We start from the raw sequence: 72,089 nt of genomic DNA, 5'->3' as shown, positions 1-72,089 counted from the left end.
TTTCCACAGCGCTCCCTTGGTTTGATTCCAGTTGTTTTTTCACATTTTTAAAGGGAAAAAACTCGAATAAAATCCTCCTGCCCTTCAAGCATTTGTAGACACCTCGTATTAATTTAAGATGACCCTTCACTGCCCACACCTTTGCTGCTGTTCCTTTCTGGAGGATCAGCACGGGTGTTACCGTGCCAGTGGCCAAAGCACATCACCGCAGCTAGCCAGTAGGTGGCACGCAAAGGCCACAGCCAGCGCTCATGGGGGATGCTCGGTGCAAATTACGTTTTATTTTTAGGCAGATTAAAAAAAAAAAAAAAAAAAAAAAAAAAAAAAGCCATCTACTCCCAGTGACCTGCACGTGAACTGTAAATCTCCTAGGCAAGCCACCCCAAAAACCTGCAGGGAGAGAGGAAGAGGATGTATACAGGAAATGTAAAGAGACTTTAAATTTGAAACCTAAAATTGTTATTGACTTCAATCCGTACCTGCACACTAGCATACACCAGTTGTAGAACACGGGTGCTGCAATTATGGTCAGCCAGTTGTAGTACATATTGCTTGAAGGATCTATCACAAAGATCTCCTTTTTCTTCCTGGAAAGTAAAACACATAGCTTTATAGTGGCAATGTACTGAAGCAGCCTTCTGGAACTCCCTCTTCTGGAGGCTGCTCATCTCATGATTAACTCACAGCTGCCTAAGACGAGAAAGTATCCACACCAGCATCCCAGATGAGATACCAAGTACTAGCTTCATCCTGTCTGGCACACTCTAGTTCTGCTTGACCCAGCTTTGGAAAAAAAGTAAGTGAGAGTGGAAAGAAAAGCAGAGCTATTCAAATTGCTGAAAATAACATCCTTTCTGCATATGACCCCCAGTAAAGACAAAAGAAAACATTAAATCTTCCATATCATCATTCCAGCTAGAAGAATATGGCCCACTGCTAGAGGAAGAGCCTTCCTTTGCAGACTAATTTTGATGGTTTTGGCAAACCCTTCTATTACAGAAATGACCGCATGAACATGCATTTCAACAAGTAAAACACAAATACACTCAGATACATGTTTACATGAGTAAGGCTCTGCATGAACATATACAACACACACCCACACACACAGTCTGTAGTAAAAGCAAATTTCACACATTTGTAGTCCAGGCTCCCTTGGCTTTATCACAAAGTGATGCTAAAGGAAGAACACAGGCCTAGAACTTAGAGAAGACTTAAAGAACAGCATGGTGAAGTGGCACGTGCAGTATGCTCTGAAGTGCCTTTCCCCAGTAAGAAAAAAGCTTGATATTCAATAGATGGCAAATAGGTGTACTGTAGATAATAAGAGGAAAAACTTATTAGTGAATTGTGAGGTCCACAGCTGCAGAAGTTATTCCAATAGTGACACGTGGCAGTATGATCAGTGAAATGTATAATAATGCAGGGAATCCTTGGATATGTATTAGTGTGACTTTTCCAAATTTCCAAGAATGAAAAAAAATATAAATGTAATGAGAATTTATTTCATATTTGTATATATGTCTGGCATTATACATGCTATCAGCTGAATGTGCAGATTCTAATGTTAGTAAAGGAAGCAGCTTTAATCTAAAAAGTATTTTCTTTGCCATCTTCTGGCACATTTGACCCATTTCTTCAACAACACTGGTCATCACTTCAAAACTGGTGACCACAAAATTGGGTCTTCACTTGATAGAGTGCACTACCTTTTAGACACTGAAACATTTATTACCTTTGCTGAAATGTTTTTAAATGCTTTAGGGTACTGTGAAGCTCAGGCTGTCATTACACAGTAACTGACGCTGAGGAGAATTGAAGAGAATCCTTAGATGAAAGGCTTTCAAATCAAGCAAAGCTTTGATTAAGAAAGTCAAGATCTTGAGATTAATTAAATTCTATTTGGAAGCTATTCCTAACTACATGTCCTGATACCTACATAGCACATGCCACCATATATATATGTTAGATTCACATATGTATTAAGTTTATATAGAGAGAGACTCATATATATCAAGCTTATATATTATATATATGTATATATATAAACTTGAAATATATGAATCTAACATACCACTTAACTGTGAAGTCTACCAAAATGCATTTTATTTTTATCCACTACCATTTTTATTCTGTATGACTGGTAATACTAAACAGTGTTGTGTTTGGATATGTTTTGGGGGAACAAAACAAGACCAGCATCCATTTCCATCAAAAGCATTTAAATGACCTCATTTTGTTGCAGAAATACAGTGGTACCTCCTAATCAGCAGGAGCAAACTTTAGTAATTCTACTAAAGAACTGTGTCATATTTTAAGTAATCAAATCAAGTCAGCTCTGAATCATTGCAGTTATTCTGGAACCATGAAAAGCAGTTTTGCAAAGAAGGCTGCTATCTTAAAATGGCCCAATTGGAGTAAAGTGATCTTGAACAGCAAACCAAACTGATCAGAGGCAGTCAAACTTTCTTTTACTGCTTATGACAGGTCTAAATACAGGCACAAAAGACAAAAGTTTGTTGAGCACTTTCACCTTTTCAAAGGGGAAAATACACTTAAGATTTGACAGGATAACATTCTGCAGCCTACAGAACAATAATCGTACTGCAAGTGGCACAGTGAAATGCCACACTATGCTCTTGAGTGCAAGAGGTACGTTAGAAGCACATTCTTTATACTTACTCTTCTTTTTTTTTGTCATCTTTTTTGTCATCTTTTTTGTCATCTTTCTTTTCCTCCTTCTTTTCCTCCTTCTTTTCCTCCTTCTTTTCCTCTTTAACATCTTTCTTTTCTTCCTTTTTGCTGTACAACATATTGTAAGTTTTATCAATATTACCGGTTTTCTCCCGGTAGGGGAGAGGATGGATGTTGGGGTACAGGAGATTACTGATCTGGATTCTGGACAGAGTAGGACAGGATTTCTCAAAGCAACCATTCATCCAAATGGTATAAATGGTTTACAGGTTGAGGCCGTTCAAACCAACACAACCACATTACACAATCAGGTAACCAGCTGGCTGATTCTGTGCATTAGTCACCCATGCCTTCTTGGCCTTTTCACACATTAATGTACCAGGTTGGTTTTAATTAAATGCTTCCAGTTCATTTCTTCCTTTAGAATTCAGGTATTCAGAAATAAATCTATTTAATGATAATAGACCTTGAAATGGCTTAACAAACTGCCAATTTTCTCAGCATATCCAAAACCTCACAGTGACTTGTCTGAATCTTTAATGATGATTAAATGAACTGAGGCTGAATCTCCACTCTCAGTTCTTTAAAACCAACATAGCTATAATTAATTGATTACCTCTGGCTTCAGAAATTGCCTTGGAGAAGAATCCCAATCAATGTTTGAACAAAAGCAGGAAATGTAGAGAAAAGAGATACATCACATTTCACTTAACCTCAGACATCTACAGATGAGGCAGTCATCTAATAAATGCTTTATAGTCAATGCAATTAATTTGATCTATTTTAGCAGTAGGATGAGATGACCTGTGCCTGGAAGAAGATAGCAGTCACCAATTCTAAGGTAAATATGATAGGTCTAAGAACAGCTTTCACCTATCAGCAACGAGGTGAAATTCTCATTCAATTCCCCTGTTCCAATTTTTACCCCTAGATATTTCCATAGTGATGCAGTATCACAATGTAATTTGGAAAATCTCAGGCTCATTTGCTAGAAGAAACCTGAAATCCTACACTTCTTTATGTTCAGGAAAGTATCCCTCAGATTAATCAACACCACTGAAACCTTTAAAATTACACACCTCAATGTGTGTTGACTGACTTATTTTTGTGTTGACTGACTTATTTATACATGTATCTCAAATTAAAGAAACAGTTTTTCATTTACCAAGGCTGACTTCTACACTGCATCAGGAACCACTACTCAAATATTTATTTCTCTGCCATTGGCCCCTTGGACTTGTACTGCTTCTCCTTCAAATCTGACCCCAAAACTCCTTCCAATTTAGGAAACATGTCAGGATTTCAGTGTTCATCACTATGCATGGTGCCTGACCTAAAGGCCAATGCACAGTTGCTGTTGTTAGCATTACCATGCAGCTCCTCAGTGTTTCAAATGTCTGCCATTCTTACTGAAAAGAAAGAACTACAAGTAAACAATTTTCAAAGTTTTTACAAAGTTTTTACAAATTTACAAAGGAAGTGCTACTGCACATTTGTGGCTGTTGTTATGCAAGGAAAAGTAGACTGAGATAAAGAATCAATCAAAAGTTTCAGTGGTGGTGAAATTCAGAGGGAACGTTTTGACAATTCCATCTTTCTCCTACATGTTGTTTTAAAGGAGAGAAAAAAAAAAATATTTCACAAAGCAGCTGAGGCTGACACTTTTTCTCTAGCCAGAGAAGGAATACCTGTCAACAACAGTTATCTTTCATAAGTGAGACTCTTTCATTTCTGTGGCCCCTGTGCATCTCTCTCTTGAGGTACCTTCTAATTTATCATAATCCCAACAGTCTGTAGTCTGGCAGTCAAAGGTGCTCAGAGGAAAAAGCTGGCCATTGTCAAAGTGATGAAAATATCAGCTACAGTTCCCAAAGGGCAGGAACTCTTAGGTCTTCTACACAATGAAAAGCACAAAGCTTCAAAAAGACCTACATCTTTTTTCTTCATTGGTGCTACTGAGTAACGTGGAATCCAGTAGCTAATAAAACAGCTGTTTGTGCTGCCCTCCTTGCCAGCAATACAGTGGCATCTATTCTGTCTCCAGCATGTTAAAAGGAAGACATATCTTCAGACTTAGAAAGCATCTTCATCAGCCCCTATAAAAACACTGTCACAGTCTTTGAATGAGTTGAATATTTGCATTTCTCTTCTGTCAAATACTTTGCAAATCAAGTAATTTTCAGACTGTCACATAGGTAGACAGACAGGTGTTGGCTTCATTTAGAAACAAAGAAACCGAAACGATGGAAGTTTTGCCCAAAGTACGAGTCATTGTCAGAAACGGGCTAAGAAAGCAGCATTTCCATTCTAATTGGTCCTTTGGGACATGACTTGTAGGTCAGGCTTCAGGTTTCTAATGTGTTTTTTTTTTGTTTGTTTGTTTCTTTCTTTCTTTAGTTTTTGCTTTTTTTTTTTTTTTCCCAGTCTAGATAAAATGCTATACATTTGTAACACGCTTCTCTGTATTCCCATTTCAAATTTAATAAAAGCTATGCAAACAAAACAAAACAAAGTGCCTCAGGAGAGGGAAAATATGTTCACATATGTGCACTGAGTTCAGATATGAAAAAAAAAAAATCCTGAAAGTGTGTCTGACATAATCAGAAACCATCCTGGTTATTTTTTTTTTTTTTTTTTTTGCTGTTTCTTTTCATATGGAAAGCAACAAAAGAAATTAACTATTGGCAGTACAAGAACAGAATTGCTGCTGTATGCTGCAGAGCAGATATGTCCTCAAATAGGTGTAGTTTAAGACATGCAACAAACATTGGTGTTGGATGATTTTACATTTCAGAAGTTCTTCAGCTTTTCAAGAGATTTCTTTTTGGAACAATATAAAATGTTTTGTCAAATACATAAAATAGAATGGGTTTTTTCAAAACTTGTTGTAATGCAAGCCTTATTATGTTCCCTGTCACCCCCTCAACATTTACACCAACCATACCCGGCAGAACTAAAACACACATTTTAGAAAGAAGGTTAGTTTCATTTAAACTGCCCACATAAAGGTTTTCTTGGTACCCTACTCCATATCTACTTCTCATGTGACAGCAAGAAATTTCTGGGGCGCTTGGATTTCCAAAAGGGAACTGGTATGTTAAAAGAGACAAAGTACTTATAGAAAATGAATATGTGAATCTCATTTACAAACTGAAGCATTAATATAGCCATTGACAATGCAGTAAAATCAGCCAGTTGAACTATAGGAGGTAGGGACTAAACGTCTAATTAATCCAATTCACTCCCTGGAAGGCAAGGGTAACTTCAGACAAAAAGAAGCTGACAGGAGTCATGGAGGATGCTTCTAGTACTAAGAAAACTAGATCTTTCTTATAATTAAACTATATTCTTAGAAAGGGCTTAAGGTGACATAAGGAGTTTATACTACAAATGTTACTAGGCTGGAAAAGGGGAAGAAAGGAGCTAGTAGTGGGAAGGTGTACAGAGGTTATCAGTACTTACTCTTCATTGGTGTTGTTGCTATAGTTGACATTAAACCTGGCCAGGGGCCATTGACTGCAGTAAGTTAAATAAAACACATTTAAGAGCGTAAAGACTTTTGGCATTTCATACACGTGTTTACCAACATGACAGACTGACTTACTAGCCTCTCACATATGCACTGATAAGATTAGGAAGGTCAACTTTGACTGCAGCGATAAGCCCCTTTGCATAACTATTTCAAGGCACCAGTTTCTCTTTGTCATGTGCTAGACATACACGTTTGTGACCACATCTGATGTCTGAAGCTTGTTCTCTGGCGTATTAGTGCACGATAACACGTAACTCACTATTTTTAGCCCTGTATGCATTTGGCTGCTATTTTAAACATTCTTCAATCCTTTCAAGTCTTCTTCAGAGACGCACTGCCAAGGCTTCTGTAACAAGCATACCTACCTTTGCTGCAGAATTAAGCTTTCACAATAGAACTGAGGGTTATTGTAATGTAGCAACAACATCAAACTGAGAAAATAAGAATGAATACTTCCAAGTTCATTTCTTCTAATACACTTTTGTAGAGGCTTGTTGGACCAGGATCAATGTTCTCTCTAACAACTCGGAAACTTCAGTTGCTACTGATCAAGACGCCCAAAAAACCTCTTGCCTGCTGAATCAAGTGATTAGAGGATATCAGTCTGGCTAATTCAATAAAAGGCAATTTTGAGTTGAATTTCTAGGAAGCAGATCAAGTGAAGATGATATGGCTGGGCTGACCCACAACAAATCAATGTCACCTGTACTACCATGCAGAGCCCTTCAACAGTTCTTGCTTTACTATGAATTATTAGATGAGAACTTGAAACAAATCAATGGATTACTTGGTTGTCCACCAATTTTTAACTAAGTGAAAATCCATGGCAGTCTGTGCTTCAAAATATAATGCAAAACAGAAGGTGAACTTTTGCCTTTGAACTTCATTTTCCCATCTCAGCTGGAGTTAAATTTAAAACACCAAGTCACATATTTATAAAGGAATAACAATTAATCAAGTCAAAAGACTGTAAACACATAAAGGTTTTTCTTGCAGGCCACTGTTGTTTCCCTGGAAAAAAATCAAGATAAAACTGAACCAGCCTCCCATACCAAAGATGGAGTATATGCTAATCGGTTAAGACATCAGCCAAAAGATTTTCTCATTTCTGCATCAGAAGCCTTCTGCAATGTTAGCAGCTGACCTTCTGAGTAGGTGTAACTAAGCAATGATACACTCACACAGCTGTTGTTTGGAGTTTCCTAACACTTGCCGCTAATTTGCATAACATGATTGTCCTGAAAAGCCACAACTAGCAGCATCCCAGATCCTTGAAATAGGAACTGCATTCATCCTCTGTGGAGAAGAGTTCAGCAACAGCAACTTACAGAGGTAGCATACGAGAAAATTTCAGGGCTGAGAACCCATTCTGCCAGAAGCAGCATGATCAGAATACTTTATTTCAAGATATTTGCCAAGGTGTGTTTTGGGGAGAAAGAGAAAATCTGCTGAAAGCCATAACACTTCAGTTACGTGAAGATTCCTGAACAGCATTAGGTGCTCTGTTCATGTCCAATACTAACCTCCTTATCCAGTTCTTAAAAGATGACCAATGTCCTAATCACCAAGAAAATACCGTACCCTCAGTCTTTTTCCTTTAAAATTTAAATACTCTTCCTTACCTGTTTACTCCCCCAGGACGTTCACGGATGCCCAGAAAGGAGCGGATGTTACTTTGCCTACTGGACACCTCTATGAGCTCTGGCCCTCGGATTCGCTCCAGGAAAGAATCAGGTCTTTGGTCTTCATGGTGCAAATGTCTTGTGGCCCATGACCTCAGAGATACGACAAATCGTGACAGCCTGCACAGGACAGACATACAACATTGACTGAACCAGACAAAAATGTCAGATGGCTTAAATCATTCCCACAAAGAGCAGCTCAGGAGGACTTCTCTTCGCTTTGCCACCTGCCACAGAAATTAGACTTGATGGACTGTGTGAACCTAGACACTTTCCACAGTTTCATACGTCACCTTCTGCAGTGGATCGGGAAAGTATCCCACACATCAATCTCTAGTCCACTGTACCAGCATTGCAGTAGCAACAAAATATTGATTCGGGGTAAGTTTGCCAAGTGGTTGTGGTACAGACAGGACCTTCTGATTTATGTGATAATGAGGGAATCCTGGCCTGACAGAATCAGAGACATACGTGTAAAATACTCATGATATCACACGCTCAAGGCACAAGCAGTAGAAACAAAAGCTGAATAGTTGGTGAGGGAGGATGAACTTTGAGACTTCAGTCACCTTCCTTTTTATTTTAAAGGGTCTGTCTGCAGATATATTAATTGCATGTAAACCTGCCTGCAGCATAGAAAGCACTGTTTGTTCATCCTAAATTTCTAGGAGAGCACTGAAATAAGATAATCAAAACATTATGGCAACATAATTAATTTAACACTTTATCACCATTTTCTTTTTATGTACCCACTAATTCACTAATTCACATTACAAATCTTTATAATGCCTTCTGTCAAAGTTCAGATGGAAATGTTTCTGAAAAATTGGAAAAAATGGAGACTGGAATCTACAAAGGCGATTTTATTTCTTATTCACACAATATTCTGTATTATTTCCTACAAGCAGTCCAGTTTGGACATAAGTGGTGTTAATTCAGATTTCCCAAACGTGTCCCTGAAAACACCATAATGAAATCCTGAACAATCCATAACTTCTTACAGAGGCCTTGGGCTACTCACTGAAAGCTCTTTATGTTCCCTCTGCATCACGTAGTATTATATATGCTCAGAATTTACAAAGACTCTGATGTGAACGAGTTAGATCTTATGGTAAAATACACATGCTTTGAACTGTATTGCATTCATATCAAGGGCCTAACTCATAGATCTTGCCCAGGAACTCTTACATGGAAAGAAAAAGGACAAAAAAAAAAAAGGCAGGAAAAATATTATGTATCAGAAATTAGAAAAAGTTATTTTTAGTTCTTTATCCCTATACCAACATAGCAGCATATAAATGACCAAGAATTTCCAACAATTAAGAGAATTCAAAGTCTACCAGGAAGGCAAAAGAAAAACAAAGATGCACATAAAAGACTGAGATTAATAGATTCATCACTCTATGGAAAAAACACCGTATAAAATTAAACAATAAAAACAAACATTAAAAAAGGAAGCTTTCAATATTAATTCATACATTTAGAAGTTTCTGGTTTAATAAAACATACACCTATAAGCATGTCTTCCACTTAAAATCAACTTCTTGCAGACTTTGCAATCTCCACATAGAGGTGTCACTATCTGAGAACCAAATGGGGAAATACAAGTTTGTTCCCTACCACCCAAAAGGCTGAAATGTAAACGGTACTCTAATTGAAGCTAATTTCATAGCATTTTTTCTTTGCTTTTTGAAATACACTATGCTTAAACTGAGTATGCTCTGTAGCATGTATAACAGCGGTATCAGAAGACAGTTCTGTTGTCTCAGCTGGAAATCTTTAAAGCAGACATAAGTGTTTTTTTTTTAAGTTCTATTTCAGGCTTATGTTCTAAGATCAAGTAAAGTAAATGACTTAAGCAAATGGTTGACTTGAACTTTGCTGACTCAGGCTCCCAATCCAGTATAAACGTAACTGGATTCTAAAAACAGAAACCCTCTCTCTTCCTTTGCCATAGCTACCTACCACCAAGGGAAACATCATTATGTCTTACCTAATACGAAATTACAATTGTATCAGTTATCAAGCGGAACCAAACATTCATCCATTTACTTTACAGTCTGGTGTCACTTCATGCATTTCCTTAGTAATCAATATATTTTCAGTTCTGTTCATGTAAAAACAAATTATTACTTATTTTTTTAAATCAGACTAATTTGTGTGAACTCATTTAGCATCTCTATTATTCTAAGTTTTTTATTAGAAATGAGTAAATGAGAATGAATGCAAATGAAGGTCAAAAGCACCTTCTGTTATTTTTATAGACTTTCTTCAGCTGCACTCCATCCATTTTCTTTGGGAAGTGACAGTTCTTCTTACTTTACCTTGAAATAGTGATCAGTCTCTTCCCAACATGTTAACATTGGAAATGGTATTAATTAGCATGTTACCTTGCCATTGCTCCCCTGCCTGTGAATGAACTCGTCTGGGATCCAGATAAATATCCTCCCTCCACAGAAATGACTCTCTGCAGTTCTGAAGACGTATCCTCACACAGTGAATGGGTTCTGCAAAAGCAATTTTTTTTTAATTATATATAGCCTACTACAAATCTTCCCCCAACCAGTTCTTAACACTAATACATCAGAAAACTGTGCACCAAATTGTCCTCTTTAAAGTAATATGCCATGTGTTTGATAAATATAAGGCTAAGGCTATATTCCCCCTATTCTGGAGCCATCCAATACTGAATGAAGTCAGTGGAGGTTCTGCCATCTGTCCCAGCAAGCTCAGAAGCAGATTACTGACTGGTCAATATAACTCTGGAGTACAGATACACAACTTGGGGAAGCACATTTGCTACTCTATCACCTCCTTTAACACATTAGCATCTTTCCTTTAACATGAAGAACATCTTCAGGGGGCTTTGAAGTAATTGTCCACTGCTTTTTTTCAGTCTTGTTCTCCCAGACATTGTTTGTTTAACTGTCTGAAATTTCTAGCACTGTTGTTCCTTCACATGGCTCAAAGGATATAGGCACCCCTTTTCCTTTCACTGTTGCTTGGATCGAGTGGGAAAAACTGTGATTTTACAGTAGTTAATCCTGAGCAGCATCACTGCTGTTCTTACCAGCCTGCTGCCACCAGCTGCATAACTGCAGCCATAATGCTGCCTGCATCATCAGTGAAACTCCACCTATTTTATAGGAAAAGAAGCTACAGATGTTCAAAGCTACTCTGGTAGTGATGAGCTGAGGCACCTCAGGACATTGGCAGATGCAAAAAAAAATAATACAGCATCGCAGTAGTGTGCAACTACAGATAGTGATTATACTGTTATGTGCAGTGTCTGCCAAATCGCATGAGTTCTTGTAATTGTAAGACTGCTTATTAGCAATGAAATAATTAGCATTAAAAAAAGAAAAAAAAAGAAAAAGGAGAGAGAGAGAGAAAGGATGAGATTAGAAAGGATGAGATTTTAGCCTTATCTTTCAGTAATAGAATTTTGGAACTGACTTCACTGGAACCAGGACGTTATCAAAACTCACTCTGGATTTTTTTATGACTCCTGGGGTTTTCTCTGTGTTTTTATTCTTTAGGATCCATTTTAGAAGACTTTATCACATCAAGGACATATTTTTCCCCTTCATAATGCAAACAAGAACTCTCACTGTTAATCTGCATTGCCAGAAAACACTGTATAATATGATACTTGCAACAACTTCATAAGAACTGGCAAATCCATTTTTGTGTGTACTCACAGCAGAGAAGCTAACAAACAAAGAATTACAACTTTATTATTTCTACACAAACAACCAAGCTACCAAAGACAGTAACTCATAGTACCGTAGAATCACAGAATCATTAAGGTTGGAAAAGCCTTCCAAGATCATCTGGTCCAAACACCCATCCCCCTACTGCCAACATCACCTACCAAACCATATCCCTAAGCACCACGTCCAACCTTTCCTTGAACACCCCCAGGGACGGTGACTCCACCACCTCCCTGGGCAACCCGTCCCAGTGCCTGACTACTTCTTCTGAGAAGAAATGTCTCCTCATTTCCAACTTGAGGCCATTCCCTCTGGTCCTATCACTGGTTACCTGTGAGGAGAGGCCGACCCCCAGCTCCCCACCCCTTCCTTTCAGGTAACTGCAGAGAGCAATGAGGTCTTCCCTGAGCCTCCTCTTCTCCAGACCTGGGCACACTGCTGCCTCATGTTCAGGCGAGCATCAACCAGCACCCCCAGATCTTTTTCCTCTGCACAGCTTTCCAGCCACCCTGCCCCAAGCCTGTAGCATTGCATGGGGTTGTTGTGGCCAAAGTGCAGGACCAGGCACATAGCCATGTAGAACCTCATCCCGCTGGCCTCTGCCCATCAACCCATTCTGTCCAGGTCCCTCTGCGGGGCCTTCCTACCCTCCAGCAGACCAACACTTCCCCCCAACTTGGTGTCATCTGCGAACTTACTGAGGGTGCACTCAATTCCCTCATCCAAATCATCAATAAAGATATTAAAGAGGATGGGCCCCAACACTGACCCCTTGGGAACATCACTGGTGACCTGTCACCAGCTGGATTTCATTCTGCTCACCACCACTCTCTGGGCCCAGCCATCCAGCCAGTTTTTAACCCAGCAAGGAGTGTACCTGTCCAAGCCATGGGCTTCCACCTTCTTCACCAGAATACTGTTGCCTTTCATGAACCCATACTGACTGGGCCTGATTCCCCAGTTGTCCCACACATACTTTGCATGATTGCATTCAAGATGACCTGTTCCATCACCTTTCCTGGCACAGGCTGATAGGCCTGTAGTTCCCTGGATCCTCCTTACAACCCTTTGTAGAGATGGGTCTCACATTAGCAAGTCTTCTGTCATCTGGGACCTCCCCAGATGACCATGACCACTGACACACACACAAAACTTTTTTTTTTTTTCTTTTGTTTTTATTTTTCCCCTGGAGCATCTGCCTACATTCCTTCCAGGGAAATGATACTACACTAGACAGTCTTTTAGACTGCACAGGTCTGTTTTAAAGACTTTATATTCCTCTTTATAGGAAAATGTACATCTCGTGCATCTTGTGGGATCTTAGACAGCAATGGTTTCTATCATTGCTACTGTTCTTATTTATTTGAGTCCTGAAAATACATTTTTAAAGTAGACAGAATGAGTTCTTAGAAAATAACTCTTTTTGTCAGCCAGTCAAAAAAAACCTGACACAGGCCCAGGAAATCAGGCCAAACAGATTTTTGCTGCAGTTTCAGAGGAAGATCTATTTCGATTTTATTAGCCTCCATGAGCACAGAGAAACAAATTTAACACCATGCAATGTTCTATTTTGATGTAACTGTGCTGGTTTAATAGTGGGAACGAGAGCCAAGAGCCAAGCAGGAGGTGAGAATTGTCACCCAAAAGGCATTGTTAGCTAGCTTTATTTATTTTATTTTATTTATTTATTTTTTTGTGCATATTTTTAGTTGCAGTCTCCTTTATTCCTGATATTATTCTGCTTTGGCATCTGTTTGGGCATCTGCTGACAATATGCAAGAGGCTAAGAATGCAGATACCAAAAGCAATACTGTCCCTCTAGCTCCATTCATCAGCACAGAGTCATGCTTGCTAGTTACATCATCTGTTAAGTACTTCATGTGCAGGATCATCACCTCCACACTTAGCAGTGTGGAAAGGTGTGCTCCACTGTCCATACACAGGCTCAACATACTTTGTATTTCTGTAACATGAAGTTTTACCAACTTTCTGTCCTCCTACAAGCAGTATCTACAGAGAACTTACTGGCATCCTCCAAAAACACAAAGTTTTTGCTTTGATTCTGGGAACAACTCAGGGTATGGCTTTTGGTGTCTAGAGCCAGAAGTATGTTGAAGAAATAGTGTTTTAATCCAGGTGAAAAAAAATATATACATGTATATTCTTAACAGAAATCAAATCTGATTCAGAGTCCCATAAAATGAATTAAAATTTTCCAATGATTTAATTACTCTTAGGTCAGATTCTTACCAAGAAGTGATCAGATATACTCTGTGAAAAATTTGTATCTTATGCTCCAAAAAAGCCTGCTAAACTGTAGGGGAAAAAAGGCAAAACTCTCAGACACAGCTACTGGAATCACATTTGATTACGGACTCAGCTCAACTAGTGAAAACTTGAATTCCTTATTTTAGTTTGATTGCTTGACTGTATTATTCTATATGTGCATCAAGATTTTCTATAACTAGGTTTATGTTATAATTAAATATAACAATTGTTATGTAAATTCTGGCTTAACTAGCAAAAAAAATTATAACAAAAAGACAACTCATGAAAATCCAAATAATTTTGTGGACAGTACAATTAATACACAAAAGGCTCTGCCAGGCAAATCTTAAAAATGTACCTGTCCAACATTATCCAGCAATCATAAACACATTCCATTTTCATTCACAGAAAAGCAAATTGAGAAGTAAACCTAAAATAATATCTTTCTTCCATTATTATAACTCCCTCTTATACAACTCACATGCTCATTTCTGATTTTCCTTAACCATGTGCAGATGACCCAAGAGGCCTCATTTGTCATCTGGCTTTATATTGATGCAAAGATACAGTTATAGGTTGGGCTTTTGATGTACCATATTCAACACACATGGCCTAGTCTTTACTTTCTATTTACAAACACTAACTCATTCTTGTCTGGACTCCATGAGCTTGTCTGGTATCTGCAGCGAAAGAGTAGCCACTGCCAATACTGTCCAAGGCTGTTACACTGCCAGAAATCAACATGAGAAGAGAATACACAGTGTGCCAAGAAACAGAGAGCAGGTCACAAAGTAGAAACAACAGCAGATGACAGTGCCCCTCAGCTTATGCTGAAAAATATTTTTTTGCTCCATGTCTCAAGGAGGGAAACATACACTCTTCATCTTTCCAAAGAGCAGTTTATTCCCATGCTTTTGAGCTATCAGAGTAAACTCTAGAAAGGATATTTACATCAGCACTTTTTCTGTACCTTTCTCTTGCCTAAATTTGGCTCTAAATTTGCACAAAGTTCATCAAGTAAATCCTAGAAGACTGTTTTCACCTAAAATGCATGGAAATAATCCAGAACTTTCGTTTAGTAGAAACTGTTCTGATCAGTTCAAGGGGAATGAACAAAGCCCTTTTGAGTAATAACTGGGAGCCAGACTTAAAGAGCAAGATTTGGAGCCAGATGGCAGTCACCTAAATTGAGGTGTCTAATAAAAGCTATCTACATTCCCATTATAGTCAACTGAGGTCTTATGATATGATTCACTTGCCTCAGACAAGGAGTCTAGCACCATTTGGAGTGTCTCAAAATACATGTACTTTCTCTTTTGGACCTCCTCTGGGCACAGAGGTCTGACTTTATATCCATTAGCACCAGCTAGATGCTTCAAATACTCTTATGATATCTCAAATAGTTTTAGATGCCTGTGTTTATGCAACCAAATACCTCTCATAATAAACACAGACATAGGAGCCTGAAAAGCCATTCAATTTCAGGGTAAGCTGAACAGCTCTCTAGGCCCCACTGACTATTATTGACTACATCTCCACTGATGATAGTAGGAACTTAGACACCTACTCAAATAAAGACACAGAAATCCAGATGTCTACAAGGCACAGTTGAATCCCACTTCCAAATTTAGATAGCAAAACCATGTCTGTAAAATATTGTGCTCTCTCTCCTATGTGAGCCATTTCTACTCAGAGGAAGGATTTTAAAAATCAAGACCAATTTATTATTTTTTGCTTTGCTGATTTTTGTTTTACAAAATGGTCTGGGTTTACAGCACTACACTATAAGAATATGGGCATATGTATCCCTATCTCCGGTACAATAGAGAATAACAGTTTAAAGACCACCAGCAGCTTCCTGTTAATTTTTTCAGTAAGTGCTTTTCCTTGATAATACCACATTCCACAACAGAAAAGCACTTAAGCACATCCTTAGCATTAAGCATAAATTTAACACTCACTGACTTTAATGAGAACTAAGTAATGTGCTTAATTGCTTTGTTGAACTACAGCCAACAGGAGTTAGAGGAAGATAAGAAGTTTCACTAGTCTAGAAAAACCCATGTTTGTTTTCTTGTTTGTTTGTTTGTTTTGTTTTGTTTTTCCTATTGTCTATAGTTTTAGAACATGCTAACCTGAATTTGAAAAATGTGTATCAGAATTCTTCCTTGGATGAAGGTAAAGACCAATGTCCCACAGCCATCTCCAACATGAAGATCTGAAAGTGGAAGCGTCTGTGACAATGACTGAAGCTTTAAGTATAGAACTGGAAACAGAAATCATCTTTGATGTTTGTGACAGATAATAAATGAAACACTTTTTATTATCTTCAAGCTCCCAGCCTTCCAGATGCATTTACAATCTCTCCCTTGGCTTTAATTCACATTTTCTTTTCATAGAAAAAAAGGATTAACTTTTGCCAAATTAAACAGGATGAAAGACTTCTATCTTATAAAAAGCTAATTTGTCTTCTGGTAAATAATAATCATATTCTTATAGACTGAACAGTCTAAAATACATTTGTGTTCTAATGAACACAATCATATGTAGTTTTGCTCATATACATACAGTTGTTTTTTTTCTGTGGTATTACAAAGGTATTATATATACTCACTGGCAATCACTTCAGTGAGCCAAAAACCTTAAACCTCTGAGCCAAAAGCATTAAACCTCCCTTTAAAACAAAACAAAACAAAACAAACAAACAAACAACAACAACAACAAAACAAACCTTAAAAACCTTTAACTGTGATCTCTTTTACAGAGTAAGATCGTATCTTATTACTCATCTATGTACTCCTGTAATGAATCCTGACCACAACAAACTTCATTTTAAATAAATGTCTCTTCAGGACCACATTTATCATGATAAAGTGCAATTCACATTTCAATCCCTTTGTCTTAAGTCATTGCCTCTGAAACTGCAGGTGACTGCAGTGATTTAATTCTACATTTAGACCTTTATAACCACGCTGTCACATTCCTGATAGTAGGACCATTTTGTGACTGAGCTGCCGATCACTAATATTCTCTACCCCCCTTCCACACCCCCCAAAAAAGGAACATAAGGAATGAAAGGCTCATTTCAATCTGTTTTCCCTGTTTTTGAGATATGACTGTAAACAGTCATGACCGACAAAGTGATATGCCCTTCCAAATCACCCCAACACCATGAAGTAGTATAACTAAGTCAAACAAGCCACAATTATACTGCACAGAATAAAAGCAGCTCCATTTTCACACCTACTTGCCAGAAGGTATCATGTAAGCAAAACAGGAAGGACAAAAAAAAAAAAAAAAAACAGTCTGAAGAGGACAGGGATCACATCCATACTACATGCTAGGAGCATGCAATCCAAACTTAACATAACCCAGGCAGTCCTATTATACCTACAAGCTTTTGAGTACTTCTGGTCTGGGTACACAGCTGATCAGCAAGAGACCACCAGAAAAGACCCCCATAGCTGAGATGGTTAACCACAACCCAAAAGCAGGCCACTTTTTCAAGCCTGTACAGGTGCTGTGGATCATCAGACACTTTCCAGCAGGCCCAGCAGCATTTGCCCAGACTAGAGAAATGACTGGTGCTGTGTAAAAGATAAGTCCAAAGCACACTTGTTTATTTGAAGCAGCTACTTCAAAAACCACTGAAACAGAGGAAAGTGAATGTAAAGACACCATTACAGTTCAACTGTACAGTGAGAGGCTCTGAAAAGACACTACAGAAATGTTGGTGCACTTTATATGCTATATATGCTCTGTATCACAGGAGCCAGGCAGTTTGAAGAGGTTGCTTTTAATAACCTTCCTAAGGCTTTTCACTGCATGGCACTGGGAGGATCCCTTTTTCTCCAAATCCCAAGCACACTCCAAACGTGGGTCCTTGCAAGCTTCATGGTGACTCAAGAAAGGTGTTTCTACTTATTGAGCAGGTATAATTACCATCAAGGTGGAGATAATTTTTATTCCTGAGGTAATACAGGTTATAGATCCAAAACTATAAGCCATGATTACTTTCCTGTTGCTGTCTCTTCTGTACTTTGGATATACACTACTAAGTCAGTTAAATACACAGGGTCAACAGTGACGTGGGATAACACTTCCAAAATGCAGAGCCAGAGGAAAGTCACAATATATGCAGCAACTTTAAACTCCTCTTGCAAATTATGCAGCAATGTGACTGTGATGAAATGAACGCATTACCTGATAAAGCCATTTTCAATCCTTTCAATATCTTCATCAGCAGTTCTGACAGACAGTCTGTGTGTACCAGGGTAGGAGTGCTGGGTGTTGATTTTTGCCATTTTGCTTTACATATCAACATCTAAATGATACCTGAAAAGGAAGAAAAATGGCGTTTTGTGAAGGCTGCAAGAGTAATGTGATGAATTCTTAAAAACAGTGATTTACTAAACCAACACAATGGTAAAGAGCAAATTCAACCATTTAAAGAATAGCCACTGGTATTTACACGCACAATATGACAGCCATTCCCTGACTTATTTGCACTACACTTCTCATTTGAAGAAGAGAAAATGCTAGTAAAAGTGTAACCACAGAAATTCAGTGTGACAAAGAAAATCCATCACAGCCAAAGAAAAGGTTTACCTGACACTATTCTTCTTTGTCTCTAGGGTTTCTGAATATCCACATTGTCAAGCATATTATCCATAGTAAAACTGCATGTAACATCTCATTAAAAGAAGATTTGCATTTTAAAATTTCATTAAAAGAAGATTACCATTAGACAGTCAACCAAATAAGTTGGGTGATAATATGTGTTAGGACAACCAATTCCACTTTAAGTCAATCTCCTTGTGCTAAACAGTATCTATTTTATGATAAAGCTGTTTATTCTGAAATTGCATACTGACCAAACGGAAAATTAATTTAATCTATACCTCAGCTTAACACATGACATGCATTAATCCTATGTTATCTAAACTCTGCACTAAGGCATACTCATAATTTTTCCGTTGCTTTCTAATATTACTTTTGCTACAAGTGTTTCAAGACAAGCTGTGTTAAGGTATCTACCTGCCCAACTTCTATGAGACCTAGAAAAGTTATTCACCTAAGTTCCTTTCCAGATTTGTCCCTCAATGCTTTACTGACATTAGTAAGTCTAATTCATATCACATTACCTGCAAAACAAGTTTTAAGAGTCAAGACAAGTACCTTCAAAATGGCAGACGGAAAGACTTTCAGTGAAAGTTATTAATTTTAAATTCATTAAGTATTGAAACTTCATCCAGGAACCTTTTATATTTGAGACATGCTGGAATCAAATTCTGTTGGGATGCCTCAGACAGACATTGTCCCTTTCGTGCCTTGTAATCCCATCTCACAGACCATACAACACACAACTTTAGCAGCCAATGAAATACAGCTCTTACAGAAACTACATTTCTCCCCTATGTTATTGCTGAAGCAAACGCATCATTGGCTATTAGATCTATGTTATGCATCCAGTTTCCTAAAAAACAGACACTTCACTTACCCTCTACCCCATTTCAAGAGAACTAAAGGGAATCATACATGACATTTAAAATTATTTAATATATTTCAAAATATAAACCAGATCAACTTAAATTTTGCATCCAGACATAATGAAATGGGTCTAGAAATAGTCCCCACTTATCATACTTAACTCTTGGAAACCTGGTTAGTGTTTCTCATTTTAACTCATTATAGCTCAACTGATACCTAACTGTGTCAGTTTTTAAATGCATATCAGCTAACTTAAGCTTATATAGGGAAAAAAAAAAAAAAAAGAAAGAAAAAAAAGAATTTCTATGACACGCTGATATAAAAAAATAAAAAGAGGTCTTTCAACCCATTCTCACATTTGAATGTTCACTCAGAAGAACTGATTCCCGAAGCAAAGATAATTTATGCTAAAAATATATCTACATATAAAAATATTGACTGAAACATTCTTACAAAATCAATAAATTTTGTATGTTAAAAAGCATTTTGAATTGCTACTGCATATACATTATAAATATCAATGAATACGATTTGCTTTCAAACAATTCAGCCTTTGAGAAAGAAATATTTTAATAAATTAACCAGCCAAATGAATTTGTTTCAAAGTTGATATGGTACCAAAAATATTTTATCTTCAGGAAAATTTTTCATTAATTATTTTTGAGTTATAATTATAGCTTCTATTATATACCTGCTACCACAGAAATAGATAGGTGCTTTGGTGATTAGAATGCTTGTTTTGCCCAGCAGTGAGTATTTAACTCCCATTTCACAAATATTAATTTGAACTTAATTTGAGATAAGATTAAAATGTGGTTTTCCTTTAGTCATTACTGATTTTTTTCAAGTTCAGCATACCAAAACCTGCAAAAGTAGCCTACCATTTATGCTCTCACTGCCCAGGTCCCAAAACTTGATGTTATAACGGGAGGCTACAATGCAGTAAGCAGGGAGTTATGAGCACTTCATTTAAAAACAGAGCAGCATGCTTCCTGCTGGCAAATTATTGTGCACAGACAAAAGGCACGGCAGCAAATTGCTTCTTCCTACTAATACTTTCTCTTGCTGCCTGTTGCATTTCCACTGCTTAAAGCTATACTAAGTCTAACGAAAGGGAGCTTTGGAGTAAGGTGGCATGAGTTGCTTGAATTTTACTGTGCTGTCTAGTCCCTGCTCTCCTTTAAAGCTCAGCCAAATCATTTTTTTTTCTTTAAACCAAAACAGAATTCTCCATCCCATTGCAGGAGCGTTGTCACTCTTCCACCCAACAGCATCATGTATTCCCCATGTACCTCATTAGACTTCCACTTTATTTTACTTCAAAGTTTTAAAAACCTGATGGTGAGGAAAGCAGAATGATTCATAAGTAACACAGCACTGACTTTGTTCTAAAGATGCTTTTCCAACACAAAGTTAGTACTGAGTTAAGGTCTTCACTAGTTCTGCCAGCTAACACAACAATAACCCCGTCATTAGCTGTGATGATTCACAATCAGATTGATGTCTATCTACAGCAGTTTTTAAACTAAAGTCACCTGGCTTATGATATGCAACAAAATGAGTATCTCTGGTAACACAATAGGAGTATAAGATAATAAAAACCTTCTGAATTCTAGGGATGACGTAGCCAATTTGCTACCAGCAACAGGTACTACCTCACTGAAAAGAGACATTGCCTCTGTAAGTGTATCTGTAAGCTTGAAACTGGCATGGCTTCTCCAGATATACTAATCTCCTGGAATTAGATATTACTAATCTGGAATTAGACACCACTAATAGATGCTGGATATTGCTAATCTCCTGGGATGCTTTGAATACGCTCGTGGAGTAGTAAGTACAGCAAAGTGTTGCACTCTTTATTTAGCCTTTCAAAAGCTGGACTACTGAAGAAACAAAACAAGCTGCTAGATATAAAACCAACACTACTTTGGAAGAAAAGCTAGCTAAGAAGATGGAAAGCAACAACAGGATTAAACAGTCAACCTTCACCACTGCAGAAGTTTAAGAACAATACTCCTCAGGCTTCCGTATGAAAACCTGTCACTAATGGTGTGGATGAAAAGAACTTCAGAACTTCAGCAGTGAGACAAGATGTCAGGATGGCAAAAAATACTGCAGAAACAAGAGGAGTGCAGGGAACTTCAACTAGATCAATTTCTCAACTTGATGGCAAATGACATGCGATGTAGAGAAATGCAAATCAATGCATGCCGGTAAAAAGCATGTAAACTACAATCTTATGGGCTCCCAAACTGACCGTGTGCTCTCACAAAAGAAACATTATACAGGTACAGCTCAACGAAATGCCCTGCTCAGTGCCAAGCAGGCCTGCTGACACAATAGCTAACAAGATGAGGAAAGGTGTATACATGGGTAGTGTTAATAACACAAAGAACATGAAAACTGCTCCATGAAACAACAGTGCAGACCCATCTGGAATACTCTTAGTCCTGCCCTTAAGAAAATATACTGCAGAACAAAAGCATGGCAAGGATGATCAAGAAAGTCACTGGATAAGAAGCTTTTTATTATTAATTATAATTATATTCATTGTAGATATTATGTTATTATAAAAGCTTTAGATTTTATTATAAAAGCAAAATATGTGAGCAAATGGAGCCCATTTCAGAGCCCTTACAGTGATTTCAGCTGTAAATTCAATGTACACTGCAGTCTGAACCCCTATTCTACACTAGAAGAGAGGAAAGGAGGAGGGAAAAACAAAACAAAACAAAACAAAAAAAAGAAAAAGAAAACAAACAAACAAAAACAAACAAACAAACAAACAAACAAAAGAAATACAAGCCCACCATTAAGCAGTGAAGCACACTGATGTATTTTTGGAGGGATTTAGGAAGAGTGGATGGAGGTTCATTATTAAATTGTGCCATGCAAACCCAGCTGTGGTAAAGGGAGATGGAGTACAGGACTGGCAGAAATAAACACATTTGGGTACAGGGAAGCTGGTGAGACCTCCTGAATAAACATAGCTGGCCTTGCATGAAGCACATGAAATTCTGACAAATTACAGGCCAATAAAGAAGTATTTGTTCCTTCTAGACCTCCAAGGTTCCTGAAAATAAGTGTGTTTTGAAACGTTTATCTCCTCCAAATTCCATGAAATTAGATCCAAAGCCAGCTAGAGACTGCCTAGGCAGGAGCTCACAGTGAGCATTGTGCTGCCAGGAGCCAGCCAGCAGGAAAACACTGCAGTGGTGTGAGGCTCTTCACAAACCTTTTGGAGGGCTCTTCAGACAGCTCCAGCTGAGGTCCGCAAACCTAAACCTTTAACGAAAAGTGGATGCTTACAAGACAGTTTTAAGGACTGCACAAAGCTCATCTTTGTATTTTAAGACAGTTACTGCAGTGGGTTGGCCTTGGTTGGCTGCCAGCTGCTTTCTCACTCCTTCTCCTCGACAATCCAGGGGAGAAAGTAAAATGACAAAGCTCGTAGGTTGACAAAGACAGGGAAGTCACTTACCAAGTACTGTCACAAGCCAAACAGACTCAGCTCTAGGAAAATTATTGTAATTTATTGCAAATTAATACAATAGAGTTGGATGGTAACAGACAAAAACAGCTTTCCCCTCCACCCCTGCTTTTTTCGCCAAGCACATAGGTACACTCAATGCTCTGAATATTTAACACTAGACATTACACTGAGGGTAAAACTTGACTGCCTAAAGGCTGACATGTCTGATAAATCCATGGTAGGCACAAAAAACAGGTATTTAGCTCACAAGAAAGTTAACTAGATACAGAGATAGATAAGCAAATATGTAGGTAATCAGGTAAGCAGGTAGGCAAACAGACAGTCCTGCAAGCCTAAGCCTAGTTATCCAGTTTGGGGCAAGAAATTTGAAGAACTGGATCCTTGAAGCATCCTCGTGATTTTTAATTTTCCAGAACTCGGTGACTTCTCTTTAAGCACGCTGAGTCAAAACACAGAAAACAGAAACTGCCACAGGTTGCCACAACTTTTCAGAAGTGAAGAAATTTCTAGTGCTGGAAAGCAAAATAAAACCTATCCAAAATAATCTAAGTTCTTGAAGGACTGACATCTTTACCTGTGACTTACGCAGGGTTCTCACATGCTTCCTCAGTCAGTATTTCTTTCCTTGTTACCAATCACACTAACCTGAAAGAGATAATAATAATTCCACACTCCATTATACTGCTTTTTGGAGCATAAATCACTGAGAATGAAAAAAAGAGACAAGTGAGAAGTATGTATTATTTCACTAAAAATATAATAAATTACACATTAGTGATAGCTCTCCCTATTACAAATGCAAGTAGTCCAAATACTGTTTAGTCCTCTTCCTTCTAGATTAAGCTGCAACTGATGTTTTATGTCAAATTTTTTTATATGCACTGTTTGGTATAGAAGACCCATTTTATCAAGACAGCCAGTTGTCTAACAGCAAACATGAGCTCAAGTGGCAAATGAAAGCTTCAGATTCACAAAAACATTTCCTAATTCTGAAAACTAGGTAGGTCCTATTAATTTCTTCATAATATTAAAGACGTAGGACTAAAGGTACAAAGGCTGCAGGATGCATCTGTTAGGAACGTTACCATCCAGTGGCTTTCCCAAGTAGAGCACCCAGGCTTCCTACAGAAGGTGTGCAGAAAATCAGGTACCCGAGAATAAGATGCTGGCAAGGAACACCAGCCAAGAGGAAATGACTGAAGCTAAAATGGGAGACTGAAAATCACCAGGCATCTAACTCCTGGCCAAAAGTGACTGCCAAAACAGACCACAGGACACACTCACGTGTACGTTCTCATGAATTTGCTGTACTCTGACAATACACACTAGGGCAGCTGCCGGGCTGGCTTCTGAGCAGCTTCATGGCTTAGGATTTTGACAATTCTGCACATGCCCAGCAGAAACAAACGAATTAAAAACACACAGGTATACTTTTAAATGTTACACATTACATCAAGTTTAGGAAGTTGCTGGCTATCAGCTAAGCCACCAAATCCAACTAGGTAGGTAGCCTGTCAAAATTGTGCAATACCTATGAGTTGAAACATCCATGAAAGAGGTTGGATTTAATATATTCTCCCTCCATCAAGATGCCATGTTTGAGCTACTCTAGCAGTTCCCCTTCTGGACAAAATACGTTAACTCCCTATAAATCAATTCCAAAATACCAACCAAGCAAATGTCTGTTAAAACTTCTGATGTGAAATAAATATCACTGTTCATCAAATAATGATGCCAGATCAAGCTGTTTACGCCATCATTCAATATTCTTAAAGCTTTTTTGTTTAGATGGAAAGGACTACAAATAGATAATATGACAGAATTTAAAAAGAGTTTTTCAAGGTGAATTATTTATCACTGCCACAGAGTAAAGGTGATTTTACATCTGACTTTATAATGAATCTTATGTGATAGTGTAGTTGGTAATATACAGTTGTTCCTGAGGCTGTGAAAAATGTTTTACTTGTTGCTTTGGAAGCAGTGATAAGCTGCATCAGATCGCTTACATCATTTTAGTTAAAACACTTTCTAAATCCTCACACAGCCTCACGGGTTCAACCCTGGTAAGTCCTTGGGATTTATTTTGGGATTTGACCTCCACCTACATAATCCTTGTTACATCACTTTGCAGTAGTTGTAGTTCAGCTGTACATGAGTGGTGTATTTTATTCATGACAGTCAGCAGTTCAACCAGTACAGGCAAATGTACCAACTAGTACTGGCAAAAATGGATTTCTAGGACTGGAGAACTGGACCCTGAAGCAACTGTATGATCAGTGCAACTTTTTCTTTCAGTGTCTTAGAGCTTTCTAAATTAACCTGCAGATTTAACTCTGGCAAACTCTCATGGAAATTAGCTTTGTGTAAAGGCTACTGGAACAAGTCCAAGAGGTTGAAAAAATAATAAGCAGGCTGCACCACCATGCCCTCATCAACCATGATACCTAACAGCTTAAAACACCAGTTCTTAAACCCTGTGAGCTCTTTCAATATTACCATTTTTATGATTATCTGCCAAGACATTGCATTTTCAATAGTCCATGGACACTGTCTCCTGGAAGTACGTGTCATTTATATGCAAAGCCTAGTAACCCCAGTACTGAAGATCTGTCCAACAAACACTTTTCCTCATAGGTACTCCAGGATGTGCATGGATTATGACACTGCTTATTTGTATAATTTATAGTTTCAGAATGAAATTAATATGATTATCCTTGATCCATTTGATGGCTAGGTGCTTGACGCCTTAAAGTAGCAAAACAATATTTTAAATAAATTGAATTATTTGGTTTGGGCTTCCCTCTATACCTGTGAATTATTAGCAACATATGTCAATTTTCTAAGATTTACTTTTTTTTTTTTTTTTTTTTTTTCTCAGCACGTTTTCTGTGAATATGTTATTCTTAAACTGGAAACTGTTGAGCAGAAAATGACCATGTATATTGAGCATAGTATTGTAAATTACAGCACGGTAAGTTACAAATTACAGTTGACTGGACAACCAAGTCACATTGTGTTCTTTCTGTTGCCAGTAATGACGCAGGTATCCATGTTTATGAATGGAAAACAAGCTCTGCAAGGCTTCTCTAACTGCTAGCTAAAATTTAGCAGTTCTGCCAACATCTTTGTTAGTGCAGTTACTGTTGAAAGTAAACATAAGAGGGGAATGAATGTAGCTAAAACATGTCAGATTCACTGTAACGGTATTTACAAAATACATCTAAATGTATACATGTGTATGAACGCTATGCATTCCAACTCCCTCCCTTCCCGCTCTCTGTAAACTACCACAGCCATCCTGCTTGGCTAGGAAAGGAAAGCATGAGAGGCAATTTGTGCCATGTCTCACACGCAGTAGCAAGGCTTTCAGCAGAAGAGGATTTAACAGATGCTAATGCAAAGAGATGGCAACACTGGAGAAGCCTGCAGGATAACGTGCTGAACTGAAATGACAGAGCTTAGGTGCAAACTGGATGACAAAGGCTGGGATGAGCTGAGGCACTCAGGAGGCAAAGCTGAGAGGCTCTGACATGGAAGCATGGTGTGTAATTTCGTAAAGCTGACGTGCTCTTCTCTCGTACCGTTCACTGCTTGTTTTCCGCTGATTACCTTTGCTGCTTAGACATCTTGACAGTCCCGTTATCATCTGAACTGTGATTTTTTTTCTAATTGGGTGGTTTTAGCATGAACACTCAAAGAAAATGATATATATCTAAAATAATAATAATAGTAACTGTGCAGAATAAAGACAAAATCATGCTATTGCAAAAGCTGACACTTGGAACTCAGATTTACTCAACTCTAACAATATAAATTACAGATTTTTAAATATAATAATCCTCTTACTCCTTGCTTTGATTGAAACAACTCTGAATGTAGAAAATACAGTGAAAATTGTTCATTATTAAACAGTACCAACATTTGCATTGAATATCATTTTTCCAGGGATCTGAAACATTTTTCCTCATCTTCCCTTTGGCTTTTAGCAAGTGAGTAGAGTATGCATTAGAGAAAGACACTGCTTATACTAATTATTGTACCCTGCATGCTCTTAGGCATGCCATGGACTGGTTTACACCTCGCACGTTTTGCAAGACATGTCACATCGCTCAAAACAAGACCAATTCAGCAGGAGCACCAGGAACTCCAAGAAAGGAGCTTGCCCTGTGGCGTCTGCTACCATGTCCTTGGCACCCCACAGGCAGCAGGTGCCTTAGGCACTGCGAGTGGGGCGATTCCCCTCGACCCCACAGATCTTTGTGTGAACGAATGAATGAATGCTTAAAATAAAAAAGAGCATGAAAGTTACGCTTCCCCGGCAAACTTGTTCGCCCAGCAAGGGCAGGCGGAGAGGGGCGGCAGCCCCACACCTCCTCCTCCAACTCACCCTTGGCGCTCTCCGTGCCGCTGTCGGCGCTCACAAACTCCCTCCCTCCGCCCAGACCGGGCGAGCGATAGAGCGATATCTCGATATCCGCGGCGATATCGGCGGCTCCGGCTCCTCTCCGGCTCCGGAGCTCCCCGGTGGGGCCGGGCCCGGTGCGGCCGCCCCCGGGCGGATTAGGGCCAAAGCCCGCCCGCCTGAGCCCGGCTCAGCGGCAAAAGCCGCTCCGAGGGCTCGGCGATCCTGTTAAGTTCTCGGAAGGGATCAAAACGTCAGAGCAGCCCGCCGGGTGCTCATGCCCTTCTCCTCTTCCTCCTCTTCCTCCTCCTCCTCCGGCGGCCGGGCGCCTCAGCCCCTCGCTGCCCCCCATGCTGAGGGGAGAGGGAGGGCGGAGAGGCTCTGCTCGCTCCCCTCTCGCCTTCCTCTTCCTCATCTTCCTCCTCCTCATCATCATCTTCCTCCTCCTTGGCCTCCTTGGCAGCGTGAGGGAGCAGGTGAAGCCTCACCTGAGGTCCGTGAAGGCTTTCACGCTCCCCTGAACTTCTTCCCCTGACTCCGATGCTGCTTTTCGCAGGGTCCTGAGAAGATGGAAACGACGTGCCGTGTGTGAAGGCGCCATAAAATGACCACTCGGCTGGAAAAAGAGCCAGCAAAGCCACGTCGTTTGTAGCTGAGAGGATGTTGCACCTTGCTGCACAACGTCAGTTCAGCTAGACTGCACAAAACATGCCTAGAAATGCATGTAAGTGCTCGGGTCTGTGGAGAGGGAACGAATTACTCACTGCTCTCCCCGCTCTAGAAAATTATTTTACATATGAAAGATTAAGCACATCACACGCTACTCAGAGGAAAAAGCTTAAAACTCTTAAAAAACACAATCAGAAATTCAAGCTCTACTTTCTCAAGCAGCTATCACGTCAGTCTTCAGAGCAACACAGTGTTTGTTTGTTGATCAAAATAGAAATGTCCAGGAAGGCAGCAAGCATTTGAAGAGCATGTTTTTGCTTTTCTTTTGCTGCTCTATTGGTCCCTAGATACCTCCAGGCAGTATTTTGGAAGTGCAGGTGTGGGAGCTAGCCTACCAGGGTGCACAACCTGCCAGGCTGCTGTCTTTCCTGGTGAGGCTCAGGAACTGGTTGAACTTTACAGGTGCTACATTTAGATGTGCACTGTTTGCACATCCTGGCTTCCTGTTGCAAGGTCTAGTCATACACATTGCCCCCATGTTCTGTTTGCTACTTGAAAGGAGCTTGGGCAGGGAATTCAGGAAAAACCTATGGAATTTTTCCAAAGGTCCCAGATCTGGATAGCAAGAGGGTTAGGACTTGTGGTTGCATTGCAGCTTGTTTCATCACCGAAGTCTGGGACCCAGTTTAAAGGCTAGTGCTGATGAACACAAGGGAAGGAAGTCTACAGAGTCTGCAATTTTAGGGAGGACAAGTTCTCATCTAGCACATATTACTGCTTTTTGGTAGGGGGATGCTACTTCCTTGGTTTGGACACAATTGGCTTCAGCTTGGTATTTGGCCCAGAAATGTGTAAATTTGCAACATAACTGCTATTTTTGGCACCTAACCTTGGTAAAAATTACCCCATGTATATATTAACCATTTAAGGGAGGCAATCAAAAGTAAATTATACATGCACACACAAAAACACAGTTCTGTCCAGTGACTCACATCCCTCCCAGATGTAAGCAAAGCATTTCTAAAGGACATGGGATAAGATTGTTACTTCCCAAACAAACCTGTTAGGGGAATGATAGTAAGAGCTAATAATGGAGAGTAGTAATGGATGCTGTTCGTCTTTAATATGTGCCAATGAGACCTCCGTGTATTGAGCTTCATATCTGACTGGCTAGAAGCAATGTTCTTGTAGTGATAATGATGAAATCTGACAAACTCTATCACAGATTTATGAAACGTGCTTAAGTTTATGAGAGAGCAAAGCGGTGTCTTAATCAAAGTATTCAGAAAAAAACCTTCAACCCTCAATCTTTCAGTGACATTCTGGTTACATGAAACATTCCTGGATGATTCAATAGCTGATTCAAGCTCCCCATATCATGACATTCTTGTTTAAGTATCATCAGATGTCTCCTCCTACCATTAGTTAAATATAGAAACATGGAACAGTTTGGGTTGGAAGGCCCCAGAGCTGAACATAATAATCATGGAACCACAGAATTGAAGGGGTTGGAAGGGACCTCAAAAGATCATCAGGTCCAACCCCCCTGACAAAGCAGGTTCCTCAGAGCAGGCTGCCCAGGTAGGTGTCCAGACGGGCCTTGAATATCTCCAGTGAAGGAGACTCCACAGCCTCCCTAGGCAGCCTGTTCCAGTGCTCCATCACCCTCACCGTGAAGAAGTTCTTTCACATGTTGGTGCAGAACTTCCTGTGCTCTATCTTGTGGCCATTGCCCCTTGTCCTGTCCCCACAAACCACTGAAAAGAGGTTGGCCAAGTCCCTCTGTCTCCCACACCTCAGGTATTTATACACATTGACGAGATCCCCTCTCAGTCTTCTCTTCTCCAGGCTGAACAGACCCAGGTCTCTCAGCCTTTCCTCATAGGGAAGATGCTCCAGGCCCCGTATCATCTTTGTGGCTCTCTGCTGGACTCTTTCCAGGAGATCCCTGTCTTTTTTGTACTGGGGAGCCCAGAACTGGGCACAGTACTCCAGGTGAGATAAAAGGAGGTTAAAGAAGAAAAAATACAAAAGTGTAACAGAGCATAATATAAATGGTCTTCTTTTTCTTAAACTGGATGTGTTTCCTAATACTCTACATCTGTTCAAGCATTTTATCTATCAGATGAAGTTTTTCTTCGGAGAAAATTATTCAGGGGCAGTCAGTCATACTAGCTATCTGGCACTGCAGACCTTGACTTTAGGTTCAAACACAATTTTGCAAATAAAACAAGGAGAGTTCTGAAAAGTGGTTAACTATTTGGAAGAGCCTCCAGGGAAAAAACATATGGATGTTTTTGACCAATGGAAATCAGTGAAATGCTTTCTCAGTGAACTACACAAAAGGAATGATATTTCAGATATCTGAGCAAATACTCTCTCCCCATGAACACACAATACTTGTCCCAAAATAGAAAACCTCAGTAGATAATTCAGCTGCCTTAACATAAGGGTCTGGTTCCATTTTAGATACCCCAGTGCACCCTGCTTAGCTTCTAGTTGCATTTCCAAGAGGGCACAAGTCTCCCATAGATCCTGTGTCATGTATACAAGTTCCACTCAGCTGTTCCCCTTACTTCAGTGCATATCAAACAGCATTACATCTGTACCCATCCCCAAGTCACAAGTCCCTTAAAAATTTTAATCAAAAAATTAATCTTTTATATATTTTATAGAATTAAATCTCTGAGAGAAAAATGTTTCATAAAGGAAAAAAAATGTTGTATTAAATTTTCCAAACACTTACCATAACATGTGTTTTTGCTTAAAAATGTTATTTTCATTTTTAGGAATTAATGCATTGTCAATATACTTTTTTTTAATGTAGGATTTTTTTTTCCAATGTTTAGGTGAAGCTGAATTACATAAGTTTTAGAATAGGTAACTGATTTCTCAAAATGAAAATGGAGCATACTAGAAGTATATAAAAGTTACAGCATGCACTGATTGTTTTCCTTTCCCTCTCTTGGGTTCTTCCTGGAGTAGTATGCATGGTTTAAGAGAAAAGTCATCATTCACTGTAGAAATACCAGTCCTACACTTACAGTTCTCTGGAGGGTTCAAAGCCTTAATTAAAGCCTAAAATTCCAGCTACAATGTTCTTTATGGAGGTTGTTAAAATAAATACCAAAGATAGAAGCAACATTAAGTGTTCTCCATTAAGTGTGCTACCTTATCTGCAGCTTTCCAGTTGAGTTAGAGGCATGACACATTTCTTCCTCAAAACAGGACTTGTCCTGGAACAACAGAGATTTTACTGGTGCCAAATCGAAACCAAGCTGGGAGAGTGCAGCCACTCTCACAGTGACATGGCAATCTGGGATGAGAAGCCATTCAGAGCAATGACTGTTGCTAGCACAAGATATCCAAGACAAGGTGCTCCATGCCACCCACAAGGAAGGGGGGATGATCCCTGCCACTGCAGAAAAATATGTGATTAAACCATTTGTTGTCCAAATAACAAAGCATGCACAACAGTAACAGTGAACATGGGGCAAAAGGAGGACCAAGCTTTTGGAGACAGTAAGAAAGGGTGAGAAAGAGAAGGGGAAGAAAATCAGGAAAAAGTGGGATTAGTTGGAAGGTGATAAAGAGAAGACAAAGTGGTAGCAGAGCTCCTTACAGCAAGAAATAGAACCAGTGTTATAAAGGATGCAGGAATCAGTGACTGAAAAGCCCAAGAAAAGGTCAACGGAAGGCTTAAACTTGCTGCAAGTTTATAAAAAAAAAAAAAAAAAAAAAAAAAAAGAGCTACTTTACACCACAGATACAAAGTATGTGCTAGAGATCTACACAAGGTGAGGGGAGGCTGATGGTAGGCAGCTGCTGATCCACCTGTCCCTCCTTCTAGTCCTCTTGCACCATTTACTTATAAGATACAGGGACTGCTAAGGGCATTGCACCACCATGGTGTTCTGCTAGTTACCTAAAGATGCTGGGACAGGCTCTTTTTAACGTTTACCCAAATGAAAATCTGGTTAGCTAAATATGTTGTTTTTCTAAATATTGGTGCATGTTTCAGACATTGATATTAGGACTATCCCTCTCCAAGGCAGCCTCAGTGGCTGTGGCTAGTAATTATATTTGAAACCATGTCCAAAATTAAATGTAACTAGTTGCAAAGCTCACAAATATAATTCTGCTAAACAATCTCCAGAAGAGATTGAACAAGCATATTGAAAATGTAGCTGCACAGACAAAACACAGAGAGGCATTTGTATGGAGCCACTAGTGCTCTAAACATACTTGGCCAGTCGCATGAAGTACACAGAAAACTGACAAAAAGGCTCAACTGCAGCTTATTTTCATCAGTCGTTGTCAAAGTAGCAGGCACTAGCAGGCAGAAAAACATCCTGAGTGGTGTGAAATTTGGCAACATTTTTCAGTTCTGATATTTATCCCTATGGGACAATTGTGTTAGTATTCAAAACCTATTTACTAGTAGGTTTCAACCTGCTAGTGTCAGAGTTTGGCCAGTTGTTTAGGTGCTGATGATGACAGAAAAACTAATAAATAAATAAATAACCTTTTCACTTTTCAGTTTCCTGAATTGTTAAATATAAGAGAAAATGTGCTAGTACAGGAAATAAGTATTCCTTCTTTCCAGCATTCTCCTAATTTCATATTTTCTTCCCATGTCTGGCCTGTGCTTCATTTGTACAGTCATTAAACCAGCCCTCTGAGAGCCATCAACAAGTAGGTTCAACCTGCTGACAGCTGCAAGGCATCATGCATCAAAATAGATTTGTTCAGTACCGTGATGCTGATGATTTAACTCACTGACCTAAAATTATTGGTCTCTGATGGTGGAAAACGTAACCATGAATTACCATGTCTGATTTCAACAAAGTATCTTGCAATTCTATATGCAAATTAAGGATCCACATTGTCCACAATTAAGCAAAGCATGGGTGATGGCTTGCAGCTGGAAATTTTAATCAATAGGAAAGGGAACATCTCTGGCTCTTCAAAATAAAAGAAAAGAAAGAAGAAAAAAAGGAAAAAAAAAAAAAGAATAAAAAAGAAAAAGAAAAAAAATAGAAAAAAAAAAGAAAAAAGAAAAGAAAAGAGAAAAGAGAAAAAAGAGAAAAATCAACCCCTTATGTTTCAATCTTACATGCCTTCATCCTTGGCTACGTGGTTATTAAATACAGTATTCTCTGTCATACCTTTCTTTCTCATTTTATTCTTTCTCAGCCTTTTTAGACCTTGCAAGTGAAATTCCCCAACTGTCAGTCCACTCTGAATTCTTCCTCTTGTTTCCTTTCACCTTTCATGTCATGAACTTCTCACACTTACCATCAAGGCCCTTTTTAACTGCGTCCATCTACTTCTCTCTTTCATGTTTTCTTGTTTTGCTATTGCACCAAGAATTTCATTTTATAGATTTTTATTCTGACATCACAGTGTGTTTAGTTTAATTTTCCTTTTAATAAAACTAGAACATAGCTGCCAATACCCACATAAAGGCTTTCATAGTTTATTTTGGAGTCTAGAAAAATCCTAATATTTAAGTGGTATTTATTAAGTGCCTTTCTGTCTAGAAACTTCACAGAATCACAGCACCACAGAGGGGCTGAGGCTGTCAGGGCTCTCTGGAGGCCACCAACCCCAAGCCCTGCCCCAGCAGGGCCACCCAGCACAGGAAGCCCAGGCCCATCTCCAGGCGGCTTTTGGAGATCCCCAAGGAGGAGATCCCACAGCCTCTCTGGGCAGCCTTGCTTCTTGTCCTGGCACTGGGTGTCACTGGAAAGAGCCTGACTCCATCCTCGCTGCACCTTCACTTCAGGTATTTACAGACAGTGATGAGATCCCCCTGAGCCTCCTCTCCAGGCTGAGCAGCCCCAGCTCTCTCAGCCTGCTCATAGAAGAGGAGCTCCAGTCCCTTACTCATCTTGGTGGACAGATGCTGGGCTCTTTCCAGTATGTCCATGTCTCTCTTGCACTGGGGGTCCCAGAACTGGACACAGTGTTGCAGGAAGCACGGCCGAAAGCACGACAGACACACAGTAGAGTCAGATCATGCTCCATTTTATTGCCCGAATAGCCTAACTTTTATAGAGAACTTAACAGGGGTGGACAGTGTTTCACACAAGATTATTGGTCAAAAGCACTCAGACAAACAGCTACAAGAAAACAACCCCACCTGCAAGAAAACAACCCCCTTGTGATTAGCAGTCACATAGACCTTGTCCTTGAGGCCAGCTACTGGTAACAATATTTTCCTGAATTCCTCAATTGGGCGATGTGGGAACACTGTCATGGGAACTTCTCATAGTTGCCCTGGTAGCTTGGTTTGCTCAGCTACAGCAAGCCATGGGATTTTTGCTGTTTCAAGAAATCCCTCAACAATTCCCCCTTCTTCTTTTGAGCAAACCAAGCCTGACACAGCAGTTTTACAAGTAACTCTTTAGCTATACTTACAACACACAACGATGATTACCACCACCATAAACCAAATCCTTAATCCTCTTGTGATTAAACCCAGCAACCATCTACACTTTGTTTCAAACAAGTCAGTGAACCATTGATTGAAAGGATTGATACCATATTGAATCTTTCTCATGTGCTCTTTCAGGAAAGTAATGGATTTGTGAATTGACTCATTATGATCAGAAAGGTTTAAACAGTACATTCCCTTAAAGTCCTCACACCCATTCCTTTAAGCCAAAAGCAAGATGTCAATAGCAGCTTGATCCTGTAAAAGCAGATGTCGCAGACTATTTTGATCTGGTAACATCTCCTCAAGTATCTCTGTCGTGGCATAGGCTTGCCTCTCGGCCCAGCATACCAATTTTTCTAAGTTGTTACGTGCGGCCGCAGATGCCACTCCAGGCACCGAAATTGCTAATGCCGCTCTAGCTGCAACCCCACACAATTCAACATTATCATTGCAATCCAATGCAAGCAATGTCCATTTATGTCTGGTGATCTCACGCAACTGTAACAAGCTAGGAGCAAATACAATGAGTTTATCTATGTAACATGGACATCTGATAGCATTTGCAGGGATACCTTGCCAGGCCCCATCCCCACAAATCAGAAGCACATCAGGAGGTAAGGCCAAAGCTGTACAATTGTTCCAAACACTGTAGTTGTTACCCCTTGTCTCCATGCTATAAACCCCTAAACCTTGCTTAGCAGCGTCATTGCAATCACAGGTGTTATTTGTGTCTTTGTACCAGTATGGCCTTTTCCAGGTTCCTGTAGCAGGAATCATCTGATATCCACGGCTACATTCACTTTTGTAGCCACCTTTCAGGCTGATACACATCTGACTACAGATACCAAGGTTTTGACATTCATCAATGTCTCCACAGTTTCTCTTGTCTATAAACTCAAACCCAGCTGGACAGTCACATTCATTTATGATGCATTCCTCCAAGGGCTCATCACCCCAGTCCTTGCAGTCTCTCTGCTGGTTACACACTTTATTGATATCTATGCATTCTCCACTTCTGCACTTGAATTTGCCAGGTCCAGAGCACTGAATAACATTGTTACAGTTTGCTTCATCAGTGCCATACAGACAGTCTCTCACACCACTGCACTGCCTACTCCCATGGACACAGTTCCCATCTTCACATCTGAACTGGTCTGGCCTGCAGGTCCGAGAAGGGCAGTTAATTTCATCACTTCCATCCTTGCAATCAGGATCTCCATCACATCGCCACTTCTTGTGGATACATTCACCTGAGCTGCACTGCACCTCACTCGTAGCACACTTCACTGGAGGTGCAGGCTGGCGGCCACACTGCTCCAAAGATTCATCCGAGTGGTTGGAGCAGTCAGCATCATCATCACACACCCAGCTGATAGGGATGCAGGTAGAACTCTTGCACTGAAACTCATGAACACCACAGGTAGGAGGTGCACACTCCAACTCATCGCTACCATCACTGCAGTCATCTTGAACATTGCAGACAAAGCTTTTGGAGATACATTGCCCACTACTGCATGTGAATTCTGCTGCACTACAAGTCACAATGCCACAATTCTCTTCATCTTCTCCACTGTCACAATCCTTTTCACCATCACATTTCCAGGACACTGGGATACACTGGGTTGACTGAGGACCACAGCTGATTTCATTTACCCGGCATGCTCTCATATGACACAGCTCAGCACGCTCATCAGACCCATTTTCACAGTCCGGATCCCCATCACACTGCCATCTATTTGGCACACACTGACCACTGTTGCACACAAAGTCAGATTCAGCACACATCTTCACACAAGCACTCTCATCACTGCCATCTGAGCAATCTTCACATTTTGCTCTAGCACCGTCGGCAGCAGTGCACAGGCAGGCGAGGGCGAGCAGCAGGCAGAGTGCCCCGCAGCGCGGCAGCACCCACCGCCGCCCTGCACCTGTGTCACTTATACTACTCCTATTACCCGTGCTGTTAGTGTCAGTGGCATCCTCCTGGCACCGTTTCCGTCTTTGTCGCCCCTTACTCTCCCCCTTTTCTTTTTGCCACTGACCATTCACCACAAATGGATGAGACACATGATTACTAGTTAGGAAAGAGAGTGTAATGTCTGCTATACGGCTGCAGGCCGTGCCAGCTGCAACCCTAGAAGCTGTTTGTGAACGAGCCTGACTGACGGTGGTCATTTGGCGGTGTAATCTGCGTCTCTGCTCTCCTGCCCTGCAATAGAGCTAAATCGTCATTAATAGTCTGTAGAATGTGGCAACCCCACGGAATGTTATCCAGAAACATAGTTATAACACCGATCTGGGGACGAATAGTCTTTTTTTGCATTGCAAGATAACTTCTTATAAAAAGAATGCCAGAGAGAAGCAGCACAGCCGCTGCTGCCGCTGTCTCCATGGTTACGTCAGACAGGCTGCAGGGTCCTGATCTCCGCCCCTCTGCTCTGTGCCGACTCGCCACACGGTGAGGGTCGGCTGCCGTTGTCCACTGACGCCTCTGGTCTCCCGTAGCAACTCGACTCCGGACGGCCTGCGCCGCAGTGTGATCACGTCAATTTCCCGCGGCCCTCCGCAAATTCCACGTCCCGCCGCAACTCTAATTCCCGCGGCCCTCCGCAAATTCCACGTCCCGCCGCAACTCCGTTTCCCGCGGCCCTCCGCAAATTCCACGTCCCGCCGCAAGTCCGTTTCCCGCGGCCCTCCGCAAATTCCACGTCCCGCCGCAACTCTAATTCCCGCGGCCCTCCGCAAATTCCACGTCCCGCCGCAACTCCGTTTCCCGCGGCCCTCCACAAATTCCACGTCCCGCCGCAACTCCGTTTCCCGCGGCCCTCCGCAAATTCCACGTCCCGCCGCAACTGTAATTCCCGCGGCCCTCCGCAAATTCCACGTCCCGCCGCAACTCCGTTTCCCGCGGTTTTCCGCGTGTCTCAGCGGGAATACCACGCCTCACCGTGAGTCCTGTGTACCGTGTTTCTGGGCCGGTGTCCGGTCCGCTCAAGCGCCGGTCGGATGGGCGCTCCGAAGTCCCGACGGCGCGGCGAGGTCGCGGCGCCGCTGGTCCCGGCGCCGCTGGTCTCCTGGTCTACCTGCGTTCGGATGTGCCGGCACCGCTGGTGTCCCGCTGCGCTGCGATGTTTGTCCCGGCGAAGCTGCGATGTTCCGTTCGGGTCCTGTTCAGGTCTCAGCCTGTTCGGGCGCCATATGTTGCAGGAAGCACGGCCGAAAGCACGACAGACACACAGTAGAGTCAGATCATGCTCCATTTTATTGCCCGAATAGCCTAACTTTTATAGAGAACTTAACAGGGGTGGACAGTGTTTCACACAAGATTATTGGTCAAAAGCACTCAGACAAACAGCTACAAGAAAACAACCCCACCTGCAAGAAAACAACCCCCTTGTGATTAGCAGTCACATAGACCTTGTCCTTGAGGCCAGCTACTGGTAACAATATTTTCCTGAATTCCTCAATTGGGCGATGTGGGAACACTGTCATGGGAACTTCTCATAGTTGCCCTGGTAGCTTGGTTTGCTCAGCTACAGCAAGCCATGGGATTTTTGCTGTTTCAAGAAATCCCTCAACAACACAGTGCTACAGGTGTGGCCTCACCAATGCTGAGTAGAGGTGTAGTATCACCTCTCTGGACCTGCTGGTGATACTTTGCTTACAGATCAAGAGAAGCTGTTGCATTAGATGCTAATCCTCTGATGATGATGCCTGCTACCACTCCGGATTTACTTCCTAGGTATCTTGGAGGATGAAGAGACTTTTGAGTAAGGCACCAGCCTACAGAAGATTGGGTTTCTGGCTCTCAGCTTTTTAACAACTCTTTCTGTGCCTCAATTGCCATTTTTCAAGTGAGTCATTTGCTGGCTTACAAATATATGTATTACCAGAATAGCTCTAGTAATGTCTATTAGTTGTTCAGTATAATACTTCAACTACAGAGCATAGGCAGCAACATAGCCCAGTGGTTAGGTGCACACTTTGCTCCCTAGATAAATGGCTTTAGTTTTATCCTCTGTGAGAAAATTCTTGGACCTGAGGCAAATCTCTGAGTTCTGCTTCCTCAATCAAATATGTGGGCATTAAACTCCTGGGGAAATCAAATCTCTGTGATGCTAAACTTCAGACATCCTATTACACCTTTTTCACCTTTTTTTTTTTTTTTTTTGTGTGTGAATCTATAAAATGTAAGAAGTATACTTAAACAGCCAGTGTTTAAAAAACTGAGCAAATATGGAGTCTTGTGTAAATTATTGACTCACACACATGCTCCTCCTTCAGTCCCATTTGGCAATGCATTACCTGCTCCAACTTCTTTTCCTACACTACTACAGCTATGAGAGACATCAGCTAACAAGGGCATTCCTTCCTAGAAGCTACTAATTTCTACCACACTGCCAAGTTGTCCTTCCTTCCCTTCCCTACATCTCAAGTCTCTGCTCCATCCCCAGTTATAGCCTCCAGCCACTGGGCTTCCAAGATTGACTTTATAAATGTAGCTGGCCAGAAAAAGAAATGAGCAGAATTAGGCTAGGCATCAACGTTGTAAAGCATCCCCCTACTGGTCTGCACTGGTATAGTGAGCATTCAGGATGGAAAAGTTCCAGATCTCTAATTAAAGTCTAGGAGTTCAATTAAATTGCAGCATATATCTGGTAGCAGAAGAAGTAAGAGGCAGAAGAATCATAGGACATGGATTGCTGTGGGAAAAAAATAAAAATCTGAGAGTTAAATAGCCAGGTTAGTAAAATGAAGAAGAATAGTTGAGGTGCATTCCTGCATATCACCATTAATAAGATTAATTTCCACAGGGAACCACAAATTATTGAACACAGATGTAGAAGATCAAGAAGAAAGGATCAGGCATCCAGCTGTCACCATAAAGATAGTATCAGTCACCTGCTTCCTACTAAGCCTGATTGGAATCCAAGAGTTTTTTCAGGAGTTTTGAGCAGCCTACCTCAAAAACTTGCACATCGAGAAAAGCATCTCTCAGTCTCACCTAGCGGTCTTAAGGAGCACAGGCCTAGAAATGGCTCCATCAAGAGTGGTGGGTATCCTGTGTCCACGAGGAATATATTGGCAGTGAAATCCAGTGACTAATTCTTTCTTATTCCACATACTTATCAGACCAGTTGGCTGTTGGGTTGGAGAACCATGAAAATTTTCCTGTCAGTGCACATACATTTCTACAAATAACTACAGTGTCCAGAAGACAGGGTGTTTCCTCACTAGCTACCTCTGGTCAAAAGACCTTGTCAAGAGGCAACGTTTATCCTTTTGCCAATCGGCAAAGCATGTGAAGTAGGAACATGCTGCACCAGCCCAAAGGATACAATGAAGGGTGCACTTCCCTTTTGCTTTCTCCTGAAAAGAATTGCTTCTTAAAGCTCTCCCGTTCTAGTTTTGCAACATCTCTTTCATCCTCCAGAGCATAATACACAAAGTATAATCTCATCAGAGTGAATACTGGTGCTTTAAAAATCCTGTAGCTCTTAGCAGTATATGCTAGAAATCTTATAGCTGGTGAGCTGAGGTGTTATGACACCTTTTTCTCAAACAAAAAGTTTTAAGAAATTTTTGCCTTCAGTGAATTGGTTATAATGCATGGGCCATGCTCTGTTTTCAGGAAAGGAAATTTCCTTGTCTGAAAGCAGCACTGGGAAAAGCAGCCTTTCTGTTTTTCTGTGTTTTGTGACACTGCATGTCCAGAACAATTATTTGCTTTTACTTACATATAATGAAAGTGCCTTTTGTATCATGCTGTGTTCTTTAAATAAATCCATTTTATTGCTTTTATTACACCCCTGCGAGTTAAAGGAACACTGCCAACAACACAGTGGCTAAACAACCATAAAAATTAAACATTATCTTGAGCTATTTTCTTTTAAATGGAAAAAACAGGCAGAACTGTAAAGAAAATCACAGTTGTTGAGTGCATTAAATGGGATTTTATTTTTTTTACATATACTTTGACAGTCTTTGAGAAAGAAAGAATTTCACACGGATATATTTTCTCCAGCTGCTTTCCATCTCTCCAGAGTTAGTCTATTGAGATGAAGTTCCCTTTAACTCCAGGACAAGCTGGCTTGAGAGTTTTGGGGTTAATCATCAGTAGCCTCTGAAAAATAAAGAAGAAAAAAAGACAATTGATGCAGCAGTAACTTTCCCCAAATGCACAAGAAAGATAGGAGCTCATCACAATAGCTTTCAGTGCCTTGGCTTAGTTTGTGGTAAGATGAAATCCTGAGCCTATTGTAGATTGGAAGCACTTGAGACTTGCCGGCTGCTAGCAGATGCTGCAGCATCCTGCATCCAGCAGCAGGGCAGCATTTTGAGGAATGTCTGATCTGTGAGGTCTGACAAGAGGATCGAGCCAGCTGAGACTTTGGCCTCAGTTCTGTACAGATGCCCAGCTCTCTGCTAGCCGGGGCTCAGAGCATCTATGCAGTGCTCAGGCTGGGTAATAACAGCATGAACAGCCCTGCTCACATCTTCATGAAAAGGAGATGGGGTTTGCTGTGCCATGAGCATCTGTCCAGTGGCTTCCCTCAGGGGAGCTGCAGAGCTTGGGACAAGTTAGCACCAAGTGCACGGCACCAAGACATGAAGAGCTTCAACTCATGAGCACGCTCCAACTCATTATTAGTTTACAGTGTATACACATCTTGATCACATTTGTCTACATTTCTGTGGGGATAAAAAACAAAAAAAAAAAAGTCTTAAAATTGGGAAACTGTCCATCTCAGCTTTTCATATGAGCATGCTGCCATTTTCCAGGGATGGGAAAGAGAAAGGAGTAACAACACACATAAACATTTTAACATCTGTATTGTGAGACACTCGTAGTTGTGTTCCTTAACATCACGTGCAGTCCATATTCAGAGAGGTATTTTTATCAGCCCCATACAGGAGCTGCTGGCAGGAAGAAATGTAACTTCATAAAAAATGATAACAAACTGCAATACTCTGACAGTTGCTAAAGAGAGCTAATTTTCCCAAACTGTTTGTATCACAGTCCTGCATGTATTGATTTGCATGCTTTGCAATTCCCCACCAGATGAAATTTTGAAATCTTGACCTCTACCTAAAGATAACACAAAGTAAGGTAATTTAGTGCAAAAAGTGAATGACATCAGCTTTGTGTGGAAAGGATATGAAAAAATCCTTTTTGTGATAGAAAATATGCATAGAATTACTGATGGCTCTTTTCTTTTTAAGGGGAACAGGCAAAGCTGCCGAGGGCCTAAGCTGCAGGTTGGCACCCAGTGCCCCTCTAGGGCACAAGGAGAGCTGTGCTGTATGAACAAATTGCCTGCTTGCACCTGATCGCTGAGAGCACATCACTTTTGCACTGTGAAATGTTATCAGTAAAAGGTAATTACTGAACTCACTTGTACAAATCCACCACCATCAAGCCCCCATCCTACATTGGCTAAACTCAGCACTGTAAAACACAATCACCCCCCAAGAACTTCCAGGGACTTCACTGAACTGAACCAGGCCCCCAGCTGGAAGCAGGCAGTGTGATAGAGCTGTCCTGCACCTGGAGGCCAATCGTCAATATCCAAAATAGAAACAACCATCCTTTGTTGTCAAAAACAAGTGCGTAGTGGCAGTAAGTGCTATTAGAAGTCTTCTGAACCTGTTAGTTTATGGTATCAGATGTAATGATGCTATCCAGGAAGCCAATTCTCATCCTTTTATGACAGCCTTGTAACCTACTCACTGAACTGCAAGCTCTCAGCTGCTCTAAACTGGTGCAGGTCCACAGAAATCAGCAGAGCTGAGCTTATTTACCATATCTGAGGCTTTGGCTATGGGGTTCTGCCATGAGGGGCATTATCTTTATGCTAATAGTTCTCTCAAGACAGCTGTGGTCTGCAGTAAAGCACCACCAGGACTCCTGACGGAAGAACAAGGCTATTTAAAATCTCATTTTCTTCAAGTTTAGAAATCATCATTTCCTGTTTGCGCTGTAGTTCTGACCCATTTCTTCTGATTGTTCTGCTTCAGAGGAGTTAAATGAACAAAGATCTGTGCAATAGTTGGACGGAATTGCAAACCTGAGGAGAGCTCATTTGGTTTCATTCCCAAGAGCAACACTGATTAGATCTGCTGCAAAAAGCCACTTGCATTTAAACAGCTTGAGTTATGATTTCAAGCCCAGTTACAGAGCGGGAGCTCACTTGAGGAAAACCATGCAGATCACACGTGCAAATATAAAACAAAAGGATTCAAAGGACGGCAAAACCAGAAACAAGGAATAAAAGCCTTCAGATGGTACGTGTGCGGTAAGGTGTAGTAAGGCAGAAGGACAGGACTGTGTGCAATACTTTTTAACCCAAAATAAGTGAGCTGTTCCTTGGCTTGCATAAAAATAAATGCAGAATCCACAGCAGCAGGCACTGCGTCCAACTGAAGTCAATGGAAATCATCCTATACATTTGTGTACAGCAGGTTTGGATCCTTAATATGTAAATGAAAACCTTGCCAGCCACCTAAAACCAGTCATTTTTTACAGACAAAATCACAGGACAAACCATTACAGGCTAAATTTTCAAAATAATACTATTTAGTGTTACTGCCAAGGCAAAAGGATGCAGAAGAGTAGACCAAGGCAAAGACAGATGAGGAATCTCCCTGCCCGGTGCCTTGGTGAGCACTCAGAGAAGCCAGCTCGTGCCCCTCTCTGTCAACAGAGAGCTCCGAGGAATGGGGAACACGCGGTCACTGGTCTGCAAGGACACAGCTCAGGGCTCGAGAGAAGTGTGGAAGCTCCTGCTGCCTGCAAGCCTACCTGTGAAGTCTCTTATAATGTCGTGCAAAGCAAACCGCCTGCAGACACGGGCTCAGCGAGCCGTGCAGAAGCACAACAGATGCTCAGGGAGCTGCAGAGGTGGTGCTGTGAATTTTCATGCCACAGTGTTTAACCAAACATGATTGCAAATGCATCCTTCTTAGTGTCTCCCAGGTGACTTGCTTGGGATAAACAGCATACAAGAGGAAACTTATTTTTCACGTCGCTTCTCAAGGCAATCCTCTCTTAGGGAAAATGAAATGATCCTGCTCTCTCCAAGGGGATTTTCAGTGAAAAAAAGGCACTGACAGGAATGCAGCCCAGCTTCTCCAACTAGAAGAAATGGGCATTTTCAGTCACATAATAGAGGTCCACTAGCAGCAAGCACAGGGAAAGGGAGACAATGATGTGAAATATAAAACAGGGCTTAAAAGCTTGTCTCATCATGCTTTTTGGAAGTCATTGCTGGGCCTTACTAGTGAGCCTGAGGATGCTGAGGGCCTGCAGTCAAATGTTGGTAACCACGGATTAAAGACTTCTCTTTCACAGCTCTTCAATATCTGTACTTGGATCTAACAACAGATGAGGAGTTGGACTGTACCCTGAAATACCTGAGACATGCTGAGTGGTCAGTATCTCACTGCTTTCTGTGGGTGTTTTGCCAAGTTGTGAGCCTGGAAAGTAAAGAACTGCAGCATTAGAGGAACTAAAGAAAGCATGTGGGAAAGGTACAAGGGGGTGGCAGCTCCAAGCATCTGGTGTGCTGGCTCTGCCTTCAGCAGAAAGCTGTGACCAATGACAACCATGGAGCACAAAGAAGAAGAAAATAAATAATATCCTCTTTATTCCACCTTGGAGTTATTTTAGCCAACACCATCTATATCCATCTCCTGTGCACAAGGCTTGGGGTATTTACATGGCTTTCTGCAAACGGGAAGGTGAACAGGCAGTGACAGTCTTACTTGGTCCCACACCAAGAGGCATCAGGTGGCCTTCAGCACTGTGGTACCACAGGCAGATGTGGTCAACCCCAGCTCATGCAAATCAGACGAGGCAAAGCTGAGATGCTGAAGAAAGTAAAAATGCTTTTGAAAAGCACATATCATTGGTTGGGGCAGGTGGGAGCTGTTGTGTGATGATACCAAGGGAACCACAGCCAGTAATGGCAGAGACACCAGCAGTCTTTGCCAGTGTGAGCGTATCATGGGCAAGCTTGGCATAAACAAGTTTTCTGATAGCTCACAGCAGCGATCACTGCACCCTCTCCCTGATTTACTAAGCCAGTTCCTGGCTCTCGCTCTTCTCTTGGCAGTAGAGACAGGATCTTGCTAGATGGCTCTTCTCTGCCTGTCCTTTGAAGGGCTGCCACCTTTGCAGTGTGAGTGCTGTGCTACCCGTGCCCAAGCTCCCTTTGATTTGCACACAGGTGGTTGGTTGGGCCTGTATGATGGCCATAGACCCTCCGCAGCAGCAGCTACCAGCAAAACATTTTTGGAAGCTGATTTTGCTGTACATGAGGAATGAGGAAGGCTGTGCCTCAGCCTCCGTTGGCCTGAGTAGGCACGTGGACTTGCTCTGGGAGTGGCATAGACTGCTTCAGGGATGCTCGAGGTCAGGATTTCAATACAGCTCTGTTGATATCAGTCAGCTATGAACACCTGTCTGGCCCAGCTTCCCAATGGGCTGTACACAGACACACAATAAAGAGGGTCTTTGGTGTGCCAGAGTATTGCAGTGCAGGAAGAACCAGCTTTTAAGGAGAGCTTACAGGGGATGACCTTAAAAAGCCATTGTTAGCTCTTCTAATTTTCTCTCTTTAAATCTAGTTTTTCATATGAGGAAAAACTGCAACATTTGTTGTCTACTTCATACTCAGAGGGACAGCAAGGCACCCTAATGCATCTCTCTGGATTAGCAGCCTTCAAAGAGACTGCTACTGGTCTTCTGTTGTCTCTTGGAAACTCAAATGAGAAACAGCAGCCCAGCTGCCACTGGGAAAGGGCATTTCCCAGGACAGTGGCCTTTTTGCTGCACAGAAGAAATTCATGAAAACTTTTGGTGGTCAGCAAGTCTGGCAGCTTGAGATGGATCCAGAGAGTTCCTGAAATAGCTTCAGAGGCTGGCAGTGAAACACAAGAACTTGTGAGATTAATCCTGCTGAAATCCTGCACAGCCAATAAGCATTAACCCTGCTTGCACCTGCCTACACACAGAATAACAGATACTAGCCGAGTTGATGCTGCAAATTATGGGAAAGAAAAGAATGTTTTCATATACATGTATTCATAGCAGTTATCTCCCCATTTATTGTCTTACATTGCACTGAAGGTCAAGTTTCATGCCCTGAAGAAACTGTATTCCCAAAGTAAGGTTGTCCTTAAATCCTTTCCTCACTAAGAGACAGGAATTCCTAGAAAGCATTAAGTGCTAGAGGTTTTTCTGCTGAAGTAAGGAGACTGAGTCTTGGCTTCAGAAACTTGTGTCGTGCTACTGAGATACCAAGGAGAAGAGCTCAGCTGTTTCTCCTGCCCCTTGCATTGCCATGTAGCTGTCTTTCAAAGAGAGAAACCTGTAAGTCCTTTGGGCTTTAGCACCCTTTTTCCAGTGATAAATAGTATGTTATTCTTGGGATGTTTCACTTGTCTTGACATTATCCTCAAAGCACAGACTGATCAGTCTGACTACACTACTACATACCAGAGGATGAATTGTGTGCTCCTGCAATTCAGAGGTCTGCAAAGACAGATGTCTCTTTTGTATGGTGATTCCAATTTTGATAGCTCATTCACATGGACTTTTTCAAAAAAGAAAAGAGGATGAGTGTCTTCTACAAAATCAAAACCTCTCAAATGTGAGCAGTCACTATCTATAGTGAAACTCCTTTCAACTTTCACAACTGTAAAATAACAACATAGTATAAAAGTAAGAAAACCAACTTCACAAGCTTCTGATCACTAAACTAAGGCCCCAGCACTCAGCAGAAGCAAGGTGTAATCAGGCCATTCTTGATACTGCAGGAATTGCAGGTATTTTCAAAAATAAATCTCAAAGCCATATCCTACATCCAAACTATTGAGAAGTGGCATCACTGCATATTATTTTTCCTAAAAAAAAACAAACAAAAAAAACATATAGGGTAGGTCAGGTGACTAAATCTCCTCTGTGCTGTTTTCAAAGAATAACCAAAAACTAGGTCAGTGCTCAGGAAATCACTGTAGTCACTTTTCAGGAAGTCTGTAGTCACTTTAACTGTGGCTACATTTTGCTTACACAATGTGCAGAAGTGAACAGCAGAGGGTGTCAGCCTATAGGAAAACTTGAGTCTACTGTATAGGATATATCCTGTTTGCTATAAATCACACTAAAAAATCACAACATGAGTGCCCTCAAACACCATATCCACCTCATCCAGAGCTTCAGGGTCACTCCCATGCTTTGGGAGACTTTCAGACTCATCAGCCACTTAAATCAGCAAGGAATAAGTGGGTGGGTGGTTCTGAACATCTCCATAACTGCCTGTCCCTTTATGAACCTAGGAGATGGAATTGCTCCTGGCAGGACTGAGCTCCAAGCAAGCAGCCCAGTGCTCTTCTGTGAGAGAGTAGCTTCCTTCTTCTTTGGCTTTGCTGAGGTGGTGGGAGAAAAGAGCCATGAGGGCTTCTTCCTTCTGCTGGTGGAGTACTGCTTGAACAACCATGAAGAGCAACTGTGTCAGGTACAAAAGGAAACCTGTAAAGAACACCACTTAAAAGGTCTGAGCTCCATGCACAGCTGAACCCACCCACAGCTTGCAGATTAAAACAGGTGCTGCTTCCTCAACCAGGAATCCATTCTCTCTATTATCCACCTGAAAGACATGGCTTTCCCATTAAAAAGTGTCAAAATAGTAGTTATGTTAATGTTTTCATTCATTTAATGACTTTAGACTTGAATGTTTTTTCAATGGACCTTGCAGAATGGATAAATGTTACCTTGGTGACTTTCTGGACAGCAGCTCAGACAAATTATTAATGGCACTTTTTCATAGCCTGCCTTGGCATCAGGGGCTAGGGACCAGATCTGGGACGGAGGCCCACCCTCCAGAAGTTGGTGCAGCAAGTTTCACATACAACCCTATTGTCCCTGGTTTTCCTTGCAACTCATGAACCCATGCCTGTCGTATTGAGGTAGGTTTTCCATCCTATTTTCTCATGCCCTCTCCATGGTCACTGACTGTGGTGGTTTTACCGTGCTGGGCAGCTAAACCCCACAACCGCTCTCTCACTCCCCCTCCTTTAGATGAGGAGGGGGAGAAGTAAAGCAAAGAACAACTCACGGGTTGAGATAAGGATAATTTAATTAAAGGGAAATAATTATAATAATTAAATAAAGACTACCATGAACTAAACAATTTAACTAAGGGGAAGTAAAAGGGAAAAGGGGAAAAAGGGAGGAAAACAAACAAACAAAATAAATTAAAGCTATATGGAAGTGCAGAGGAAAGAAATTACTCTCTACTTCCCACAAATGAGCGATGATTGACCACGTCCTTGAAGCAAGGCCTCAACGCACGCAGCCGGTGTTCGAGAGGAGGACCGACGTCTTCTCAACGAGAGCCCACCCCTCCCCTCTTCTTCCTGTTTCCACCTTTTATTGCTGAGTGTGACACCACATGGTATGGAATATCCCTTTGATTGGTTTAGGTCAGCTGCCCTAGTGATGTTTCTCTCCTCACTTTTTGCCCACCCCCTAGGAGGGTTAGAGAAAGGCCCAATGCTGTGCCACTGCTGCTCAGCAGTAGACACAACACTGGTGTGATAACACTGCTGTTCCAGCTACAAGTACAGAGTACGGTACTGAATGGGCTGCTGCCGGGAAAGTTAACATTCCAGCCAGACCCAGTACACTGACGCAGGTAAAACCACAGGGTGGCATGGGCTGTGTACCCACTCCACTGTCTTCCTTGCACAGAAGGACACTTCACCCCAATAGCTGAGACACTGCTTTGTACAGGTGTGTGTGTGTGGGAAAAAAGCTATAATAAAAGTTATAATAAAAATAAATAAATAAAAAGAAATTAAAAAAAAAAAGAAATTAAAAAAAAAAAAAAAAAAGTAAAATAAAATATAACTTTCATTTTAATAGCCTACTTTACCTTAGCTACTGCACACCTCTTCTCGGGTCTGTCTTTGCCAGTTTTTGTGAAGGAGTGAATGGACCTGACCTTGCCTCTTTTCCCAGACTTCTTTGAAGTTAAAAAGAGTTTGCCACAGCACATATAAACTGCGTATACACAAATCCTAATATTTACAGGAACAAAAGTTTCGGTGTGAGACACAGCCGATGGTGAGAGATGAAGAATAATGTGTTCATTGCTTTGGCATGCTGTGGACTTCAACATTTTCAGGTCATGGTTAAAACTAATCAGGCCATTGCCTGAATGCATTGATCTCTCTTTAAGTAATATAGGATGGATAGGCTAGGGAAAAGGAGGAAAAAAGGATGCTCAGTTACCAGTCATCCACCAGCTTGTCACCAAGATGGTTCCTCTCAGTGGTCCAGATTTCAGCCTGTTCAAAGTGTCACACATTTATAGGAGAAAGGCTGCCCACCATGCCCACCAACATGGAGAATAACAGGGCTTATTTAAAAAAGACCTCTTCCTAAGCTTCTCCGTCGTGTGTAACCTCTTCCTAAGCTTCTCCATCGTGTGTAACCTATTTCTCTGTGGTAGCAAAATATGCAGTCTCCTGCTGCTCTTTCAGCCAGCATTAAGCAGAAGATTCATGTTACAAACAGAAGAGAGGCAAAGAAAATTAACTTTGTCTATGAAGACATGAAGGAAGCCTTCCTATAGCTTCTGTGCTGGGGATGAAAGCCCACAATGACAGCGTGTTGCTGCTCTTTGGCCACAAGGGCTGGCAGGGCTACACGGAACCAGCGGGCTCAGCACCACTTGCACCAGCCAACACTACCACGGCTAAATGCAGAGCCACATGTTTAATTAAGAGAACAAACAGACCAGCACTCAGCTGCCAGCGCTGCAGGCTTATTCACGATGTAATTGCCTGGCAACGTATTTTTAAATCCATGTGCCAAAATATATTCAAGCACCCAATACCAAGCAGTTACACTGAAGTGCTACCTCTTGTTTGGTAAGGAAAGGTCTGCGTTTCCTTCGTGCTGTAAAGCAGCTGCATGACAGAAGGGGTGCTGTTAAACCTTGGCAGGAACTTCTCGCAAAAGGTGTTTTCTCCAGTGATAAGCCTCATATAACATATGCACAGGCATGTTACAGGCTGATCCCATGTCAGCCTTCTTGATATGAATGAAAAACAGGAAAACAAGCCAGTAGGTACCCAGATCTGCATCTGCTCAGAAAAAGAAAAAATAAAATAAAATAAAATAAAATAAAATAAAATAAAACAAAACAAAACAAAACAAAACAAAACAAAACAAAACAGATACCAAAATAAATACTGAAAGATATAATATATGACACCTTGTTTTCTCATCTGCAGACACACTAGGATTTAATCAAACAGCATCTTGCCTTTTTATGTATAACTTATATCCAGTGTCCATGACCTCCTACAGCAGAAATCCCCACAAAAACTTGCCTAGCCCCTGTATTTAGTATGATTATATTTATATTTTTTGGTATTTTGTATGCATAGCAAGGGCAAAGCTCTTTCAATTCAAGGTGACTTTCATGTTAGATCAATGAAAACAACAGGAAAGAATAAAAAAGGCAGCATCTGTGGGTGGTAAATGAATGCAGTATGTGTGAAAAGACTTTCAGAACAAAGCCAGGCTCTGCAAACAGGCAGAGAAGATGAAAAATTTGAGGAATAGTACAGAGAAAAACAAATATTTTCAACTATATTCCCTGTCTGTATTCACCACATTGCCTGAATTCACTCTCCATACTCATTTGCTGTGGTAAAAGGTTTGGTTTTTCATTTAAGCCATGAAAAGCAAGCAGACTCACAGGAGTTGTGTCAGAAGGAGCGTGGGGAGATAGCAGCTCCATGAATGGCTGGTGTGTAAGGAGACTCTCCACCCACAGAAGTCGCTCCTGATGTTCCTGGCAAACACAACCCTACTTCATCTCAGCAAGCAGGGAGACTGGCTCCTCAGTCCACAGCATCCCAAAACCTGAGACCCCAAGCTGCAGGGCTGGACCCTCCATGTTCTCCTGCCCATGCAGTACCTGGGGCCAGGGTGCTGTGATGGCACTCTTTGCACCACACGTGGCACCAGATGCAGCTTCACATCGATCCCAACAAGACCATCCAAGGAAGACATTGTGTCGATGATTTAATCTGAGGAGAATGCTGACCGTGAAAAGTCATCATCCACAAGTATTTATGGCTTGCTGCTGCCCCATATTTGTCTTCAAGTACAAGCAACCAAGCTCTACTTCAGCTCTGTGCCTTGTAGAAGTTGTGTAGTTCCAGCAGTGCTGGGTGGATCCCAGACCTGTGTGGGCTGCTTATCACCAGTGCTCATCAGTGCAAAGTGGTGCGATAGCCACCTTCATGTGGCTTCTGGTTGACTTAAGGCACTGACAAAGCCATTTGCAGAAGAAATCTGCCTGGAAACATTAGAAGGGATGAGCAGGAAAAGTATACAAACCTACGTGTGTGAGCTCAGACAAGCCATCTCAAAATACATTTTAGGATTAGGGAAAGCTTGGCTGGAGCTTGTGAGTTCATGGGAACAAAGTTTGGTGCAAGTTTGAATAAGTCTGATCTGCTCTGTATCTTTACAGCAAAAAACAAGGAACACCTGCCAGACTGTTCAGGCCTTGAGTTTTAGAGCCTAAAATGCACAGCTTACCTCAGGGGAACTAAGGATGTTGGAATTAGCCACAGTCCTAAAATTAAAAACCTTTAATCAAATATTGTCATTATTCCTCCTGTGAAATTCAATGACAGTATTTTATTATTTTTTTAATACTGAAACCCAGGGCAATAGTCCCATCACAGTGCTGCAGAGGAACCAACCACTCAGGTGCTGGGGAATAAACTTATAAATAAGATCAAAGGCAAGCTCTGGGAGGAACAAAAGACCAGCCTGGCAAATGAGGCCCTGTAAATACATCACCGTATTTCTTTTTGCACTGTACCATAAAATGACTGCCTTTAAGACCTTGTATACCTGTCCATAACCCTTTCTCTCCAGATGAAAGGCTATTTCCAAAGGAAAAACTCGAGAGCAGGCTGAGGAAAAGTTCTAAAATATCCCTGACTCAGCAGCTTACCTGAAAACTGTGATGCCTCCCATCCTAAATCTCCATCCTTCTTTGACCTTCTTTCATCACTGCTGAAGAGGAACATAAAACATACATGTAGAACAAAGATCAGGTGTGCAGGGATCTCCAGCCTCCATGTGCCTGACACAGAGAAAAGTCACCTTACAGTCACAAAAATGGGCTCAAGATCAGATGGCTGTGACTACTTGCTGCAGCCTGTGCCCTGAATTTCCCACCATCCTTTCCACAGGCATTTAGGAAAGATGTGGAAAACAGAGAGGCAGGGGAGTAGCTGCTCAGATACCGCGATGCTCAGCTCCAAGTTCCTTGGGGAGGATACTGCCTGGAGCAGGGAGATGGAGAGGGAAGATTGTGCCTTCCTAAATATGCTAACAGCTGAGATGTGGAGCAGCTTTTGGGGGAAGAGGTTGCACTGCCAGCTCTGAGCCCCCAGCCACAGCAGCTGGTTGGAGTGGAAGAAGAACTGGGCAAAAAGAGCTGATGCCCAGTTTGGGTCACAGATGTGTTTGTGTTCATTTCTTTCTAACCTTTCCTTACAGCCCTGTAATTAGAAGACTGAGCTAATGGTGTGATGAAATCATCCCTCACACAGTTCTCCCCTTCAGCATGTTCTCTGTTAAATTGGAGCCTTGGCACTGCTGAGCACTCTGAGGTGTACCTCTCCAGAAGCAGTGCGGCCTCATAAGCAAACCTCATCTCGAGACTCGGTTAGGGACAGCGTTTGTTAGGTGCTGTTGGCCTGCTTCTGGGTAGTGAATACAGGGAGGTGAATAGGGCAAGTGCCACCTTAGTAGCTGGAAAAGAATCACAAAGAAAAGGTCTGAGTGTAACCTTGGCCAGTGCCAAACCAGGAGGGCAACCCAAACCCCACCACTGCCAACTTCTTGTGAGGCAGCATGAGGTATCAGAAACCTGGATTGTCAGTAATCTGGTTATGTTCTAGTGACAGAACCTGAAATTAAGCTGTCCTGGTCAAGCTCAGCCATCTGGCAAAACTAATTGGAGAATCCATCATGCTGACAGCCCATCATAATAACACTTACCTCTTTAAAACTGATCTGCAGAAAGAAGGAAGCATATGACAATATAACCTCCTCTACATCTGCAGATTGGCATGGAGCTCAAGTCAGAGCTCAGGTTGTGCAAACAGGCCAGCCAGAGTGTTCAAATGAAAAGAATAAATCATCCTGACAATTCCCAGGTTTAGTACAAAACAACTCAACAAAACACTTAACCAAACATAGGCAGGAAAAAGGCCTTGCAGGCCTCAGTAGGGGAAATTAATAAATGTTATCCCATGACAGGTGCTTCTTGAGGTCAGACTGCACACCCAGAAAGAAACGGTGAAATGGATCCTTAATAACAACTGAAAAGGGAACACATCTATTACTTTCCATATTTCTACAATAAATCAAAATTTTAACGTGGGTTGTCTAATGAACCAACAGTGATTTATGAGCCCCCTTTATGCAGAAGAATTCACCATTCAGACTTCCTGTGCTGCTGGTTTTGATTAGTCTCTTGGTTAACACTCGGATCTATATTTCTGACAAGTTTGTATTGCACCCAGCTGTCGCATTAAGGGGTGTAGCTGATTAACCGTTACGGGCCCGGTCAGATTCAGGTTACTGAACCAGTCGGACATTCACCAAAAACGCATTAACGGCCTGGGGGTCCGTTCAGACATTCACCAAAAATGCATTAACCATCTGTGGGTCCGTTCGGACATTCACCAAAAATGCATTAACCGCCTGGGGGTCTGGTTAGATTCAGAACACTGAACTATCACGGATAACCACCCTCACCCTCGTTGCACTCAATGAGAGTTATCACAATGCAATCAAGTATGGTTTATTACAGCAACAGATAATCAGGTTCTTTTGGATTGCCGGCGATAGTGACTGTCTGCAAAAGCAAGTTAGTATGCATAAAATACACAGGTGTTATAGGTGTTGTAGGTGTTATAGATGTTACAGGTGTTTATAGGTGTTACAGATGTTACAGGTGTTACAGATGTTATAGATGTTACAGGTGTTTACAGGTGTCACAGGTGTGCAGCCTAGAAATAAACGCGTTAAAAAGGATCAGAGACTCTATAGAGATTTATAAGCAAGTATTTAGATCTCACCCAAAGGCGTCCCAATGGGGGGGGAAGAGAGGCTCAGCCCGTCGACTGATCCCAGGAGTCAGGAGGTCCTAAGGATGTTGTCCTCGGGATGGTATCTCCCCTGACGGTGGTATCTTCCCTAACATCCCCTCTCTCTTGGGCCAATTTATATTATTTTCTATCTTTTAGGTGGAGCTTGAGTGGCTCTAGTCAAGCACATCTTAGTTATGATTGGTGTAAAGTTTTCCCGTCTCCGTTTAAAGTAATAGGCTCCGAGGAATTCAGAGCGCATGCTCAGTGAGGGATGGTCGCACCTTGGAGGCGGGTAGCTTTTGGGATGGAGGTGTGTTTTGGTATTATAATGATATTATAATGAGCAAAAAGTACACTAGGGTACAGCATTTGTCAAAACATGACAGGTCTTTGGCTTAGGGTGGCAAAAAGTGCAGCTTTGTGCACAAGAACAATCGAGGCCCCATCTGATTACAGAGCCTAGCCGTGGTGTCTCCACTCCACTCTATGCTCCGTGCTGTTCCTTAGAGCTAGCACACCAAGTTTCCCCAGCACGATAGCATCTAAGGCTGGGAGCCTAGGGAACGCTCAGATAAAGCAGTTATGCCCTACCCTGAAAGCCTCTTCAATGCTGTACCTTTTCCTAAAAATGTGAATGTTAGTTTTATTTTCCTAGTTACTTCAGGCATTTACACCACACCAGCGGAACTCTAAGGTAAGTTTTCTTCAGCCATTCTTTCAAGGAGATCCCAGTCTTCATCACTGTGGAGTGGCACGCAATCCGTCTGCACATGCTTGAGCAGGATGCACAAGCAAGACTGGCCCGTGCTCCATTTTGTTCATGTCATTGGGGCTGCACATGTTCAACCTCAAATACAGTAATCACAAGAGGTGTAGGTGAAATGAGCCCATGTCCTAAGCAGTCAATGCTGAGTTAGTCAGATTGAGGCACATCTTCTGCTAAAAATATGAGTTGTTAAATTCCAAAGTCCATGTGATTAAAAGCAGTTTTGGGGGAGAAGTCAATTTTCTGTTCAACACTTCGAGACATCTTTTCTGCTGCAATTTATGTGACTTTTCCTTTCATTGGTAATGACATGTTTAAATCCCAAACAGAAATATTTCTTCACAGCTATCCTATACTAAAATTTCATGGATGCTGTCATGAGGTGATGTCACTTCCAACTTTTCCTCTAGGTAGGCCAGATGTCCAGTGACTCCCTGTGACTCCATGTATATGCCAGCTCCATTCTCCAAAAGAAAAATCCAGAACATACTGGCATATGTAAGGAGTTTGACCCACAGAAAAGAAAGTAACATAAACTATCCAAACTGCAACTTCCCAAATAGATCGTTTCAGAATTGCAGATTTTTTTTTTTATTTTTTTTCCCCAGGTCTGAGTCTTCCCTGAATCACACTAGGCGGAAACGTCAACACTCTCTCCCATATCCCATTAAAACATTTTGGTTGCAAGGTCATTCTGGTTACACAAGCTCTGAAATTCCCCATTACTAAATAAAAATATCTGTATGCCTGCCTTTTTTTTTTTTTCTACACACTGAGACAGAAACAGGTATCAAAATTTTCCCAAAACTGAGACTTGATGTCTTAAATATATCCTCAAAGACTCTAGCTTTATTGACTGTAGAACCATAAATCTTGCATATACTCTCTCCTAAATGATGGAATCAGGCTATTGTCACTTCATATTAGTGAGTGTTAATAATGTGAAGCATAGACAGCATGGGGCTTGAGATTTTCAGATTTGAGATGCATCTTTGCCCATAGAAGCACAGCCAGTAGTCAAACCCAAGAGAAATAGAGTACTAAGCACGGTACTTTTAATTCCCCTGCAGCTTGAGACACCCATTCATAATGTGGCACCTTGTCCTTCAAGTGGCTCCTTGACATTTGGCAATAAGCACCACAAGCAGCTCCAGATGCTCCCTCCACACTGTCTCTAAGGGAGTCTCTACCAGCATCGCCATAAACCAAATGTGCCTTGCTGCATGTCTAACATCAAAACAAGGTTTCATGAGCTTCCTTGCAGTGGGAATTTACCTCACCACAGCAAGGTATTAGCAATACAGAAAGACTTTTGGTGGGAGCTGAGCATTTGACGGTTTTGCTGGTTTTGTCCTATTCATTGTCCTGTCTCTTTTAGATTTCAGGGCCAAAAAATCAAGGTTCTCACCATACACCATGCTGCATTAAGTGAAATAGTGCTCTGCAGAAGTGTGCTGCACAAAATACAGATCTCTCATTCAAAGAAGGTGCTTCCTCATCATTACTCTAACGATGCAAACACACAGAAATACCATAACAGAAGTACAGGGTAAAATGTTCACATTCTTGCCAACACAGAATAATCTTTCTAGAACAGAGTAAATGTCCTCTGTGTTTCTGTCCCACTCATTTTGTCAGAAGTGGAAATAATTTAGCACCAGCTGTGGCAGGGCCCTAGAGCCCCTGGGTATGGCTAGCACAACACCCCTGTCACTGCAGTAGTAGTGATACTCTCCAGGTATCCAAAAGAGCCAGGAGAATTGTGCCAGGTCTGGTCCCCAGGTCTGGTCCCCAGGTCTGGTCCCCAGATCTGGTCCCCAGGAAAACTGCTCTCTCAAGGCACTGTGACTTAGCACGCAATACATTACTGCAAAAGTTTTGGGGGGACTCTAAAGTGTCTTCGGCACTGGCGCTAACATTCCGAAGCAACGGCTCCTATGGGGGCCGACTTCTATGCTGCACAGCATATCCTCAGGCACTGTAGGGATCTCAAGCTCTCATCTCAGTTTGACTGGCTACTCAAGTTGGAAGTGTGCAGAAAGAAGTCAACACTGCGCTCCACCCGTTGTTGCCGTAACGTCTAATCTGTGGTGGTTTGCAAAGGGGTTTTGTGCCCTGGCAGCAATACCTTAAAGGAGTTTTGTGGCAATGCAATGTAGTTTGGGAAGTTGTCTTGCCCTTTTCTGCATCTGCAACCTCCTGCCCTCATTGGGAGGAGATATTATGAAGTTTGAAGCTGCAAATCTCTTATGCAGAATATGAGCTCCACAAAGTAAAGGTAGCTGTTCGTCTTGGAGGGGCTATATCTGACTGCAAAACTCATCTTTAGGACCGAAGCAAGACACCAAGCTCTTTTTTCTCATAGGAACATGAGTTTTTTCTGCCTGGAACAAGATTCAACAGAGCAATCAACCATTTCTCCGTCTTTGAAGATGCTGAAATGGACCCTGGGTTAAAAAGAACCAGTTCCCAGCCTGTCTCCAAGAGCAGTTGCTTAGGGCTGAAATCTGAGTTTCCCTTCTGTTACGTGAAGGTCCAAAGAGACTCCTCCTCCCTTCTCAGCTGAGTTTGCTGCTGCCTAGTCTTAAGGTTTTTCAGTACTCGGTGGTGTGTGTACCTCAGACCCTCATATTCTGCAAGGGATTGCACTCCCCTTAAGTGCTGTGGCAATCCCGTTTTTCTGTCTCAAGGGGGGATGGGGTAAGGCACTTGTAAATCATTGCAGGTTGTTTTTCGTAGTCAATTGCCGTGTAAATGAAGGCCTCACAAGTACCTTCTCCTGTTTCATCTTGCCCTCCATTTGGAGTCTGGTTACTCCTAAATACTACATATGGGGTGGAATGTCCTAAGACAACTTTACTTTTTAATGTTAGCAATGGTTTTTCTTCCCCCAGCTCCGCCAGTAGCTGACACGGTAGAAAGACAGGCTTTTCTCTTCCGTTCTCGTGAAGTTAGAGGCTGTGCCAGATTAAACTGTGACTGAGGCTCTGCACCGACGCAAGTCTCTCTTCCTACTTCAAATTCAGTGATGCTACCTGAGATTCTGTTAATTAGCTTTCAAGGATTCAACCCATTTAAAGCTGTTGGACAATGACAACTCTTTGAAGACATTCCTACAGGTTTATTTTCTTCATTTACGCTTGTTTGCTCTCTCCGTCCCGTCCAAAGCAGTCAGGACTGGTTTGCTTCTTTCTTCTCTGGCAATTTGCACTAGGAACCGCTGTTAGAATCAGAATGCTCACCTAAGAGCATGATGAAAAATGTTGCACTCCAAGGTGGAAACTGGAGAGGAAAATGTTCCTGTATACGTAAGAATTGTACTCAAAGAGCTGATTACACTTTTTCTTACACCTTAACGCATGCTTACACCTTTTACCTTTAAAGCTGAGAAGCAACGGGTACTTTCTACGTTTCCCTTGGGGATAGTGTACTCTTCTGTATTTTGCTTCTACACAAACGGTTCAAAATTTTAAAGTCGTGTTGTCAGTCATACACCCAAACAACCTTGCACAGTATTACATGTTCCCCCCTCCCCTGCCAGATAGATCAAGCCCTGCAGGCGAGACCAGACAAGTAAATAATGCTAACATGTAAAACTAACTTGTAAATGCATTACTTTTTGGCAGGTTTTTTGGCACTTTGTGGGGCTCAACTGCGCTTCAGTGAGAAGAATGGCTTCAGTGAGAAGAATGTCTTCTGGTGTGAACTGAAATTATAAATTATACCTCTATGCCACAATGTGTTTGTTTTTTTTTTTTTTTTTTCTTTGGGGGAGTTTGGGAGCAGGGGCAAAATTTCTTGTGGACAACTGCAGGAGTTGCAAAATAATAATAAACTTTAGGTGAAGGACAACTTCCTTCTCTATTGTGGTTGTTTCTGTTTCCTTTTCCATACAGTCTTAAAATGAAGGTCCCATTTTCTGGCCTTCGGCAGAGCGTAAGCATGCCGGAACACTTCACATTACATAGATCATATTTGTCTGCACTGAGAATATCATACCTATAGTCCGATGCCAGCTGCAAAGTAGCCTATGCCTCAGGTACTGTTTCCTGCCTTTGTAACTTTTGTTACTACATCCTCGTAAGTCTTCAAAAGGGAAATGGAGTTACCCTGTTCAGAAAAAAAGCACCACCCAGAAGAAACTTTGGTTGTTTTCAGGGCCTGAATTCTCACTGAAACCAAAGGCGGGTATAGAATCGTAGATTATCCCGAGTTGGAAGGGCCCCATAAGGATCATCGAGTCCAACTCCTGGCACCACACAGGTGTACCCAAAAATTCAGACCGCGTGACCAAGTGCGCAGTCCAAATGCTTCTTAAATGCCGACAGGCTTAGTGCAGCGACTACTTCCCTGAGGAGCCTGTTCCAGTGTGCGACCACCCTCTCGGTGAAGAACCTCTTCCTGATGTCTAGCCTCAACCTCCCCTGCCTCAGGCTGACACCATTGCCGTGGGTCCTATCAGTGGTGACTGAAGAGAATAGATCGGTACCTGCCCCTCCACTCCCCCTCGCGAGGAAGCTGTAGACTGCGATGAGGCCTCCCCTCAGCCGCCTCTTTTCCAGGCTGAACAGGCCCAGTGAGCTCAGCCGCTCCTCATACGACTTCCCCTCTGGGCCCTTCGCCATCTTTGTAGCCCAATATCTTACTGACTTGAAGAAAGAGGCTTTAATCTATCCTGCTTTGTTTACTAGCAACCACCCCTCACCGAGCATGCGCTCTGAATTTCTCGGAGCCTATTACTTTAAACGGAGACGGGAGAACTTTTCACCAATCATAACTAAGATATGCTTGACTAGAGCCACTCAAGCTCCACCCAAAAGAGAGAAAAGAATATAAATTGGCCTAAGAGAGAGGGGATGTTAGGGGAGATACCACCCCGAGGGAATACAACATCCTTAGGACCTCCTGACTCCTGGGACCAGTCGACGGGCTGAGACTCTCTCTCCCCCTCCCCCTCCACACCCCCTCCCCCCCCCCCCCCCATTGGGATGCCTTTGGGTGAGATTTGAACACTTGGTTATTGTTATAAATGAGGTCTCAACTCAATCTGAAGTTTGTAATATTTATAAAACAAATATTTCTAAAAGCTATAAAAGGCATAAAAGGCATAAAAGGCAAGTAAACAGCGCTGGGTGTGCGGGGAGTCTACGCTCCACCAACATTCACACACAAACATCTAACATTCTAAATATACAGAACATTGCTTTCCATACTAAACGCAAGTATGCCTCTACATACGTACAATCGGGAAAGGTAGCAAACAATCCTCTAAGTTCCGTAACTTAATAAAAATCGAGGACGCCTATACATGTGCACGATCAGAAAAGGTAACAAACAATCCTTTAAGTTCCGTGACTTAACAGTCTCCATTCTCCATTCCTTTTGAGCGATGTGTCTCACTTTAAGTTGTCAAGCAACTCGGTCTTCAGGTCTTATGTATCCCGTTCTTCCCAGATCGAAGAAAAGCATATCCATCTCCTTGTGAAGGCCAATAGGCCTGGGTCAAAAGGTCAGCAGGGTTCAGGTCAGCAGGGGGCGTAAGAGCAAAAGCCTTCGATGGCTGTAACAGCAGAGGGGCCCGTGGCGTAGCAGTCGGATCAGTAAAGGAGCCCGCAGCTCCCTCACTATCTGGCAAGCCACACGTTTGCGATTGTGGCTCCACATGGCTCTTTAAGGCCTCAGAGGCTGCTCGCCAGGTGCCGATAAATCCCACTGCAACCTTGTCATTTTTAGTTGCAGAGTGCCACACCTTGACCTCAGTTTGGTCCCATATTTGAGGCTCATAAACTGTCCAATTGTTAATAAGGAGAATAAGCTGTAAGGTTACCAGGACGGTCTTTGTTCCTAAGGACGAACGATTCCCCATAACGCGCAACTGCTTACCAGCGAGAGGCAGTTGTGTGCACAGGTCCGCTTCTCTCAGCTCGAGCTTCTCTCCAGCTCCAGTGCGCCTATTTCCAGCGACTTTCTGTACGAGCTTCTCTGAGCAGTTTGCTGAGTTTGGCCGAACCTATCTTCATGAGGCAATCAAAGTGCCTGTTCCTGTCCTGGTCTCCATTCTGCCAGCCTGTTGCTCTTCCCTTCTTTTTCCGGCTTCTTTATTGATGTAACTTCATCGTGTTGCCTTTTTTTTTTTTTATCTTGAGGGCAGGCTCCCCTCTTATAGCCTTCTCTCCACAGCAGTTCTTTTCAAAACAACTTTTCATTGCTCAAACGACTTTGAATGAAAGGACAACAGCAAACACCCAGAAACATCCACGCCTTAAGTGGAGAACAAGAAACCAACCGGAGACTGCATGGAGTCTCCTGAATCACCCTTCTTTGTTCCCTCTAAACTCTTTTGTATTCCTGATGGCCTCGTCGTTAAGAGTCTAATGTTATCTCAACCACGGGGCTTTCCAACGCCCATGGCCACATTCCCAAATTTCCCCTTCTTTATTAATATCAACCATTTTCTCGACACGAATTACCACTCCATATATAACAGTTATAAATCTTTCTAGCGCATTAATTTCTAGGCTGCGCACCTGTAACACCTGTGTGTTTCGTGCATGCTAGCTTGCTTTTGCAGACAGGCACTACCGCCGGCAATCCAAAGAACCTGGTTATCTGTTGCTGTAATAAATCACACTTGATTGCATTGTCATAGCTCTCATTAAGTGCAACTAGGGTAAGGGTGGTTATACGTTACTGGTGAATCTGTGAGCGTGATAGTTCAGTGTTCTGAATCCGAGCAGACCCCAGACGGTTAACGCGTTATTGGTGTATCCGACAGGTTCCGTACCCTGAATCCGACCGGTCCCATAACGGTTAATCAGCTACACCCCTTAATGCGACGCTAACCAAGGAGCACGAAAGAGACGCACGTCCTTGCCTCTGGAGAGGAGGTTCCTTGCGCAGCCAGTGCAAGGAACACAAAACTCAGTTGCGCCAGACTAACATGTGGTTGTATCTGAGCTTGGAGACTGCAACCCTCTTCAGACTTCCAGATCTAGAGGAACACTTTGGCTGCAGCCTAAAAGCCACGTGTACAGGAGCTCCCCCAGGCCAGCCAATCTTCTTCCCATCATCTGCCAGGAAATGTAGGCATGTAACCAAATCAAAACCCGAACCTTCGGCCCAGTCCTTGACCTGAATAGTGAGTGACGATCCAGATCCTGGCATTCATACGTGATAGCTTATAGGCACCGGAAGTAAACAGTGTAGTCAGAGGTCACGGGGCTAGATTTTGAAAAGTCCTGCATAAGGAAGACATCTCAGAAAAGCAGATTTAAATACCATTAATGCCAAGAAAAGTAATTCTGATTGCTATATTCTTTATCTGTCATGACTAGACAGATGAAAATCTATGAGAGCAATTTTGCCTTTAAGGTCATTTTCTTTTTTCTTTGATGTCTTTTCTTTTGTTTGTTTATCTATCTATCTATCTATCTATCTATCTATCTATTTATTTATTTATTTAAACCGGCTCTGGACTACTTGTCCTCACAGAATGACTAACAGAAATATGACCCTTGTGCACTTTTTGTAGTTAATTCATTAGGTCAGCTCTAACCACTAAGCCCCTTGTCAGGTTATTTCTATTAGTGACAAGGAGCAATTGAGCTTAAAAGACTGAAGCCAGGTAGATGAGCCTATTCCAGGAGGTCTCTTGGCTCCACCCTTGTGAAGTGAAACCTGCCAGGTGTGGATCATTTGACTTTTGCTATATAGGAAGCCTGAGGACTTGTGGGGAATTGCCTTCCCGGTGGGGAGTTTGAGGCTCAGGTTCTCTAGGGTGCTTTTCTGCTGTTGTGGTGAAGCGGATTCCGTGTTCCCCGGTGGGCTGCTTTTTCTTCACGTTTTCTTCCCATCTCTGAGAAATAGTTTTAGTGACTCTATGAGCTAGCTACGTTGTTGGTGCCCTCTCAGTACGGTGAGACCCTGGTGGTGCGAAGTCACTGTGAAGCAGTGTGGAAGTGACTCAAGTTCAGGAGCTGGCAGGTAAGTGTTCCTGGGTTCTACAGTTCTTTAATGTTGAGGAGTTTGAGTACTTCCTTCACCTTGTCTGTTTTCAGTGAAATTACTTCCGTGGCTTCTAAGCTCCCTTTCCAGCCCTTCCAAATATAATGATAATGAAAGCTAAAAAGAAAGCCCCACCAACACAGAAGCTCAAGTGCTTACAGGTAAGCCTGACTTTGAAGAACGTTCTTAACTATTCGTTAGGATTCGACAACAGGCAGTGTGGAAGAAGGTGCCTTAATGTGCACTCAAGTCATGCCTTGCGGTGAGTAGAAACCGATGGGGAAGGTACTGGTGGAGTTATCGTAACTTTCACTAAGTGGAAGTTGCGAGACTGTGCTGTTCCTAAAAGAAATGCCGCTTTCACAACACGTAAGTCAAAAGCAGTAGGAAGAAAGCCTCTCCTGTCCCCTACAGGCCTGCGCCTCGGCTGTGGAGAAAGATTTGGAATAGGTCCACCAGTGCGGAGAGAACATCTTCCTCCCAAGCTGTACAAAGCAGTGTCTGAGGTATTGGGGAAAGCGTCCTTCTGTGAAAGGAAGAGAGCAGAGCGGGACCAAGGCCGGTGCCCCGCTGTGGTTTCAGGAGCGTGAACATGCAGAGGATGTGAGAGTAAAGGATGGAAAATGGAAGCTGCCGATCAAGGCATGGGTAGCTGAGTTGTAAATAAAAACAATGGGGGGGAAAGGGGTCCCCAGATCTGGTCCCCAGATCTGGTCCCCAGATCTGGTCCCCAGATCTGGTCCCCAGATCTGGTCCCCAGATCTGGTCCCCAGATCTGGTCCCCAGATCTGGTCCCCAGATCTGGTCCCCAGATCTGGTCCCCAGATCTGGTCCCCAGATCTGGTCCCCAGATCTGGTCCCCAGATCTGGTCCCCAGATCTGGTCCCCAGATCTGGTCCCCAGATCTGGTCCCCAGATCTGGTCCCCAGATCTGGTCCCCAGATCTGGTCCCCAGATCTGGTCCCCAGATCTGGTCCCCAGATCTGGTCCCCAGATCTGGTCCCCAGATCTGGTCCCCAGATCTGGTCCCCAGATCTGGTCCCCAGATCTGGTCCCCAGATCTGGTCCCCAGATCTGGTCCCCAGATCTGGTCCCCAGATCTGGTCCCCAGATCTGGTCCCCAGATCTGGTCCCCAGATCTGGTCCCCAGATCTGGTCCCCAGATCTGGTCCCCAGATCTGGTCCCCAGATCTGGTCCCCAGATCTGGTCCCCAGATCTGGTCCCCAGATCTGGTCCCCAGATCTGGTCCCCAGATCTGGTCCCCAGATCTGGTCCCCAGATCTGGTCCCCAGATCTGGTCCCCAGATCTGGTCCCCAGATCTGGTCCCCAGATCTGGTCCCCAGATCTGGTCCCCAGATCTGGTCCCCAGATCTGGTCCCCAGATCTGGTCCCCAGATCTGGTCCCCAGATCTGGTCCCCAGATCTGGTCCCCAGATCTGGTCCCCAGATCTGGTCCCCAGATCTGGTCCCCAGATCTGGTCCCCAGATCTGGTCCCCAGATCTGGTCCCCAGATCTGGTCCCCAGATCTGGTCCCCAGATCTGGTCCCCAGATCTGGTCCCCAGATCTGGTCCCCAGATCTGGTCCCCAGATCTGGTCCCCAGATCTGGTCCCCAGATCTGGTCCCCAGATCTGGTCCCCAGATCTGGTCCCCAGATCTGGTCCCCAGATCTGGTCCCCAGATCTGGTCCCCAGATCTGGTCCCCAGATCTGGTCCCCAGATCTGGTCCCCAGATCTGGTCCCCAGATCTGGTCCCCAGATCTGGTCCCCAGATCTGGTCCCCAGATCTGGTCCCCAGATCTGGTCCCCAGATCTGGTCCCCAGATCTGGTCCCCAGATCTGGTCCCCAGATCTGGTCCCCAGATCTGGTCCCCAGATCTGGTCCCCAGATCTGGTCCCCAGATCTGGTCCCCAGATCTGGTCCCCAGATCTGGTCCCCAGATCTGGTCCCCAGATCTGGTCCCCAGATCTGGTCCCCAGATCTGGTCCCCAGATCTGGTCCCCAGATCTGGTCCCCAGATCTGGTCCCCAGATCTGGTCCCCAGATCTGGTCCCCAGATCTGGTCCCCAGATCTGGTCCCCAGATCTGGTCCCCAGATCTGGTCCCCAGATCTGGTCCCCAGATCTGGTCCCCAGATCTGGTCCCCAGATCTGGTCCCCAGATCTGGTCCCCAGATCTGGTCCCCAGATCTGGTCCCCAGATCTGGTCCCCAGATCTGGTCCCCAGATCTGGTCCCCAGATCTGGTCCCCAGATCTGGTCCCCAGATCTGGTCCCCAGATCTGGTCCCCAGATCTGGTCCCCAGATCTGGTCCCCAGATCTGGTCCCCAGATCTGGTCCCCAGATCTGGTCCCCAGATCTGGTCCCCAGATCTGGTCCCCAGATCTGGTCCCCAGATCTGGTCCCCAGATCTGGTCCCCAGATCTGGTCCCCAGATCTGGTCCCCAGATCTGGTCCCCAGATCTGGTCCCCAGATCTGGTCCCCAGATCTGGTCCCCAGATCTGGTCCCCAGATCTGGTCCCCAGATCTGGTCCCCAGATCTGGTCCCCAGATCTGGTCCCCAGATCTGGTCCCCAGATCTGGTCCCCAGATCTGGTCCCCAGATCTGGTCCCCAGATCTGGTCCCCAGATCTGGTCCCCAGATCTGGTCCCCAGATCTGGTCCCCAGATCTGGTCCCCAGATCTGGTCCCCAGATCTGGTCCCCAGATCTGGTCCCCAGATCTGGTCCCCAGATCTGGTCCCCAGATCTGGTCCCCAGATCTGGTCCCCAGATCTGGTCCCCAGATCTGGTCCCCAGATCTGGTCCCCAGATCTGGTCCCCAGATCTGGTCCCCAGATCTGGTCCCCAGATCTGGTCCCCAGATCTGGTCCCCAGATCTGGTCCCCAGATCTGGTCCCCAGATCTGGTCCCCAGATCTGGTCCCCAGATCTGGTCCCCAGATCTGGTCCCCAGATCTGGTCCCCAGATCTGGTCCCCAGATCTGGTCCCCAGATCTGGTCCCCAGATCTGGTCCCCAGATCTGGTCCCCAGATCTGGTCCCCAGATCTGGTCCCCAGATCTGGTCCCCAGATCTGGTCCCCAGATCTGGTCCCCAGATCTGGTCCCCAGATCTGGTCCCCAGATCTGGTCCCCAGATCTGGTCCCCAGATCTGGTCCCCAGATCTGGTCCCCAGATCTGGTCCCCAGATCTGGTCCCCAGATCTGGTCCCCAGATCTGGTCCCCAGATCTGGTCCCCAGATCTGGTCCCCAGATCTGGTCCCCAGATCTGGTCCCCAGATCTGGTCCCCAGATCTGGTCCCCAGATCTGGTCCCCAGATCTGGTCCCCAGATCTGGTCCCCAGATCTGGTCCCCAGATCTGGTCCCCAGATCTGGTCCCCAGATCTGGTCCCCAGATCTGGTCCCCAGATCTGGTCCCCAGATCTGGTCCCCAGATCTGGTCCCCAGATCTGGTCCCCAGATCTGGTCCCCAGATCTGGTCCCCAGATCTGGTCCCCAGATCTGGTCCCCAGATCTGGTCCCCAGATCTGGTCCCCAGATCTGGTCCCCAGATCTGGTCCCCAGATCTGGTCCCCAGATCTGGTCCCCAGATCTGGTCCCCAGATCTGGTCCCCAGATCTGGTCCCCAGATCTGGTCCCCAGATCTGGTCCCCAGATCTGGTCCCCAGATCTGGTCCCCAGATCTGGTCCCCAGATCTGGTCCCCAGATCTGGTCCCCAGATCTGGTCCCCAGATCTGGTCCCCAGATCTGGTCCCCAGATCTGGTCCCCAGATCTGGTCCCCAGATCTGGTCCCCAGATCTGGTCCCCAGATCTGGTCCCCAGATCTGGTCCCCAGATCTGGTCCCCAGATCTGGTCCCCAGATCTGGTCCCCAGATCTGGTCCCCAGATCTGGTCCCCAGATCTGGTCCCCAGATCTGGTCCCCAGATCTGGTCCCCAGATCTGGTCCCCAGATCTGGTCCCCAGATCTGGTCCCCAGATCTGGTCCCCAGATCTGGTCCCCAGATCTGGTCCCCAGATCTGGTCCCCAGATCTGGTCCCCAGATCTGGTCCCCAGATCTGGTCCCCAGATCTGGTCCCCAGATCTGGTCCCCAGATCTGGTCCCCAGATCTGGTCCCCAGATCTGGTCCCCAGATCTGGTCCCCAGATCTGGTCCCCAGATCTGGTCCCCAGATCTGGTCCCCAGATCTGGTCCCCAGATCTGGTCCCCAGATCTGGTCCCCAGATCTGGTCCCCAGATCTGGTCCCCAGATCTGGTCCCCAGATCTGGTCCCCAGATCTGGTCCCCAGATCTGGTCCCCAGATCTGGTCCCCAGATCTGGTCCCCAGATCTGGTCCCCAGATCTGGTCCCCAGATCTGGTCCCCAGATCTGGTCCCCAGATCTGGTCCCCAGATCTGGTCCCCAGATCTGGTCCCCAGATCTGGTCCCCAGATCTGGTCCCCAGATCTGGTCCCCAGATCTGGTCCCCAGATCTGGTCCCCAGATCTGGTCCCCAGATCTGGTCCCCAGATCTGGTCCCCAGATCTGGTCCCCAGATCTGGTCCCCAGATCTGGTCCCCAGATCTGGTCCCCAGATCTGGTCCCCAGATCTGGTCCCCAGATCTGGTCCCCAGATCTGGTCCCCAGATCTGGTCCCCAGATCTGGTCCCCAGATCTGGTCCCCAGATCTGGTCCCCAGATCTGGTCCCCAGATCTGGTCCCCAGATCTGGTCCCCAGATCTGGTCCCCAGATCTGGTCCCCAGATCTGGTCCCCAGATCTGGTCCCCAGATCTGGTCCCCAGATCTGGTCCCCAGATCTGGTCCCCAGATCTGGTCCCCAGATCTGGTCCCCAGATCTGGTCCCCAGATCTGGTCCCCAGATCTGGTCCCCAGATCTGGTCCCCAGATCTGGTCCCCAGATCTGGTCCCCAGATCTGGTCCCCAGATCTGGTCCCCAGATCTGGTCCCCAGATCTGGTCCCCAGATCTGGTCCCCAGATCTGGTCCCCAGATCTGGTCCCCAGATCTGGTCCCCAGATCTGGTCCCCAGATCTGGTCCCCAGATCTGGTCCCCAGATCTGGTCCCCAGATCTGGTCCCCAGATCTGGTCCCCAGATCTGGTCCCCAGATCTGGTCCCCAGATCTGGTCCCCAGATCTGGTCCCCAGATCTGGTCCCCAGATCTGGTCCCCAGATCTGGTCCCCAGATCTGGTCCCCAGATCTGGTCCCCAGATCTGGTCCCCAGATCTGGTCCCCAGATCTGGTCCCCAGATCTGGTCCCCAGATCTGGTCCCCAGATCTGGTCCCCAGATCTGGTCCCCAGATCTGGTCCCCAGATCTGGTCCCCAGATCTGGTCCCCAGATCTGGTCCCCAGATCTGGTCCCCAGATCTGGTCCCCAGATCTGGTCCCCAGATCTGGTCCCCAGATCTGGTCCCCAGATCTGGTCCCCAGATCTGGTCCCCAGATCTGGTCCCCAGATCTGGTCCCCAGATCTGGTCCCCAGATCTGGTCCCCAGATCTGGTCCCCAGATCTGGTCCCCAGATCTGGTCCCCAGATCTGGTCCCCAGATCTGGTCCCCAGATCTGGTCCCCAGATCTGGTCCCCAGATCTGGTCCCCAGATCTGGTCCCCAGATCTGGTCCCCAGATCTGGTCCCCAGATCTGGTCCCCAGATCTGGTCCCCAGATCTGGTCCCCAGATCTGGTCCCCAGATCTGGTCCCCAGATCTGGTCCCCAGATCTGGTCCCCAGATCTGGTCCCCAGATCTGGTCCCCAGATCTGGTCCCCAGATCTGGTCCCCAGATCTGGTCCCCAGATCTGGTCCCCAGATCTGGTCCCCAGATCTGGTCCCCAGATCTGGTCCCCAGATCTGGTCCCCAGATCTGGTCCCCAGATCTGGTCCCCAGATCTGGTCCCCAGATCTGGTCCCCAGATCTGGTCCCCAGATCTGGTCCCCAGATCTGGTCCCCAGATCTGGTCCCCAGATCTGGTCCCCAGATCTGGTCCCCAGATCTGGTCCCCAGATCTGGTCCCCAGATCTGGTCCCCAGATCTGGTCCCCAGATCTGGTCCCCAGATCTGGTCCCCAGATCTGGTCCCCAGATCTGGTCCCCAGATCTGGTCCCCAGATCTGGTCCCCAGATCTGGTCCCCAGATCTGGTCCCCAGATCTGGTCCCCAGATCTGGTCCCCAGATCTGGTCCCCAGATCTGGTCCCCAGATCTGGTCCCCAGATCTGGTCCCCAGATCAACCGCGCTCTCAAGGCACTGTAACTTAGCACGCAACACATTGTTGGAAGTGTGCAGAAAGGAGTCAACAATGCGCTCCACCTGTTGTTGCCGTAACGTCTAATCTGTGGTGGTTTGCAAAGGGGTTTTGTGCCCTGGCAGCAATACCTTAAAGGAGTTTTGTGGCAATGCAATGTAGTTTGGGAAGTTGTCTTGCCCTTTTCTGCATCTGCAACCTCCTGCCCTCATTGGGAGGAGATATTATGAAGTTTGAAGCTGCAAATCTCTTATGCAGAATATGAGCTCCACAAAGTAAAGGTAGCTGTTCGTCTTGGAGGGGCTATATCTGACTGCAAAACTCATCTTTAGGACCGAAGCAAGACACCAAGCTCTTTTTTCTCATAGGAACATGAGTTTTTTCCGCCTGGAACAAGATTCAACAGAGCAATCAACCATTTCTCCGTCTTTGAAGATGCTGAAATGGACCCTGGGTTAAAAAGAACCAGTTCCCAGCCTGTCTCCAAGAGCAGTTGCTTAGGGCTGAAATCTGAGTTTCCCTTCTGTTACGTGAAGGTCCAAAGAGACTCCTCCTCCCTTCTCAGCTGAGTTTGCTGCTGCCTAGTCTTAAGGTTTTTCAGTACTCGGTGGTGTGTGTACCTCAGACCCTCATATTCTGCGAGGGATTGCACTCCCCTTAAGTGCTGTGGCAATCCCGTTTTTCTGTCTCAAGGGGGGATGGGGTAAGGCACTTGTAAATCATTGCAGGTTGTTTTTCGTAGTCAATTGCCGTGTAAATGAAGGCCTCACAAGTACCTTCTCCTGTTTCATCTTGCCCTCCATTTGGAGTCTGGTTACTCCTAAATACTACATATGGGGTGGAATGTCCTAAGACAACTTTACTTTTTAATGTTAGCAATGGTTTTTCTTCCCCCAGCTCCGCCAGTAGCTGACACGGTAGAAAGACAGGCTTTTCTCTTCCGTTCTCGTGAAGTTAGAGGCTGTGCCAGATTAAACTGTGACTGAGGCTCTGCACCGACGCAAGTCTCTCCTCCTACTTCAAATTCAGTGATGCTACCTGAGATTCTGTTAATTAGCTTTCAAGGATTCAACCCATTTAAAGCTGTTGGACAATGACAACTCTTTGAAGACATTCCTACAGGTTTATTTTCTTCATTTACGCTTGTTTGCTCTCTCCGTCCCGTCCAAAGCAGTCAGGACTGGTTTGCTTCTTTCTTCTCTGGCAATTTGCACTAGGAACCGCTGTTAGAATCAGAATGCTCACCTAAGAGCATGATGAAAAATGTTGCACTCCAAGGTGGAAACTGGAGAGGAAAATGTTCCTGTATACGTAAGAATTGTACTCAAAGAGCTGATTACACTTTTTCTTACACCTTAACGCATGCTTACACCTTTTACCTTTAAAGCTGAGAAGCAACGGGTACTTTCTACGTTTCCCTTGGGGATAGTGTACTCTTCTGTATTTTGCTTCTACACAAACGGTTCAAAATTTTAAAGTCGTGTTGTCAGTCATACACCCAAACAACCTTGCACAGTATTACATGTTCCCCCCTCCCCTGCCAGATAGATCAAGCCCTGCAGGCGAGACCAGACAAGTAAATAATGCTAACATGTAAAACTAACTTGTAAATGCATTACTTTTTGGCAGGTTTTTTGGCACTTTGTGGGGCTCAACTGCGCTTCAGTGAGAAGAATGGCTTCAGTGAGAAGAATGTCTTCTGGTGTGAACTGAAATTATAAATTATACCTCTATGCCACAATGTGTTTGTTTTTTTTTTTTTTTTTTCTTTGGGGGAGTTTGGGAGCAGGGGCAAAATTTCCTGTGGACAGCTGCAGGAGTTGCAAAATAATAATAAACTTTAGGTGAAGGAAAACTTCCTTCTCTATTGTGGTTGTTTCTGTTTCCTTTTCCATACAGTCTTAAAATGAAGGTCCCATTTTCTGGCCTTCGGCAGAGCGTAAGCATGCCGGAACACTTCACATTACATAGATCATATTTGTCTGCACTGAGAATATCATACCTATAGTCCGCTGCCGGCTGCAAAGTAGCCTATGCCTCAGGTACTGTTTCCTGCCTTTGTAACTTTTGTTACTACATCCTCGTAAGTCTTCAAAAGGGAAATGGAGTTACCCTGTTCAGAAAAAAAGCACCACCCAGAAGAAACTTTGGTTGTTTTCAGGGCCTGAATTCTCACTGAAACCAAAGGCGGGTATAGAATCGTAGATTATCCCGAGTTGGAAGGGCCCCATAAGGATCATCGAGTCCAACTCCTGGCACCACACAGGTGTACCCAAAAATTCAGACCGCGTGACCAAGTGCGCAGTCCAAATGCTTCTTAAACGCCGACAGGCTTAGTGCAGCGACTACTTCCCTGAGGAGCCTGTTCCAGTGTGCGACCACCCTCTCGGTGAAGAACCTCTTCCTGATGTCTAGCCTCAACCTCCCCTGCCTCAGGCTGACACCATTGCCGTGGGTCCTATCAGTGGTGACTGAAGAGAATAGATCGGTACCTGCCCCTCCACTCCCCCTCGCGAGGAAGCTGTAGACTGCGATGAGGCCTCCCCTCAGCCGCCTCTTTTCCAGGCTGAACAGGCCCAGTGAGCTCAGCCGCTCCTCATACGACTTCCCCTCTGGGCCCTTCGCCATCTTTGTAGCCCAATATCTTACTGACTTGAAGAAAGAGGCTTTAATCTATCCTGCTTTGTTTACTAGCAACCACCCCTCACCGAGCATGCGCTCTGAATTTCTCGGAGCCTATTACTTTAAACGGAGACGGGAGAACTTTTCACCAATCATAACTAAGATATGCTTGACTAGAGCCACTCAAGCTCCACCCAAAAGAGAGAAAAGAATATAAATTGGCCTAAGAGAGAGGGGATGTTAGGGGAGATACCACCCCGAGGGAATACAACATCCTTAGGACCTCCTGACTCCTGGGACCAGTCGACGGGCTGAGACTCTCTCTCCCCCTCCCCCTCCACACCCCCTCCCCCCCCCCCCCCCATTGGGATGCCTTTGGGTGAGATTTGAACACTTGGTTATTGTTATAAATGAGGTCTCAACTCAATCTGAAGTTTGTAATATTTATAAAACAAATATTTCTAAAAGCTATAAAAGGCATAAAAGGCAAGTAAACAGCGCTGGGTGTGCGGGGAGTCTACGCTCCACCAACACTCACACACAAACATCTAACATTCTAAATATACAGAACATTGCTTTCCATACTAAACGCAAGTATGCCTCTACATACGTACAATCGGGAAAGGTAGCAAACAATCCTCTAAGTTCCGTAACTTAATAAAAATCGAGGACGCCTATACATGTGCACGATCAGAAAAGGTAACAAACAATCCTTTAAGTTCCGTGACTTAACAGTCTCCATTCTCCATTCCTTTTGAGCGATGTGTCTCACTTTAAGTTGTCAAGCAACTCGGTCTTCAGGTCTTATGTATCCCGTTCTTCCCAGATCGAAGAAAAGCATATCCATCTCCTTGTGAAGG

The 72,089-nt window shown here is 43.5% G+C and overlaps 2 protein-coding genes across 2 annotated transcripts in view; both read right to left on the bottom strand.

Moving 5' to 3' along the window:
- CNGA3 (cyclic nucleotide gated channel subunit alpha 3) overlaps nt 1-18,193 on the bottom strand; it is a gene marked incomplete at both ends in the record, with an annotated part of 22,923 nt that extends 4,730 nt beyond the window's left edge. Inside the window, 5 exons of the mRNA XM_084286781.1 lie at nt 480-587; nt 2,683-2,802; nt 7,849-8,028; nt 10,299-10,415; nt 18,093-18,193. Of these exons, the coding sequence (XP_084142907.1) occupies nt 480-587; nt 2,683-2,802; nt 7,849-8,028; nt 10,299-10,415; nt 18,093-18,193 (626 nt within the window). The remainder of the gene's footprint in view (nt 1-479; nt 588-2,682; nt 2,803-7,848; nt 8,029-10,298; nt 10,416-18,092) is intronic.
- An 8,137-nt stretch (nt 18,194-26,330) lies between these two features.
- Nucleotides 26,331-50,475, bottom strand: LOC311210130 (very low-density lipoprotein receptor-like; the record flags this gene model as incomplete). The annotated part of the gene is made up of 6 exons (XM_084287919.1): nt 26,331-26,341; nt 27,260-27,453; nt 27,763-27,834; nt 35,125-36,368; nt 37,349-37,568; nt 50,381-50,475. 6 exons carry the CDS (start codon nt 50,473-50,475, stop codon nt 26,331-26,333), a joined length of 1,836 nt encoding a protein of 611 aa, XP_084144045.1.
- Nucleotides 50,476-72,089: the final 21,614 nt, after the last annotated feature.

This window comes from Netta rufina (assembly GCF_964035555.1).
Source record: "Netta rufina genome assembly, chromosome: 1".
NCBI lineage: Eukaryota > Metazoa > Chordata > Aves > Anseriformes > Anatidae > Netta > Netta rufina.
This window is presented reverse-complemented; position numbering and strand designations above follow the sequence as displayed.